Source organism: Zophobas morio, unplaced genomic scaffold, assembly GCF_036711695.1.
Source record: "Zophobas morio isolate AGI-343-1 ecotype UQ-CSIRO unplaced genomic scaffold, CSIRO_AGI_Zmor_V1 ptg000017l, whole genome shotgun sequence".
Taxonomy (NCBI): domain Eukaryota; kingdom Metazoa; phylum Arthropoda; class Insecta; order Coleoptera; family Tenebrionidae; genus Zophobas; species Zophobas morio.
Window position 1 is genome coordinate 11,300,702 of NW_026972122.1, and position 62,126 is coordinate 11,362,827.

The following is a 62,126-nucleotide window of genomic DNA, read 5'->3' on the forward strand; positions in this document are numbered from 1 at the left end:
TGTGCCCAATTTCTGGCGGTCCATAACATTTTTTTCAAAAATTAGCATAGACAATAGAAAAGATTGTTGAATATGAAAGTGTCTTTATAAAACCCATCTTAGGCGTGTTGGTGAAATCGGAGGAGGTAAGTTGTCTCCCAAATGTACAAATTTCTAAAAACCATAGGTAAGTTGAACCGTCCCCCGACCGCAGGTAAATTGTCTCCCGCACCCAATCCTACATTAGGGGTGGTTTAGTTGTTAAAAACACCTCCTACCCTTAATTTACCTGTTTTCAAATTATTGAGTTGCAATTTCAAGTTTGCGTTTCAAAAATTGTTATCTGGTGGTTCTACAAAAAGGTGGAGTTATGCTTCGCGAAAATCAAAGTATAAAGCTTTTCTCTTTTCCCTCCTGAAATGTGGGCAGAACACTCTTCCTCAATGGAAAGAACAACCAATGCTTGTGAGTCTTTTCATTCGAAACTGAATGCGAGTTTTTATGCAGCGCATCCCAATAGTAACACTTTTGTAGACGTTTTGAATAATTTTCAAGTAAACTCATATATTAGACAAAGAAGCGTAAATCAAAGTAAAGTCATTGATGATAAGAAATATCTAGAAAGAATTACCTTCTTAAAAGAAAAAAATGAAAACTTAGCCAGACATGACATAACAATGTTGGAGTTTGTAAAAATTGTTTCATATAAATATAAACCTAGAAAAATTTGAGCATACATACTATGTACCTGTGCCTCAATGTGATATGTAAATAAATGTATGTTATTTCTTCATTGGCTTAGATTGTAAATAAATACATATATATACTTGTGACTTAATTGTTAATGTTATACAAAAAAACATATTTTTGCTCTTACTGCAAATATACCAATGTGATATTTTTGTAGATAAATGTATACACATATTTTTTTATTGGCTTAGGTTGTAGATAAATACATAATTATTTATATAAAAGTATAATTTGGACATGCACATAACTTATTTGTGGCGTGGATGTTGCATGTACTAATTATTTTCAATAAAAACAGTGTTTTTTTTGGTGATGTAAAGTGGCCGTCAAATTAGACCGAATGCTACCTGGGGGGCGGTCGTGCTGCTGCTCATTGAAGTGTTAAGGATGGTTGTAATTTTTATTACTCTCCACTGTTTGGGCACAGCATATCTCTTATTTAAGTACTAACTGAATGGTACGCGGCATTCGGCCCAAATTTATGGCATCTATAAGCTGTGGTTAGGGGTTTATTGAGCGCTTGAGGCATTCAGCTTATTGTGACAGCTACTATACATTCTTGTATATTATTGCACAGTCTCGACGGTGCCGCCCATTAGTCTTAATCCGTGTACCTGCGTAACCGGGAGAGAATTTACCTATACCCTTTTTGTCACCTTGACTACTGGGAGACAAATTACCTACATCCGGTGAAATACTCGCATTCAATTCAAAGGGTCTCGAGTTCGAATCCTTGCAAATCCAAACCTGTTTTTCTGACTTAGACTTATGTATTGTTATAACCGATTAAAAATTGTAAATGATAAGATTTAAATAGGTCAGTTGGTAAAGAGTTAGTGAGTGGGATTGTTATTATTAAAGTTTGAAAGTATTCTGGTAAATCACAAGTACAAGAGATTGTTATTTTACTATACACAACTTTAGTTTGCACGATATTCCTAAAATATATGGGATACATAATAATATTTGCCAACAATCGGTCCAGTAGTTTCGGCGAATATCTGTCTAATAAAGACCGACGTAGACAGACGATAGGCTGATAAATGAAAACGCGAGACCTCTTTTTTCGTACTCTAGGTTTTATGGTAAACGTTGAGACAACATAAAAGTAGTCAGTCGCTCGATTGACTCTATTACAACACTTCCTTAAATTACGCTCGAGAATAATAAACTGTAAAATCTGATATTTTACAATTTTTATATATTTTATCTTAACAATGCACTCAAACTTTTAAACTAATCGATTCATTAATTTCATCTAACCTGCATTTTCATATTTGATATTGCTTAAAACAGTTTTACTATTTTTTATTGCACCTATACGTATTTGACACAAATAGAAACATAATGCTCTAAATGTAAATACTGTAATTAATATTTTATGTGCCATTACTGAACGACATAAATAAAAGTCCACGTTGAAATTATTACTCTTCAATTTTAACCAGAATTATATTTTTGATGCAAATTTAAACAACGGTTGACCCATATTTTTGATTGTTGGTATATTATTGTATTGTTTCCATTTTGAAAAAAAAAAATATTTGAATGGACAACCATAAGAGACCAATGTACACTATGTACAGGTTTCAATTTATTGGCGTGATTAGCATTAAAATAATAGTAAATTAACAACAATAATACTTAATAAAGGCAATTTTATTATTTTTTAACTGTTTTAGCTTTCAGAGCTTCTTCTAGACAATCTGGATTCCTTATTGGCATATTTCTATTTTTTTTAGGCTCCACCAGTTCAAGGGGCACACAATACCTATCTTTCATTTCTTTTATATTTTCGTTTCTTGAAAGGATCGTCTCGAAAAATAGTTTTTATTTTAATAACATGTGGTCTATATTGCAGATACAAAGTAACTTTTTCGGTAGTGTGTATGAGTCTGGTAAAATCAGTTAAAATTTTGATAAATTTCCTTTTAAATGATAATGTTTCTCAGAAACCAAGAACATATCATGTTCTTATCCCCAATCATTTTGTAAGTCACTTCGGCATTTAATACTTTTGAAAACAAATATCTTTAAGGGCGGTACTGCTTTATGAGGTGTCCAAACCCGGTAACGGAGCATTTCAGTTTTTGTATAAAATTATAATCTTCAGTTCTCCCCTATTTCTTAGAAGTGATGATCAACTACTAAGACAGAATTGTTTATTGGAGAACAACATAAATTTATGTATGCAACTCCCCCAAAAAGTTAATAACATCATCGAGACTAATATTGATCTCACGAACAATTAAAGTATCAGACGTGATTCTTATTTTAAAGTAGAACCGCCAAAAAGGTGACTCAAGTCGTGCAGATTTTTTTTTTTTGTCTAGGTGGGGAAATGCCTTGGGCAGACCACTGTGTTTGTTCTTGGTACGGGGTACTGGAGGATTGCAATAAATTGTTTACTACCCTAAAACCCCTCCATTTTTTTGCTCAGTTACCAGAACTTTGTCCTGGCTAGTAGCCATTCAACAGTGTTGCCAACTAAGCAGGAACAAACTGTTACGCAGCAGCGTCAAAATTGTTGATTTTCATTTCATATAAAAAACAATTCTTCAAACTAAAAACTTGACCATAAATATATCTCTTTAAAAAAATTCATATAATCTACAGAATAAAATTCTAAAAGTATCAAACCTCTATATCATTTTGGTGAACAGATCTTTTTTTTATGGTTATGTTTCCACGACTTCCACACCTCTCTTCCAAAGTGGTGTGCTGTAAAGTTTTCGGAAAATGTATTTTTAATGCGATAAGAATACATATTCCGAAAACTTGCAGCTTTTGAAACAGACGAAATAAATAAATAATACTTATTTACTAAGCAAGTGAAATAATACTTCTTTTATTATATGAGTGTGAAAGTTTAAAACACGAGCCTTGGAGAACGCTGTAGCACCACGAGGATCTAAGACGATCTTTCCTCAGAAGAATGTAGTTCAATGTCCAATGTGCTACATTCTAGAGTACATGCTCATTTAATAGTTCTGATTCGGAAATATGAACAATATCTAAATGAGGTTAAATAAGATGTGGCTTGGTCTCTTCTCCTCTCTTCATACGTTCAGATCTACAGTGAATTTTATATGTATATTTTTTATTTATTTATTGACAAACGTGGAAACAGAATGTATGGAAATGAATTTAACGGTACTGACAATATTATTTCACAAAAGGAAATTAATTGGTATAAATTTCTCCACTTCCATTTAAGTATAGTAGCGAAAATTTAAAGTATTAACTTGTGTCAAATAATATTTGTTACCCATCTATTTACGAATAAACATCTTCACGGGGGCGATATTTATTTATGAAGATGAGTCAAGCGCAATGTCTGAAGATAAGTAAGAAAAATAGCCGACAGAACTGTTTAGAGATCAAAACAATACAGAAATTAACATATCAAACATAAGATGCGGAACTGACGTCAGTCTTCAAGAAATAGAAGCCTTAAGATCTTAAAAAAAAACAGGAAGTCGCCTAGGTAGGACCGAATACACACTGAATTACTAAAATCTGGGGGTCAACGACTAACAAAGGAACTAACAAAAACTTATGCAAAGGTCATATCACAATGTAAAATAGCAGACGGTTGGAAAACTACCAAAGTTAGATTCATGTTCAAGAAAGGGGATAAACATAAGCAAGTGGATACAGGTAACATGAGTAACATGGTTTTACATCTGGGAGACCATGGATTGAGTAGATGATGTGCTCGCATTTATCTTATAGATTGTTAAAAATTCATAAAATATATAAAGAACACAATCGGATAATAATATAATATACTAACTTAGTTAAAATGACCAGCCATAAGGTACGGTTTTCTATGGTTCCATGGGAAAAAACATGACCTGCACGCAGTTGGAGCGACATTTCCGAGGACAAAGTGATTTCTACTGCACGAGCTCACCAAAGTGTCTAATAAAGCTATTTTGTACTGTTCTGTCTTTGTTTATTGTATGCGTACGTAGCAGTGATGCATTTATTTCATACATATTTTAGTCCTGTAACATTCGTAACAAACACGTTAATTTTGGAACTTAGGTTGGTTTACACATAACAGTAATTTAATCATTAGAAAATTGAGCCACCGATAAAAAGAAAATGAGGTTACTCGTGTTCTGTGAAAAAATCTTGAAAGTAATAGGACCCAAAGTATAAATATTTATAAAAAATACTCCTATATTTATTAAATGTTCGAAAGACAAATTGTTTATGTCAGTATGTCGACATTTATCTCTTCATAACAATCAACTTTCAATATTCCCGCGCCAAACCACCTCAACAAAATAGCTGAAGGTCACCAAAATTGGCCAGCAAAACATCAAAGGCACCGACACAAGTGCAGACGCTTCTTGTTCATTTTTGATAATTTTTTTCGTTTTGTCCAAATTAGGTCATTTTTTATTCTTCTTTCGGAAAAACTACATAACGATAATTTTTTTTAACCTCGAGGCTATGTAGATGATGGCTCTGATAGAAACGCTGATATAGGTACACGTTAAAATATAACCTCTAATCTTTAAGTTGGTTTCATTTATGTCTTTAATGCGGAAGTTTGTCAAATGCTTTCTGCAAATTTTTGTAAACAACGTCAACAGATTTACCATCATCAACAGCCTTAACCTAAACAATATAGGAAACAGGTAACAGTACATATAAGTCTTTGATGCGGAACTTGGTCAAAGGCTTTCTGAAAATCTATGTAAATAACGTCAACAGATTTACCTTCATCAACAGCCTTAGTCCACTTACCTAAACAATACAGGAGAAAGGTAACAGTGGAACGACCAGGTAGAAAGTCACGTTGCTGTCTTGAAATTACTACTAATCACTTGTCATATACATAGTGAAACTTTTAAGGCAAACCATCATTATAAGTCAAACTGGCTATTGTATAACTTAACTCAGTTGACATATACCTAGTAAAACTTTACAGCAACAATGGACAGTAATGATCTTTGCGGTTCAGGTCCAGAAAGCTTACAATAGCCACTTTGACTTATAAGGATGATTTGGCTTAAGTCATTTAAGTCAAAAGTTTACCTGAAGTGCATATCTTTTCAAAAAAGATGATGAAATGTCATGGGGACCAGGAACACTGCTTTCAAAAAAACTTAGCAGTTCACGATAAATATCTGCTTCATTTACTTCTACTATAAATGATTCTAAGAGCGCAGTTGGCCATGGATTTCAAAAATCCCGCTTCTCTGAAATTATGCCCGTGATTATGCATCATTATGACAGTTCTCACCTGTCACATTAATGTTTAATGCCAATTGTAACATGTCGTTTAAAGTCGTCGTTTTTATTATATTCATGTTTTTCAAGTGCGAATTACAGTAATTCTCATTGATCCAAGCTCAAAACAACAAAACAGCTATTTCCAGAACTCTTGGTGGTTGTATATGAAAATTTTGTTTTTGTGCTAGGAAGCGAAGATTGTGGAAATGGTTTATTCTGTTGAACAAGACACTTTCGTCGTTATGTCTTGTTATCGCAATGGGACTTCGTAAACGAAGAGTGAGTATATTCTGTAACCGCTTGTAAGCAAGAATATCTGGCCAAATAGCGTGATTTAATCATTCAAGAAACATCGTTAAAGGCCCACATTAGAGATGTAATCAACAGACTTGTTCGAACTGGCAGTATCAACAAAGAGAAAGCTCATGGAAGACTTCATCTGAGGAAAATGTTGATGATTTGAGACGACTTCAGCAGAATTGAATCATTGAACAACGAGTATTGACGAAAGGATGTTACAGAACATTTTTGAAATTAAAAAGAGAGTGAACATGTGCCTTGAACAGAATGATGAACATTTTCAACATTTACTGTGATGTTTAACCGCAATAAATTTCTTTCTTTTTATCGTAATGAATTAGTTTTATGTTTTAAAAAGAAATGAAGCGTTTAAGCAACCAGTTATACAGATGTGTGTCATCCATGTGTGATCTTTGTCATGCGTTCTTGGGCACTTAGTACGGATCTCCGTATAATTAAATCTAAGAGGCGGCACGTTTACATGACCTACTGCGACCCTATAATCATTTATAGAAACCCTGTATATTTCCTAGACAAATGGTTGCAGAATTGGTTAATGATGACTTAAGGAAATTGTGCTTTCACTGCTATATGTATTTTCAAGAAGAGTTCAGCAGCTTCAGAGTTAGTTTTGCATTATTGACGGCTATTATTTTTCAAAATTGGCACAGAAGCATTAGAGCAGAACTTACATTTTGTGTATTTGTGTACTGCTTTAGTCCCTCTTTTTATTGTGGAGTTTTCACCGGATTGTCTGGTATTAATCAGATCTTCACTCAAGTATTAGAGAAATCTTCAGTGTGTTTGGTCAATTTATATTTACGCTTGTACTTAACGCGCTTGAGTAATTCCCCTATGATCCAAGATTTGGATATATTCATCTTTTGTACCTCAACTTTACCTTTAACTATTTGAATGAATCACATTATAAATGGTGTTTCTAAATATATATTTCATAAGGTCTGTACATCATAATTAAAATAACTCCAGAAAATATTGGACACGTAATGGAGCAAACCTCTACAATATGTATACGACGTTTACCGCAGCAAATGGAATTACTGTTTGAAACTTGCTACGGAATACTGCGAAAAGACTTGGTACTGCTTCCATGAAGCCCAATTTTTCTGTTGGGGTACTATTGTCAGTGGTTTCTGGCTGTTGGAGAAAACCTTTATTACAGACGAAGCCTGGTTTCATCTAAGTGGCTACATTAATTCTCAAAATATGAGAATATGTTATGCTGAGAGCCCCCTTGATCTTCAAACAATTGGTGTTTCGTCTGCAATTGGTTAACGATAGATAGGACGGCCTATATTCTTTGAAAGGAATCATGGTAATAATGATCACATGATTAAGAGGGTTATGGAGTTAAACAAAATGGACAACATTTTCTGCACTGACTGTAATTTAACTTACTTTGTTAAAAATTTTATTAAAGAAATCATTTTTGCTCTTGCTTTATGAAACTGCCTCTATTTTTTACCCTAGACATCCAGAAAAAAAATCAAAATTGTGTAACAACATTTTTAAAAGTTTATCTGTTTATTCCCCCCAAAGATTTGATGGCGACATCTCAAGATTTTGCTACATAAATTCTATCAAAAAATATTATGAACCTGTCTTGTGGTTTAACAACGTATAAATATTTAGAATTATTGTACAGGGTGACAAAAAATTTAATTAATCAATCTATTTTATTGGTTAAATCAAGAACGGTCACCCTATTTTCCCGAAAATTTGGCAATACAGTACTGTTATTATTATTATTACACTATATCTGTTCAGATTGATATACGGGTCCTTGCTAAAAAGTTGACGTCATCACAATTTTTTTTATGGAAAAAGTTATTTGAAACATACACATAGCATGTTCTTTTTTACCTGTAGTTTCAGTAGTCCACTTATATTTTAAATTACAGGAGTTATAAAAAATAAAAAAAGAAGTTGTATATGTTGGACATCTGTTTAAATAACCTTAAACCAACTTTTTTTTCAAAAACGTGTTCAATAGTTCACTTTTTCGATTATTCAGAGATCGTGTAACCATGTTGTACCTTGAGCAACATGCATTCGAATCAAATTAAATTGCGTCAACACAAGCAATTAAGTGGAAAAGCGCTACATAATGAAACTTTTACTCATTAGTGAAGTAAAATTTATTATATAGCTATTTTCACGAGTTTAGATAATTTGAATACCGAAAACAAGTGATAACATATTATATAAGAAGTATTTTTAAGTTTTGTATAAAAACGTTTATTGTTGGTTTTGTAGTAAATATTGTCTACTAATCAGTACTAATCTTATTATACTAACTGACATAAAAAGTGCAACACCCAGAAGGGGTTGAAATATTTTGCTAAAATTCGGTATACGAACTTGATATCAATAAGACAACGTATGATAAAGTTTTCATAACTCTAGCAAATATGGTTACCATTTTTTTGAGATCTTTTGTTCTGCTTTTCTTAAATGAATATTGTTTATTAGCAACACATTTGTCATCAATTTATGCTTGTTTTGACAATCCTCGTGTATAACACTATGCCTCGTGTACCAAGACTTCAACAGTACAACCAGTCTGATGCATTTGAGCGAGGTCGAATGGTTGCCATGAGAGAAGCGGGAAAGTCTTTCCGCGAAATTGGTCGAATTTTGAATCGCGACCCCTCAACGGTTTTACGGATTTGTCGGGCCTGGTTTGTAGGAGGAAGGAAAACACGTCGTGGAGGTACTGGACGTACAAGGCATACAACTGCTCGTCAAGACAGGCGCTTAAGACAGTTAGCTCTTCGGGACCGTTTCTCCACTACCAGACAGGTTGCAGATCAATGGTTTGCTGAAGATGGGAGGAACATTGGAATGAGATCTGTCTATCGTCGTATCCAAGAATTCGGACTACGGAGCTGCCGTCCACAGTTAGTGTTGCCGTTAACTCCAGAGCACAAAAACCAGCGGCTAGAATGGTGTAGAGAACGTCAGCAGTGGAATGACGAATGGAAGAATGTCGTCTTCAGCGACGAATCTCGCTTCTGTTTAGGGGCCCATGATGGTCGTAGGAGGGTAAGAAGAAGGAGAGGAGAACGGCAGCATATGCAGTTTACAATCGAAAGACATGTCCACCGCACTGTAGGGGTAATGGTATGGGGCGCCATTGCGTATGGTAGCCGGTCACCCTTAGTCTTTGTTAGAGGCAACATGACAGCCGTTCGTTACATTGACGACATTCTTCGACCGTCTCTGTTACCATACATTCAAGAGCTTCCAGAAGCTCTTTTCCAGCAGGACAACGCCCGGCCTCATATTGCACGCGCAACAATGAACTTTTTTACAAATTCCCACGTAAACCTCTTGCCATGGCCTCCGAGATCTCCCGATCTTTCGCCCATTGAACATGTGTGGGATATGATGGGTGTAAGAATATCCCAGTTAACCCCTCCTCCTCAAACTTTAGCGTCACTACAAGATGCTGTTCAGGCAGCTTGGGATGCACTACCTCAAGCTGATATAGACAATTTAATTTTTTCAATGCCAAGGCGAGTGGCTGAGTGCTTAAGGAATAGAGGTGGTGCGACTCATTATTAACATTTTATCAATAGTTTGTGTTTTTTTTTGGTTGAAAATTTTATCGTTTACTTGTTGTATGTTGTTTAATATATCCCCAAAAAATTGTCTTGAAAAAATAATTATTACTGGGTGTTGCACTTTTTATGTCATTTAGTATATTAATAATGTACGTTTTTTAATTAACTAAAATAAAAAAATTACTGGTTCTTAGATTTTCTGTTTCTTTTCCGAATGGCAGCATTCCGTTTAGAGTGTCCATTGCCTGCGAATTTTGTAGTAACTTCTTCCAGACTATCCTCCCCAGAAAACAATTTCTTCTTTGTTTTAGTAAACCTAGGCGAATTATATTCACCATCAGAGTCATCGTTTTTCATATTTTCATACACTTGATATGTGCTACCAAAATTTGTCGGCGACGAAAATGTATTCCTAGTTGAGAAACCACGATTGAAACGTAATATTTTCTGACGAGTTACAAAATCTTCATTTTCATGTAACGGTGTAAAAGTCGAAGTGGTCAAAAAATGTGGCACTTTATTCTCGCTTCCACGTTTCTTTGGCGAACGATGAAAATTGTGTTGGGAGGATAGCCCATTGGAGTGAACATTATCGGTTGTTACAGATGTCCAATGGTATTTATTACGGTTATTTTTAAACTTTTCTACACTAGAATAATATGACGGTCTCGAGGAAAATTGGTTCTGTAAAGAAAAAAGTAATGCATGAAAAGTAAAAAAAAAAAACAGTTCCATGGCACTTACGTTGTACTTAGAACTGCTTTCTTGACTGTTTTCCGAACTTCCACTTCCACTGACATTTTCTAAACTGAGGTCATAAGAGTGTCCATGATGTTTTTTAGTATGGTTATACTTAGGGTGACTATGGTCACGTGGTGAACGATGACGTTTCGGTTTGGTTATTTCTTCTCTCAAAATTATTCTATGTAACGCTCTTTTTTCTAATCCGTTATGACTACCAGCAGCACAGGCACATAATATCACACAGAGTAGTAGCAAATAAAAAGCGTTTTTCATAATGTCACAACTTGTGAAGACTGACACAGTTTAAATGTTTTCGATGAAGATTCGCATTAATATAGCCTTTACGCTACACATGCAATGTTAGGGGAGAAGATTTTATATGCTCTGTTTAATTAATAAGCGTGCATTTTCATATAAATAAGTGTCTACTATTAAAAGAAAACCAACGTTTCGGTAATTAGCTCTGTTGTATTTATCTGATGGAGTTATATGTTTTCAATCACGCAACAATACTTAATTGTCAGCAAAGACATTTCATTAAACAATAATTATTCCAACTATTTTACACATATTTGTGTTCCAGAAGAATAGATATTTTTCCCAATTTCATGTAATTAATTGTCAGTAAGTAATTCCTAATAAGGACTCTAGTGCAGATGATGTCCCCAAACTGTAGATTTTATCTGATAACTGTGAAATGAACATTATTTATTTTTCCTATCTTTCAAGAAAGGCGCTTACTCACAATCCTGGGAACATACGAAATAATTACCAAATAGCTAAATGAAGTAATTAAGGAAGTTAAATATAGTATGTTCTTGGTATCATAGTACAAAGAATGTATAGTGAATGGTATGAAAGTTAGTTATGAATTAAATTGTTTGGAAAAAACATAACTGACATTTTTTTTACGATATTTATTTCTTTGCGAAATCATAAGTTTGGAGCTCTGACGTCACATAAACTTTTTAAGGGAATTCTAAATACATATAAAAAAACGTGTGATCTATTTTTAACTAAGATTTATTTTTTATTTAGTTCTTGCCTAGCTCATTTTCTATATCATCTAAAAGGTTTCAAAAAAAGAATGTAAGTTTGTCATTGTTTTTATAATCTGAGTTCAAAAAAGTCAAAGTTCAGCGGTATAATGCACTGCTTGACTAAAAATTAAAGCAGTACACGCATAAATTAGAAAAAATTAATAACAACTGTTAGTATAAATTTGAATGTTTCCACCATTGTAAGACACCTAAGCAAACATAATTTATTAATGGTTTTAAATTCGATTTTGTCTAAAACGACCAACAGAGAATATTTTGAACTTGTTTTACTTTAATTAATATTAACGTAATTTTTCATAATATATATTATGGTTATTCATTACCATAAGTAGTTTGCATTGGTCAAATAAATTGTATTATGCAATTTTTAACTAAACCAAACTAAAACGAGTAAAGATTATTTTTTCATCGTTACACAGCAATTGAAGGAGACAAGACACATTACGAAAAATCACATTTCTCGGTTCCGCCTATCCATCTGTGGGTGACTTTCCGAATGAAATTTTAAGTGCCTTATAATTGTCGCCTAGACTGCACATTTGTTAGCCATTAATATTAATTGAGGATTTCCGGAAGATTAAATAATATGTATTTATTTATCATCAGCAAAATGTGGATACCCTCATCTCAAAAAATTATTAAACTAGCTTTTATAAAAAAAGCCGCTACCTGCTTGAACACAAGTAATATTTTTTATATCTTTTGGAATGGTTTACACCGACTATTTCAAAATTTATAGATAAATTTGTCTACAACACATCAAACTTTTTGGGTAGTTTAGCTGTATGAAGTAATGGTTTTGCAAAAACTGGATGCCTAGCGGAAAACCCCAAGTGGATTCATAAACTACAAGTACAGGAGTATGTTATTTTATAAAATTTCGATAACAGCTATACTTTTCCAAATGCTACTCCGTTAAAAAACTCAATTACAGCACGCATTAGAAGCTCTATTTCCGTTTTTATTCAATGAAAGTGTGTGGATAAAAAACTGCATATTGTACAGAAATTTAACTCCTCCACAATAGGGTGCAGTCGTAAAAATTAAATTACTCTAGAACTACTATACTATACACAATTTTCGGTGATGTTACCAAAGTTCTGGTGGAGATGACTAGACAAAATTTTGATTAGCATTTTACTTTGTAGATGATATTTTGAAGTTTTCTAAGGGATGAATGCTCTAAATTGTACGAAATGTGTATTTTATAAAATGTTTTTATTTCACACCTTTTTCTCCATTTTAAAATAAAAATTCTTTTTTTTTTTAATTTTGGGGAATTTTGTCGTGGTTGGTACAAGCGGCAGATTATTACATTTGAAGTTTAAATTTTCACCTAAACTTTTCTGGATGCTCCAGATCTCCACAAGTGCAGTTAGATAAATCGCGTGGCAGTAAAATGGTTAGCCATGAAACCCATTTTCAGCAAAATATTAATAATGTTATGATTAATGTAACATTTAAAAATTTCATTTCGGTCTTTTGATGTTAATTTTATTTGTTATTTGACAGTGACGTATATAGTGACTACCAATTTTAAAAACATAAGTTACACCAGTTGTATTAAAAAATTTCGAACGAGTGAGCTAAGAGACATTTGTTCACTTAGAATATTGTTACGAAATACACCATCGAGAACTCTCTGGTCTTACCCCGACGATGATTCATCCTCAATGCGACTGGGTGACGGAGCTCTAAAGAAACTCCGGAGGAGTCTTGAAGCGGTGATGTAGGGTTTCGAGAAGGACCGCGTGCTGTTTAAATAGAGTCCACCTTTGGGGAACGGATTATTCAGCTAGTGGAGTCAAGAGCGTCCAGTGAAATTCACCGGAATAATTTGTCCTCGTTGACCAAGAGTTGACAAAGCAGTATTACTGATATTTTTGAGTTTTGTGGTAAGTTAATACGACAAAAGTCGTCATTTTTATCAAATCTAACCGTTTTATTACAAACAGAAATAGACGGTGTAGCTAATATTCTTCCAACCACGATACCTTTTTATTTAGAGCAAATCTGCACTAGTTTAAACTAACAACTTAATTGTGAGATTTGCCGTTTTCGTAGGTTAAAAAAATTGGTCGAAGGTAATTTCGACAGAACTTCCTTCGCCCTGAAGTAGCTACAATAAAACATATTCAGCTTTTTCTAAAAACTATAAAATTGATTTTGCAAATTTTATTTTTTTATGAGAACCTCTATAAGTTAATACAAAAAACTATGAGTGTATTGATAAACCACAAGTATAGGGTCATAATATTTTGCATATTTCAGATTACGATTTACCATGATTACAATAACCTTAAAACGTTTAGAAGATTTCAGAGCATGGGATTTTGCACTTTTGCTAAATGTTGTTGTACAATTTTGATTTTTTTTTTTCCAATAATCAGGAAGTCTAGGGTGAAAGCTCAACAGGGATTCAGACATTATAAGTGCAGGAATATTTTATTTCATAAAATTACAAAAAATTGGCCTGTAAATTTAGGAGATGACGTCCTCCCATTGGGGTGGAGATTATTAGCCAAATTTCGGTTGGCGTTTGATGCGATATTCCTAATATATGTACATACAGAATTAATAGTTTCGGAGATTATGTGTCTAATAAAAACTGATACAGACAGGCAGACGGGAACAAGATACCACTTTTTTTGTACTCTAGAGGCTGCGAAACGTCGAGAAAACATTAAAATGAACTCGATTACTATACTTCCTTAGCTTACGCTCAGAAAATAAAAATGTTTAGTTGCTGAAGATTTTCCTTTCCTCAACCCTGTATATGTTGTTTTATAAATTCCTGTGACGTCCACTTTATCACTACTGCCAGCTCTTGTTGTAACTGATCAAATACGTTTATCACTGGAAATTTATCATTCTTTTACCCAAATACATTGTAGAATAGAGAAATTGATTTTACAAAACACATTAGTTTTATATTAATATCACAGTAGTGCTAAAATTAAGACAAACATAGATCGAAGTTTTTTGAACTTGAGTAATTATATCGAAATTCAAAATGCCCGTTGACGTAGCTGTAGTAATAAGAAAGTAAATATGTATGAGTAAAACTTGTTTTTTATTGCATTAGGTGCTTTTTAATGTTGTTATAAATCAAGTTTTTATATTTTTAGTTGTCCTTGTTTGTTCTACGCAAGTTGTATCAAAGTACAAACGAAACGTCTGTTTTCTATTGAATGTAATGAAGATAGACACGCTTTTATGGCTACAAAGATCCGATAATGCATCAACAATATGGTATTTTATTTAAAAAGATAGGATGAGTCACAGACCCAGTAATTTTTAAAATTTCTAGATCTCAGAAGGTTTAGTCCTAGTAAATCAATTTTCTTTTCATTATTACGTGTTTTGATGTTTGTTTAGTTTAAAAGTGTCTCAATCTCAATTTTGTTTCTTTTAAATGTTTTGTTATTTTGTAACTTTTCACATATATTGTAGACAGTATTTTACCATATTTTTAAATAAACAAAATCACAAAAATTAGTATACCTACCAAATAATAAAAGTTCTTTTATTTTAGCGTAATCTCTTTTTAATTTCAACACGGTTTCAATAAATTCTAAATTCATGGTTCAGTTAAATATTTTATAAAATTGGCCTTTCAGTTGGTTATTTGAAATGCTCGAGCCTGTTTTATATCTTCATATTTAACTCATCAATCAAATCGTGTACCCCCATTTCAAAAGATCACGAGCCGCCACTGGTAAATTGAACCTAAATGTCTGGACAATTACAAAATTACCTAAATTACGAATTCAATTAGGCATATATCTATATAAATCAGAGAGACATTTCTGATATTTAAATATTCAAGCAGACCGGTTCTCTTGTGACAGTTTTTTACCTTTGCTTCATAATATTACCTTCTGCGAAAAGTTGCGACGACTGACACAACAATGATAAAATACCGCAAATTCATTAAAAAACAGACATACTTAATATCAGCTAGTAATAAATGACCTTTGATATGTTTGAAGTTGAAAAAAAATTATAATTAGTGAAAAAAAAACATAGATTTGTTTATCTACTGTAGGTTTCTACTTCTATGCAATGATTTTTTATTAAAAAATAAAATCACGGTTTTTGGAATTTAGTTGCAACTGTACTGATAAGTAAATCTGAGATGCTAAAATCTCAAAAGTTTATTTTAAATTATCAATAAACAAATAAAAAAAATCAAAGTGTGTAAATTAAACATGAACAGGAAAAAAAATTACTTTAGATGTTTCAATGGAGTAGTAATTGTGACAAATAAAAACTGAGTAGGTATAGTGTATAGTGTCACCAAAGTCGTTATTCTGCGATGTTTAATTAAATTACCATCCACACAATTTTCCTAAAATTTCACAACAATCAGAGACTTTGAGACTATCTGTCTAATAAAATCTCCAGATAACAGACGGACGGAAACGGGAGATCTAGAGATTATATTCTGAAACTTACATCGAGAAAATATGAGATTATTAAATTTTAAAGCAAAAATCCATCCAAAAAAGCCCCTTTATAAATTTTATATCTAAGTTAATTTAAGTAGTATTCATGTATAAGTAAATTGTGTAACAAGCAGTCTGAAAAACATAATTCGCAGATTAACAATCTGTGGGATTCAGTGTGATATCTCTAGTCAGAAATAATTAAAGTACAGAAGATTATTACATACCTCTATTAAAACAGAAAATTATGTTTAAAAATTTCCATGACATCAATAAAATTTTAAAGTGCTTAATTAACTGAGTAAGTATTTAATGAGTTTGCCAAAGAGTGTTCGTTTTTTTTTATAAAAACTCAAACCATTTACGTATTTAAAATTAGGAAACACCAAATTACGTATGTGTCAATGAATATTTAAACACAATAAATCGTCCGAATGACGAAGTGAACTTTATTGCAAATACATCGCGTCAAATAGGACATTTACTTATGTGGGGTATTTATCTCCGTAATCATCTTTTTTCCGCCACGGAGTCTTTATCTAATTAATATAGTAACTTTCGATACACTTTGCTACTCAAAGTTTAAAGTGCACTCATTTTAAGCCGTAGATTGATCATACGACCACAATCACAAAATAACGTCATCCCCTTGTCTATTTGTGGTCATTCAAAGGATGCTTTTAAAATTCTTAAACTTTACGATGGATGAATCATCAACCCGAGTGACCAACCAGTCCTTATTTATCGAACCATTTTTGTTCTCTCCTGTGTGTAGAGGAAAACAACTTGTTTTTATCGAATAATTTAGACGGATACACTAATTTAGCCAAGTTTATTGTACAGCTAAGATAATCAGCCGAAAATGTTTACAAGAGGGAATCATTAGTAGGTACAAATATCGAAATTTTTGTTTTTGTTTGTTCTCTGTTTGGTACAAATTGAAAAAACAGTTTTCGTGATTAAGACGTGATAAGAATTTATTTTTGGTGAAAGTATTACATAAAAGTTTTGAATATAAAAACAACAATAAGATTTGTGAAATCAAAATTAATAAACAACAAAATAAAAAAAAAAATGAATCATACGAGGATATAGTGTGGACACTACTTATGGAATAAATTTTTATTTTCAATTACTTTCTTTTTAAGTCGATACACGTATTTGTGATAGCGTTCCTCTTTTGAGCTCTGACGTCATATACATTTTTTTTTAATAGAATACTGTTTTTTATGTAATTTATATTTCTTTTTAATCCTCGAAAAATAGATAAAATTTTAATCTATGACTAGAGAAATATTTAAATTTTTACTTATCGTACAGAACGGCGTTCTTTTTTTAGTGTTAAAATTTCCTAAAGATTTTTATTAAGTTAAACTCTTGTATAGTGAACCAAGAGCTATAAGGTTATATGGCCATCATAAAAGTAGTTGACCGCAAATAAATACCCCCTTTGTGTGGTTCGCACTAAGCTTACCGGTTGGCAATAAATCATCTTCTAAACATTTCTTGCTCATATTTAACAGGGCCGGCTTTCAAAGCGAGTGGTTATTTTGGAACCCTCAGCGGCTGCAGGTAATAAAGAAATAGTGGAGTGGTGGATTTTCATATTTAGTGAAAGCCGCCCCTGAACGAAACCACAAGAGCCGGTCGAGCTGCAGTGGACACGTTATTTACGACCCTAAAACCTTTTCTATTGCAAACAACTTAACTTCGACACAATGGAATGATTTTATGATGGCCATATAACCTTATAACTCTTGGTTCACTATACTACAAAAATTTACGTTCGACACTCGTATGGTAAAAAAATGTTTCGTAGGTTTTTATGGTGGCTTTAAAAACAATAACAACACCAAAATATTCTAGCACCTAAATATTTCACGACAGTTCGTGATAACGACTAATAATTTAGCTATTATTCAAGTAATAAAACTCAAAACAGAATTACTCCGACTCAACGTTGTAATTCTAAATTCACACAAAGTCAAAAATATCCCACTTGAAGTTCAAATTCAAATTTTGGTTTTGTAAAGAAAATACTTGGAATGACTACATCGAAAACAAATTAACGTTAAGTCAATTTTATTGTATTAGTCCTGAACAATAAAACATCTCATCAATTATAACACGAGTGTTCCTTTACCGAGGAAAGTAGCCAAGTTTTCGAAAAACTCATTTGAATGCGTAGGTACGTAGAATAACAACAATAATGACTTGTAAACTGTTTCCACAGATACTTCTCAACTTTCATTGTCATTTGGTTGTACGAAAATCATAAGCTAGGGTTATAATCCCAACCCTAACAATCTGTGACATCTTGAACGGAATTACCGCCCAGGTAAAGAATTGGTCAACAATCTAGAAAAGTGAAGTATGGATTACCACGTCAATGAGTCAAACGGTCGGGGCAGGACAAGGTGTCACATATATACAGGTCGGGTCATACATAGAAAACATATAAATGTTTCATGAAATCGTAAAAATGATTTAATTTGCATATTATATTTCATATTATATGTCAAAATCGATATAAAGTCAATAACATGGATTAATTCAGATTGTCATCTGTACAGAATTTATGATGAACAATGTTTTAACAAGTACATATTTTCATTCTAAACAGCACGAAGCATGTTTCAAATATAGCCCATCGGTAGGTTATTGTTTAGCTCAACTTTCCCTTGCCAACTCTTTCGTAGCTGTTTTATTCCAAAATTATTCTGTCTTTTGTTGTCTTTAAATATCTTCTTATATTAGTTATGGATTTATCTTATTAATTCTGTAAACGCCATTGTTTTTAGCTTGAAAGGGGAAGCTTAATTTAGTACATCGCACATATGACGTATATATATATGTCATTGGTGTCACAGCGTAAACCTATATATGCTTTAAATTTCACCGTATGTTTTTAACGGACTTTAAGAGATCATTAAATTGAGATTATATTGACATAAAATACATATTCTCATAAAATCAGATGTCCAAAATACAATATTTCTTCTAAAACGGTTGAAGTTTTCTTCCCGAGTGTAAGCTGAGGAAGTATTGTGATATGGTGTATCCGCAGAATGGCTGATTTCATTACCTGGCAAGTACGAAAACATAGGTCTCCCGTTTCTGTCTGTTTGTCATCTGTCTGCCTGTCTATCTGTCTCTGTCGATTTTTATTGGACATATAAGTCCTCTTCGAATTTAATGATTATTGTCAAATTTTATATGTATTTTAGTAATGTCATGTAGATGATAAAACGCTAACCAAAATTTGTCTAATCAGAATCACTCCACCAACAATATACATATATATTTTGCGTATTTTAGATAAAGTATAGTCAATTCGGCATGAAATCGTGCATTTTGAGTGGACAGCGATTTTTTGGGGGGTTTCGTAAGGGGGTTGTCTATTAATCTAAAACTGAGTTTTCGGGACTGGGGCTGCTGTCAGTCGTTCGCCATCTTAAAAAGAAGGGTGGAATTAGTTTTTGATACATATATCTCCGTTACTGTGATTCTGGCACAAATTTTTGAAAAGAATTTTCTAAGATAATATAATTATCTACAACTTTTATTAATAAATTTTCGGCGTAAGTTTAATATTAAAAAAGTTGTGAACAAAAGAATATAAAACATTTTATTTATTTCTATTTGAGGGGCTAGCTTATTATTACCTAATGTTGCGTCAAAAAATTGTAATTAAAACTTATAAATAATTATATTACCTACAAAAATTCCCTTTGGAATTTTCTTTCAGACTCAGGGTTACGGAGATAATTCAAAAATTTGGTCGAAGGTTATTTCGACAGAACTTCCCTCGCCTCTGAAATGCAATAAAACTATCCAGGTTTTTCGAAAAATGATCAAATTTTATTTTATAAATTTTATTATTTTGATGAGAACCCCTTGAAGTTAAAATAAATATATGTGTGCAATGTTAAAGTAAATGTAAAGAAGCGTGTTACGGGTGTGTTTCAAATAAGTTTTTCCTTTATAAACTTTTGTGATGACGTCATCAACATTTTTTGCAAAGACATGTATATCAATTTCGATAGGTGTAGTGTAATATTAATAATAACGCTATTATATTTCCAAATTTTCGGGAAAATACAGCGACTCGTTCATACTTTGACAAATAAAATATATTGACTCTTTCATTAATTTTTTTGAGCGACCCGGGATAAGTTATTCTAAAAAATATAAATGGAATGAAAAATCACAAGTACGGCAAAATTTTTAAATGACGTCATCAATTTTTTGGAGGCATAAACAGATACGTTTGATTACAAATTGACCGTGCTTACGATATACCTTTAAAACGTCTACAAGACTTGAAAATATTCTGTTTTGCAGTTTCAAATTAATTCAATAAAATAAATTGACTCATTCTTATTTTTTGAGTCACCCTGTATAAGCAATTCTAAAAAATATGAATGGAATGATAAATCACAAGTATAGACTCATCATGTTTTACACATTTTCGATAGAACTTATTCGGCAAAATTTTGAAATGACGTCATGATTTTTTTGGAGGAGGCAAACAGATTTATTTTGATTACAAATTTACCATGCTTACGGTGATTTTAAAAGGTCTACAAATTTTCAAAACATTCGGTTTTGCAGTTTCTGATTTAATCAATAAAACAAATTGACCCATTCAGATTTTTTTTGAGTCGCCATGTATAATCAATGCTAAAAATTATAAATGGAATGATATCACAAGTATATACTCATCATGTTTTGCACATTTTCGACATGGAATTATTTGACAAAATTTTGAGAGAGGATAAACGAATAAATTTTGAATAACGATTTACCATCATTACGATAACCTTAAAACGCCTGCAAGATTTCAGAGCATTCGGTTTTGTGCTTTCAAAGTTAAATTACAAAATGCTGTTGTACAATTTTCGGTTTTTTTTCCAAAAATCTGAATGTCAAGGGAGAAAGCTCAAGACGGATTCATACATCACAAGTGCAAGAGTATCTTACTTTATAAAATTAAAACAAATATATATTATTGTAAATTTTGGAGATGACGTCATCCCATTGGTGGTGGGGATGATTAGACAAATGTTTAAAAGATTTCAGAGCATTCGATTTTGCAATTTCAAAATTAAATTGTAAAATTTTGTTATTTAATTGTTATTTTTTTCTAGCAAATCTGTATGTCTAAGGTAATACTTCGGCATGGATTGATAAATTACACATATAGGGGTATATATTTTATAAAATTTAGGTAACATTTATTCGGTAAAATTGTAAGATGATGTCATCATTTTTAGATGGGGTTAAAAAGAGTAAATTTTGATTAACGAATTCCTAAGATTACATTAAAACATGCAAAATTTAAGGGCATTCGATTTTGCAATATTTTTCAAAGTCAAATTATAAAATGTTGTTATTTAATTTAGATTTTTTCCAAAACTCTGGATGATGTGTAGGGTTAAAACTCAACACGGATTCGTAAACCACAAGTTCAGTAATATCTTACTTTATAAAAATTTAAAAATATTTGCTATTGTAAATTTTGGAGATGATGTTATCTCATTGTTGGTAGAGATGATTAGAAAATTTTTGGTTAGTTTTATCATCTCACGATATTCCTAATATTTTTTACATGCAAAATTTGACAACAATCGATCCAGTAGTTTCGGAGATTTTCTGCCGCTCTGAGTTTTTCTCCAAAACATCGAAGCCTTCTAAAAAAAAACGGAGTATAATAATCTATTACGAGTAACGCCAGCCATGAAGATCCCAACATGGTTCTTTCTTTTTTTCTCTCACACCATATTGACTAGTACGATCTATCTTGTTCTGACTGTATAAAGATTATCACAAAAAAAAATCGAAAAATCAAATTTTATCATTTTTGAAAGAAACTGGATTTGACTGACTTGAGAGGTTTCCAGTTTAATAAAGCTAAGATTAAACCTACAAACCATGTTTATCTTTGACTCAAGGGGTAATAAATTATTATTATCTGATAATCCTACTGCCACTTTAAATTTCCCCAACTATACAAGAAGAAGAAAAACATTACCAAGTTACGAAGTATCCTGCTTACAGATGGACCAAGATTGTCGGCTTGGTTTTATTAACTACCATTTAATACCACACAATGACTTCTTCAAGTTTAGTACAAGCTTATTTAGGACTTAACCAATACTTAAATTTTAAGTATCGTTGATGCAAGTGGCCACAAAGAGACGTAACGAACAAAGTTGATACATCTTAAACAGACGACTAGAGTTTTAAAAATTAACATTGACTATTGACTAATATTTATAATATTTCTCAAACAGAACGATCGAGATCCCTCGAAACTTGAGAGTTAAGCCATTTTAATGTCATAATGTTAGAGATATCGAGAAGCCAACCAAAAGGAAGATGTTAAATAAAAATATCACAATATCAATGTCACTATATATCACAGAATGTGTATAGTCGTGAAATAAGCGCTTTAAATGTGAAGGGTCCCAGGTTTGATTCCCGGCATCTCCAAATTTTTTTTCTTATTTTTAGGGCAAAATATAAACAACAAATAATGTTACATCATACAAATTAATGTTTACATTTATCAACAGTTTCTACATTTATTTTTTCCATACTTTGACGTACTTACGCATATCTACAATGACAGTGCTTACAATACAATTCGTTAACTTCGTGTGAAATCTACGCCGAAAATATTCAAAAAAATACAACTTCCACCAAAATTTTGTTTTAAAAGACACAAACAGAGATCTCTATTTATAATCAAATGAGTTAAATATTTGCATAAATATAAAAAAAGTTAATAAATCATAGAATAATAAACATTCTCGGTTACAAAAAATAAAATAAAATATAATATCTTAATCAAACAATAAATATGATCTCCTTATTATTGTGGAGATAAAACTTGGCGAAGTATTCAAATTCGTATGTTGTGCTAGGTCAAGTATAACAACTGGGTTAGGCTGGATTGACTCCATCAATAACAAGGTCTCCCCTCTATTATTCAGGTCGGGGACAACTATTACATTGTCATAATAATATAACAATACAAGAAGAGAGATCATTAATAATTATACAGTTTAAACAAGATAAAAATCAGATATAGATAGAGCTTCTCAATAGATAGTTGGCAAATAGCACCTATCATAATTTATGCTAAAATAATCAGAATGACGACAATAAAAGTTTTAACTGCTGAACTAATGCTGATAATGATGCTAATAAGGTTTAAGTGCTTATTAGAACATACAACAACATACAAGTAATTCGTTGAATACTTAAGGTTTCTGTGCATTCGTTGGTACTTGCGAAATGTTTAAACTTTGTAGATTTTTAACTCAGTTTTTTTTTTTTGGAAATAAAGCAAGATTATTTGCATTGAACGACTCCCACTTCTGAAGCATACATAGTCAATACTACCTGCTAAAATAGTCCAACTGTATTTTATTTTTTTAAAACTTAACTACTCAACAACATTTTAAAACGATGTTATCAATTTTTTGAATAAAATGGACACCAAGATCACATTTACCTTGCCAATAAACCTATTTCTGTGGAATTTACTTTATAATATAATATTATAAATGACAAGTTAACCTACCCAAGTGAAAAAGTTGCAAGGCGATTTTTTGTACTTTAATCTAGCGTTTGATACGCTTGCGTCAGTTGATGATAATTAAACTGTCAGTCAAGAGCGATAGTTATTGCGTTACCGACGTGGTATCAAAATGTGATTAGAATTTTTTTGTGATTGTGATTAGTATACAATAGTAAAGTCGACAATTAAAATCAAAGTGAAAAACCTACATAAAACTAGTCCGCTGATAATAAGCAATAGAACTCAGAAAAAAACCGAAGTCTGAATTTCTTGGGAACAACAACAGCTTATCAAAGCCACAAGAAGCAAGGACTAAAAATTATCACATTAGACATAATTATGCTGGGAAAACAAGTCAAAATATGTTTTTGAAATAATAATATTTTTTTATAAAACTAAAACATATTGAAAAACAAAGCTTCGGCTAAATCGAGAGTTCAGGGCTCCTGGTGCTTACATATCATCTGATGTATAATTTAAACAAAAAGCAAAATGGCTAAAATTTCAAAAAATCTGTTATATAAGAGTGTAATTGTATTATAGGATATTTAACAAATCTTTTATAATAATACACACTGAAAAAAAAGTTTAAGTAAAAGCGAATCAAATTGACAAGCAATAGTAGTCTTACATGATACGTTTTTTTTGTGCTAGTTTGTATTGGTCTTTGTGTCGCCATCTATGTGTCAGTGCCTACACTAAAAATATGAAGGTTATTTCTGTATTATCATGATCTTGTTACACGTGTATCATAAGTTGGTACACAAATAAAAACACTAAAAAGGAACTGTCTAAACTTCTAAAGCCCTGGTCCAAATTATGTGTAAACATTTTTAAGTCTGTAATCATGGTAATGTCACGTAATGTGTAATTATTAACAAAATGTTGTATCGAAGTTATGACTGAAACCACAGAATTCAGTTTTAAAGGGGGTAACCCAGGGGCAGTGCAGTATGGTAACTTCATAAATTATTACCAATTCCATCCCCCAGAAACTCGTTTGAAGTTGCTGCCATCAGATATTTGGCCAAAGAATAAGCCATTCCACGTACTTGATTTGGGAAGCAATGCTGGGGTATGTAACACAGACATACTCAATCAGGTAATAATATTTACCATTTTAGGATCTAACAATCTCCTTATCAAACTTTTTAAAAGAAAAACAATGTTTATGCAACATTCTAGGCGTCGATATTGACCCAGTCTTGGTACAACGGTCTAACGAAAAAGTACAAACCATGGACAACGTTGAATTTTTATGTCTAGACTTTATGAATGAAAGTAGCAGGATTTTAATAAAGGACTATTTGAAAAAACGAAAACTGACGAGATTTGATGCAATCTCGTGTTTCTCGATTACAATGTGGATACATTTGAATTATGGCGACGAAGGTTTAAAAACCTTCCTGAGCGAAATTTGCAATTTAGGTAATTTAATCATACTTGAACCTCAACCATGGAAGTGCTACAGGAGTGCAGTTAAGCGTTTGAAACTCAGTAACGCCAACTTTCCTTTGTTCAAAGAACTAAAAATAAGACAAACTGTAGAAGATGAAATCGAACAATTCATGCTGAACCTCCATGCGACGAAAATCTACCAAAGCGACCTAGGTGACTGGGGTCGAAAATTAATTATTTTTAAAACATCCACAGATACTTAAAATAATTTAATTACAATAAAAATATTTCCATAAAAATTACACCTATATTACTTATGAAGAAACTTCTTCATTTGCACCATCAAACTCCAACTTCACTTCCTCGTGTAGTCCTTCGACGTCTACTTCGGACTCCGCCGCGTTCAACATGTTTAATGTAACTTCGGACTTAATTAAAGGTTGCTGAACATTTTGTTGTTGAGGTTGCGTTACTGTATTTAGTTGTCTGACTGGGAGTCCGGCATCCTCAAATGCTTTCTTTTTTAAGGCCGTTCTAATCTGAGACCTAAATGGACCACTTTATAATGAGAATCATTCAATTTGAAGAAATTGGGATGACTTACACTGTCCGCCTTTTAATATGTTCACTAATTTGATTTAAACCTTCAGAAAATTGTTTGACTACTTGTCTGAGCATCTCAATTTCTTCGTCGGTCCATTTGCTAAATGGAAATGCGTTATTTTTGAGATATTCGAAAGTAAACACTTACCCTGATTGAGATTCGACATTGGGGTGTAATTGCATTGTAAGATCACCTAGTCTGTTGAATGCTTGGCCTGCGGCCGTAAAAATTTCGCCCACCTAAAATAAAGCGGTTTAGAGTAGCTTGGTTTCTTTTGTGGTACGCATTAATTATTAAAAAACCAAGTTTACATGCATAACCTTACTTTTTGTTTTTAACTGTTGGAAAAAATACTGCAATGATTAATAGAGCGCTTACCTTGCTTGCAGAACTCATTATAAATTATTTAATTGTAAGTACGACAGTTTATTCTGAAAATACAATAACTTAAATATTAAAATACGATCACTTTTAAGCTTGTTTTGGTTTTTGAGCGCTTCTCGCGCTTTGGCATTGATAAATTGACGCATCACTCGATAACCAGTGGCGTAGCAAACGACAAAGAAACAGGTGTATTAAAAACGAACGTGACTTCCCGCCAATTTTAAACGATTAATAATTTAAACGTTATTTTTTGTGTTATTATTTTAGGAAAACATTTGACAGTTAGTAAGATATAGTTTTTGTTTAGTTTTCATAAAATGTTGTTTTATAGAAATAAAAATTTTGTGGCAACAGCGTTCTTTATAACGACAATAATTTTTTAACAAAAACAAAATATGCTTGATGAATATTTTAATATTAAAGCCCCCCGTGATATTCTGACAGTAAAAATTAAATTTCGCACTTTCAATATGTTTGCAATTTCATTAAAGGGCAATTATTTAAACAAAAATGAATCGCATCATCGCCACGATCCCTCTTCAAGAACTGTAATAATTAATTAATTAATTAGCGATTTTCTAATCTGAAATGTTGTGAAACTTCGGCGAATTCATCAAAACGTGTGATTTTCGTTTTATTGTTTCTAAATTCACAGTTCATGTTCAAATTTTTGACTATTTTACAGTTCTAATACAATTTACCTTACAATAATATAAATGTTTATATAAAAATAACCATCTATTCAGACTCAATTTATTATTTTAATTAACGTTATATGTCAAAGTTCCGGATGGCATTGAAACTAATCTTAAACGTTGATCCATTTTGAGACAAAGAATCTCCTTGAAAAATGTTCACCAATTAAATTAATATAATCGAGTACTCGAAAACGGGAAAGCTTTGACCGGATTTAATTTATGCTTGTTGTGTTTATTTCATATATGCTTCGTTTATGTAATAATTTAACACGTGTACCTTCTTTGTTGTTTAAAGATCTTGCTACAGTGTGGAGTAACGAAAATTTATTTGCTTTGCAGTTTCAGTAATTTATTAATTGTCAGAACAACTTATTGACACGTGTCAGACTTTTTTTAAATCAACGAGTTGAAGTTTGTGGTGACACATTTGAATAATTTGAATTTGAAAAAAAAATTAATCAAAAAAATCGTTAAACATAGGCAACCATGTGCACGTTAGCGCTTTCGGGTAGTGGGTAGTCCTGCTGGGGATTTTATTTAGAGGGCTGGTAGAAGATTACGTCTTGGTAGAGAGGTGAAAGTGGGTGAAAGTGTCTTTGTTGGTTTTGTTTTTATAAATCTTTGCTAATTTTTTTATTTTGTTGATTCATGTTTGTATCATATAAATTATCTGATGTCCAATTTTAATCTCAGATAAGAATATTTGTTGCTTAAAATTTCACAAGATTTTATGGCGAATTTAAATGTTGTTTATTGCTCTTTTTGGAACTTTAACACTTATTCAGTTGTCGTTAATATCAGAGTTATAAGAATCGAACATATAAATAGAATTGAGGTTAAATTACACAGAAACACGTGGTGGAAGCGGAGTGCGCGGTTCCTAGTCGAGCTGGCGGTATTTATCACGCCTTCTGTACAAAAGATGCAGATTAGAATAGAATTCAGGGGCGGTCGAGATTACGTAACGCTGTCGACTTCACTCTTGAGGTGCTGGGCGGCAGTGCTTGCGATAGATAGATAGAATCACCGCCGTGGGCGAGAACAGCCACGACCGGGAACCCCAAACTCCGCTCGTACTACAACGCCCCCTATGGGTATGTTTGTTGTGCTCCAGAATAAAATTAACATAGTCGATCGCCACACTCTTACAGCTCTGGTGCCGCTGCTGCTGCATATTTTGTTTATTAAAATTGTATTCTTCTGTTGACTGCCATAATTTTAAATTTGCTGCCACACGTGTTATAACTTATGTATTTGCATCCGGTTACTTTACTTCAGATTTAGCTTTATTTTTATTAAATTTGTAATTTTCAAATATTTGTATTGATTCAGAACGTTTAATTTGATTTCATTTAAATTTCATCCAAAGTTCAATAAGTTAGTTTTTTTTGGAGCTGAGAACCGATTGCGATTCGGCCCCCACTGGGCAGCCTGAGAGCAAGTCACGAGTCACTCTCGCACGCAGCTTTTGTTTGGTTTTTTTTTTGTCACTGGAGGAATAAATAATTTTGTGTTGGGGTGTTTGGGTTATCACAAGTTCATCAGTCAACTGCAATAACTTGTGTGTTTCCATTCAATAACTTGTGTTGATTTGATTTGATTTTTAAAAGTTAGAGAGGGCTTTTGCAGCGAGTTTGTTGTGTTTTAAAATTTCGTTCACATGTCCCATTTTGGCGGGATGTTTGGGTTAACACCGTGCTGTAAGTTTTAAAACTGGTGCGTTTAATTTAGTTTGTAATTTCACCAAACTGCAATTGTTTAAACAAAAAGAATCATATTCGATGCTATTGTCCCCTTCGACGAGTGTAATTAGTGTAAGACCAGTTAATTAGTGATTTTCTAATTTGAAATATTATGAAATTTTGGCGAATTCGTCAACATGTGTGCGTGTTACTTTTGTTTTATTGTTTGTAAATTCACATTTCATATGTTAAGTTTTTTAACTGTTTATAATATAATTTTAATACAATTTAACTACAATAATGGAAATATTCCCGTAAAACACGTGGCAGGAAACTCACTTTTTCATGGTCAATTTATTTTAGTAACGATATATCTAAAATTGTGGACGTTTTACTTAATTTATGTTTTTATATTATCTACAGTTTATCGAGATACTACTCCTAAACATGGATCCGTTTTGAGAGAAAAGACCTTGAAAATTATTATCAGTTAAATTAAAATCATCATGGACTCGAAAACGGGAAGGTTTTAATATTTTTTTATAGGTTTACTTACTAATTTTGTGTTTATAACGTATAACTTCTCACATAAAAAGCTTTACACATGAAATAAATTTATCTTATAGAAAAACATTCTTGAAGGTCTCAATTTCGAAAGAGGCTTCAAAAATATTGGTTCTAAAAATCGTGCGAAAATATATATAAAACAAGATTCTGTTGTTTTTTAATCACTATCTAGGTACAACAGTGTTCTGTGTGTGGAAAGGAACCTTGAGTCGAGGGTCATACAGGCTTTTTGGCTTCTTGTGTGTTACGTCTACTATATTGGATTCTATAAGAATTGTATGCTTTCGATATAGACTGCCTAATTCTATTATATCGAATTTGTCTTTGCCACTTCAATTGAAACACCACCTGTTGATTTTGTTTAAAATTTAGCAAATGATAACAGCTTTCGGTTGATTATGAAGGGCTTTAAGTTAGAAAATGCATTAATACGAACGATGCCAAATTTACGATCAAAAAGTGGTGTTTCAATAGAATGGCAAATTTTAGAATTCATGAACTCTTTCCTCATGCCAACTGATACAGTGCCCTAAATAAGCACTGTGTCCTATCAAACAGCCTCACTACAATATTCTGTGATAATTTCTATGAAATCTTAATAGTTATTCTTCATTGCGTCTTTCATCCAACCATCCAGTTCCTCCACGAACAGCTCTGATTGGTTACCTAGGTCCGCCATTTTTGATTTTTTATGGACAAGGGTGTCCTCAGGATCTAAAATGTATCCTTATGAAAAAGCATTCTCTCCTCCGTGACTGCAACAGCATTTACTGAATTTATTCGCAATTTACCTAGGTACTTTGCGCTTGCGTTGATTAGATGCTACTTACTTAATACAAAATTTTTTCTTTATTTTTATTTACCGTTATAGTATCCAACTACCTTTATTAGATTAATTAGTTTCTTCTATATTATAGTCTCAAATGAATTCAACTGATTCGAAAAAACGACTAAAAACAAGTGAAAAACCAACAAATTTCCGTTTTATAATTTTGCCCCCAACAGCAAGACATTGAAGTTATGTGAACGGCTAATTGGAGATTTGGTTGATTTTCAATAGTTTTAATTAACGTTTTATTTATCGATCGTTGTTACAAAACACTCATGTTCACCTGTCTACTCTCAGTTGTTTTCAGTACATAAACATAACCTTAAAACAAAATCGGAACTACAATCACATAAATAACACAACGACTATATTTATCATTACTTTTTACACAGTTGTAACATGCCCATGTATTTTATTTTTACGGTTCGTTTTCTTCGGTAAAAATTGGTGTCAACGACCAAGGTCACTCAAAGTCTACGCCACGTTGTCATATTTTTCAAAATGTCAATTTTTCAAGATCGACTATTGGTGACACTGTTTTGAATAAATTTTTTAATTCTTTGCTTGGCAACATTGAATATGAATGTTGGTGCGCCGTTAGTGGCAACACTGTCAAAGCGTACACTAGAAATATAATTTATTTTAACTTCGATACTAAAATTTAGCACTCCATTCTGTTTGAAACACTTACGTTGACCCTTATTTTAACATGACGGACAAAGGTTTAAGGTTGTTTCTGCATAAATTGTAACCCTGGTTATTATTTTTAATTAGATTGGTAACCTTGAAATCTCTTCATAATCTATTGGCAACATTGACATCATTTACTTTTGGTAATATTGGTAACACTGATGTCATTTTTAATTAGTTCATTGGCAACATTGATAGTTCAATGACCTTTTAGAAACACACTACTCAACCTTAGTTTAAACGTTTAATCATTCAAAATAAAATAACTACAACTGTCAAATTATGATCCTATAAAATACTCATAATATTACGTTACATACAGATATTGATTAATTCGTACACTTTAAGGGTACTTTGAATAATTTATTTAATCACAAATTTCGCAGTACCTATATTTAAAACAAAATTGTAACAAAAAATTATGTGCCACTTGCGTCTGAATTTTTTAATTTTTTTGATTCAGGTCCGCCATCACTGTTCGCGTTATTTTTATGTCTAATAATCCGCTTGGCTTTAAGATATGATAACGTGTCTCTGTTGCTTTGTTTTGGTAATTCACTAATATCCGGTTTCAAAAGCGTTGTACTAACAACAGTCTGTTCATTAAATAATTCACTTTTAGCACTATCACTTGGTTTAATGGGAGAAGTTGTAGGTTTCTCTGGCGTTGTGTCGCCACTGTCTCTGGAACTGTCAACACTTTTAGATTTTCTCGTTGGAGGTACATATTCTTCATCCTCATCTTCCATTATATCTTCATCTGGATCAATAAATTTATCTTCTTTTTCCATTAGCGCCCGTTCTGTTAATTCGCCTGTAAATTGTAAAAACACTGATATATGGTAAATTACAATGCGAAAATAATAGCTACCATTTTGTGTGGGGAAAACGACCTCTGGTAGTATATCTAAATCTTTTCCAGCTTCCTTCATTAATGATTGAATTAGTAAAGAAATATCTTCCCTTTTTTTAGTGACTGTGATTTCTTCAAACCATGTTTTCAGATGACTAATAGGTATATAATAATCCTTTATAGGGTCCTAAAAAAAAAACGTAAGTTCTCTATGTTATACTTTGCAAAAAACTTACTTTGAAAAACTGTTCTACATATTGGAGGAGGTACAATCCACAGTCTGTAAAATTGGTTTGTTGTGGAACTTTGGGGCAAGCTCCTTTTATTACATCTTTTGTGAAAACTTTGTCCACATTTAGTTTGGCTTTGTATTCACAAGTTAGGTAATCTCTGAGAGTTGCCACTACACGACTTCGGCTGGCTCCAGCTAATGAATCAAAAATGAGCACGCAGGGTCTAAAAAAAATGTGCATTTTATTAAACTCCACAAGATAACACTGGTTGAATCATTAAGAATTTTATTTTTATTTGGAGGAATTTAAAAAATACCATGTAAAGACCTTGGAAGCAATGCCATTTTAACGATTAGTTGTTTTACTCGTTTGACAATTCGGTTAAGAAATGAATAAAAATGTAAAAGTAACATTTGCTAGCAACTTTGAATGAATTTGAAATCAACCAATATTTTTTGTTTCAGTATTATCAACACTGATCGTATGAAAGAGTCACATCTGAAGAAGAATTGGATATTGTTGGTAACACTGGTGATTGCAAGATTGGCAAAATTTGCATGTCATTTTCGGAACGTACTCTACAAATTTTTACTAGTGGCAACACTGACATTGCATAATTTGTTAAAAAAAAATCAACAAGTATTAATTGACGTATTTATAGTAAATAATTGTATTTGTACTCAGCGTAAATGTTATATATTATAATATTTCAAATAATTTGTTAATATATATAATCTATTTTGTAAATTTAAAAAATAAAGTACACTTGACTTTCAGTTAACTAACTAGCAAAGTAAACTAGATTTGTCATACTTGGAAATTTTAAGACAAACCATATTTGTGTCGCGTTATTAATTAGAGGATTTTCGAAAGACAAAATAATTTTGCTAAAAGTCATAAATTTTACACCATTATTAGGGTTCTATTGGTTCCTGCAATTGGCAACACTGCCAACGTTTCGAAACGTCCTCTAGAAATAACATTACACGATTGGCAACACTGATTCCAAATAATTAAAACATACGTATCCCTCAAGCGTACCGCTTTACATCGAAAAAATCGTTGATGGCAGAAGTTGCCAAAATCTGCAAAAACGTCAATACTAAGCAAACGGTTGACTACTGAAAATGTTAGCATTGTGAATTGTCATAAAATGATATTTTCTTGGCAAAAACTCAACTTGTACGTTTTAAATTTCTAGTTTTCAAGATTATCTAGTTATATCCCAGTTTTTTTTTTGGCTATCGGCGGTACATTGATGTTGTCAGTGAAACAATCTTGCCAACATTAGCGATAGTGAATTTTTTAATTTATGACGTATATCAATATTAAAATCGTCACCTTAGTTAAGTGTTAACAATTACTGACAGAAAGAAACACTCGAAAATTAGGTTCATCACAAATTTAATTTTGCCGTCACTATATATAACCAATGGTGTTTTTTTTTTTAATTTAGCAAAAAGAGCTTGCAAATTATAGGATACTGTTAACAAAATATCTTCGCTCTACATTTATTCAAGACGATCTACCACTTATAAAAAATAAATACTGATTTAGGTTAGAGTTGGTTCATTACTTTATAAATTGTCATTTGTGCAATTGTGTGTTTTCATAAATGTTGCTTATATCAGCGGAGTTGTGAAATTTAAAAATGTTACTGACTTGCCACTTTTGGCATATTTAATTTGTCATCTGTCAAAATAATCATGACATTTTATATGTTATTAATTTTATGCACATTTACTTTGCCTTGCAATATTATTTGAATTGTCATTATAAAGTTAGTTTATTAAGGTTGTCAATTGTCAAAATGTCATCATGTTGTCCTCACTGGTGAAAAATTACTAGAGATTTAAGAAATCTACAGTGGCAGGAATGTAATGATAGTTACTGACAACCCTTGACGTACAGCAAAATTTAATTTGACTTTTGGGTTTTAAGGGCGGTTTTTATAGAAATAAAAAAAGTTGCCTAAATGTAAATAACCTCAAAAATATCATCATCAAAATACCTAGATTTCGTGTATAGTACGACAAAAATAATCTAAAAGGCTAATACAGTAAAACCAATAGATAAATTACCAATCTCAATATCATTTTAGAATATATAAACTTTAAAGTCGCAACTACAAGATGAATAGCAGGAAAATCAAAAAAATTTGAAATACAAAAGAATCGACATGAACTGTTTTTATTTAAAAGATGACGTCTAAGTACTGCTTCAGTTGGCATCAATGAATTTTGCTTGAGATTGGTAGACCTGTCACTCCATGTTACTCCCTGTTGTCAAAACTGACATGGTGGACAGTGACATTTAATTTACGTAAAAATTTATTATTGATTATTAAAAAGTTACAACCAAACTTTCTTGAGGGCGTCAGTGGTATATTTGAAACAGGTTTGTCAATAGCAGCGCAAGAAAATTTTGTCAAAATTGGTTAATTCTATTGCCAACTCAAACAGTCCTATTCTACTAACAACTACTTAGGTATTGTGTTGCCGCAAGGGTTAACGAACAAAGAAATTATATTTTGAAATTTTTGTACCGTTACCTGAAGTGTAAGAAAAACGTAGTTTATTACACCAAAACAGTGACCTTCGTGTGGTTTTTACAGGTTTTTGATGTCAAAATTTAAACAATAGACAATTCAAGCTCTTTTCCAACAATAACAATTTCTAAAATTGGTAACCCTGCTGCGCAGTCATTTTTGCGATTATTCGGCAACACTGGAACTCATTTATATATTTTTATACTATTGGCAACCATGCAAACTAATTTAGGTTACTGAACCAACTGCAATGTTACCACCTTACTAAATCTGGTGCACAAATTTTATGAACAGTTAAAGAAATCCAGTCGATTTGGTCATTTGATAGAAAAGTGAGACACTTTCGTTCGTTTTTGCTATACTAAGTTGTTTGAATTTTGGGGTGACTATTTTTACTGTTGGCAACACTGGGTTATATTTACGTTGTGATTGTTGCAATGTTGCTACGCATTTAGTACATTTACAAAACAATTAGTTTTTTCAGAGAAAAGGAAGAGAATTATTACATAAATATTAGGGGGGAAAACTTATGGTCTTGTGTGGGGAGCAAACAGTATTATTTGTAATTTCGAACTAAACATTAATGAATTAAATCAACCTAACCTATATCTGTAAGTTGCCTATCGGTAATTCTTACAGTTTTTATTAACAATCAAAGCTTGGCTGTTATTACCAACATAATTTGATACCACTGAATTAGTATTTTTTATAATTTGAAATTCATAGACTTACTAGCAGTAAAAAGTAAAATGAAAATCCAAGAATAGCTTTGTGTTTTTAAGCTTTACTTTGCGCAATTAATAAAACTACTTACCTGCAAGTCTCACTTATGAAAAAAAAAGCATCTGTCAAATACATGCGTCTCAAAATGTTACAATTCATTGCAATTCTAAGCTATGAAAAACTTTCGAAAACGCAGCAAAAAAAAAAAAAAATTAAAAACTTACTGCTTAATAGCAGGCCTATTGCTATTGTTTTCAACTAGAAGTGTAGCTGGAGGTTCTTCTGAATCATCAGAGTCCAATTCACTGTCATCACCTTCTGCTTCATCTTTATCACTTAACTCTGCATCCTCACACATGATAGACGGTTCAATCTTTTTCTCCTTTACAGCCCCCAGTCCACCTTTTTCTGAAACAAAACACATCGCGTTATATTAACACCTCATACTTTCTCGTCTATTCCTTACTTTTCTTAGATTGTTTTGGTTCGATTTTAATAGGTTGACCGTCCATGGTCTGGCTGCCGTTCATATTCGGAAAGCAAATAATCGCTAGGAACCAATGACAATTTTCGTTAATTGGCACAATTATAAAATCCTTCTCAAATATGTTTACATTTTTCGTCCATGTTTTAACACGACTGTGCCTTTTTTGTGCAGGTGTTAAATTAGGATCAATTTCAGTGGGCTGCGACTTCCGTGACGCTTTCATGGGTTTGGTGGTTAACCTCTTGTAAAAGAACGTCGAAAAGACGTGCACTTTATCTTGCTGCTCTTTTGGTAGGTTTAACAATAAATATTTTAGATAAAAATCGATGATAACATCGTTAAGGAACTGATCTTGACCTAAACACATATAATCTTCTGTGTTTATAGTAATTCTGCCTCTGCCTTCCGCTGGATACATCAGAATTGCTTTGATTTCTGTAACACTGCTACAAAAATGCATCAACTTACTTTGACCGGTTTTTGGAAGCATTCTTACGTACCTGTAGTTTAGGACTGTTTTTGATAATTCTTTTGGACAAGTTTTGATTAAAATGTCGTTTGCTTCCTTGTAGGTGAGTTCATCCAATACCGAGTTTTTGGCGTATATTTTTTGTAGGATGTGTTTACACTCTTCTGACAACGTTTCTGGCAAGAGAGTTATTCTTCTGTGGGATTCTTCCGTCTCTGATAAGGGATCAAAGAAGTAATCTGAACCCTGTGCCATATCTAGAGCAGCCCGAACTATCGCACCCACGGATGGTAACAAGTAATAGAATAACACGGGGAGAGATTTTTGGAAACTTATCAATACTTTTACGATATCACTATTGTCTATTTTTATTATTTTTATTGTGTTTTCATTTTTTGGATGTGGCACTTTTAACACCAACCCATTTGAATCAATTTTAATCTGAAAAAATGTGGGTGAAGTACTGATATGACACCCGCGAAAATTACTTACTGGTTCAGGAGGTACAAATCGATAGGAACCTATTCTTATAGTTCGGCACAACACTAGAACACTATTTATTTGTTCTACTGGTACTTTTTCTCCACCTAAAACTGGGTTTACTATGACTTTTGAACAACACTAATCAAAGTCTCACCTTTTAAAGTTGCTGCTATACTAGTTTTTTGGATATCCACAATAGAAGGCTCCTTAGAAATCGGGCTTATGGTTACAGAAGCTCCCAATTTTTCCAACAGTTGCTCACTCACCTAACGAAATAAAATGTAAACAAAACTTAAGTTTCATAATTATTTATTACATTTTTAACGGGGGTCTTCTGATCAGAGTCCTCTTCATCAGAGCTAACAACCACCGTTTCACATTCCATCAACTTTGATGGCTTCGAGGGACGTTTTTTGGGCAACAAATTCATTCTCGGGACACCTAATAATAAAAAAAGAGAATTTAAAAATACTTCAAAGGAACGAAACAATAAAAAAAAAAATCACGACGTAATTATCGCGGAAACTATTGCACAACAAAATCGTAATTATTATAGTTGAATTTCATATAAAGTAACCACGAAGCACTACCGTTAGTCTTTTGCATTCCTAATCTTTTTTCCGCCATCGCACTCCTAAGATCCATCTTCTTCCCGTTATTACTACTGGCTGGAATAGCCTTTACATTTTCCGGCAATTTCCTTTTACACCTCATGCATCTGTTAAAATCTTCTGAAACGTATCCACAGATGGCGCAAACAGCCAACTGCCCTTCGATTATTTTTGGGGGTAAATCTTTTTGGGGTTCTGGCGAAGACGGCGCTACTGGAGTTATTGCTGCCTTGGGCGATTCCTGTGGTACCGCGTCTTGCTGTTGTTCCATTTGTGGTACAGCCTGTTGTTGCTGTATGAATTCATTCTCAAGAATGGCTTCCTCCTGTTGCTAAGTACATAGAACAGTGGAAATTTGAAGAGGATTCATTTGGAAAACTTACCGGTGATGCATCTATTGAAAATCCGGGAACATTTCCAACGGCAACGATGTAGTTAAGACCATACGAATTGGCTTCGTTTACTTGAATTGGGGTATCTTTTGTGAAAGGAACTCCAACCTGTTCGAGAATTTCTTGAATTGTGCATGCTTCTTTAGGTAGGGTGAAGGTGATAAGTCTTTGCTCTCCATTGTCAAGTAGTACCAACATACGTATGGAATCTGTGTATTCCTCGCCTTTGGGTGTGCTGTCTGGTAAAGTAATACCCAAAATAAAGTACTCGTTTTTTATGTTTTATGCATGTCGAGAGAATACAAAGAATTTATACTTTAAACAATGTAGTTCTGCAGTTATTTTGAAATATGGACGCACAAACGACGCAATCAAAATTAAATTTATAATTTCCCTGATAAGCTAAATTTACCAATTCAAATTTGATTGAATTCCAACTTATGTAAAACGATATATCGCAGAATACACGCTTAACCAGGTGTGGTTCAAATGTACATACTCCTTGGAAACATAGATTAACAAAAAAATTATCGTCGAATTTGAACACGAACAATGAAAAAATATAAACATTTAAAATGACGTTAACAACTTCTCAAAATGGTATACAGTAAGTGTTGTTGTAATTGAATCACGTTTTTGTGTAATTGTAGTCCAAAGTTTTAATTATTTTTAACTCCAAAAAATATTTCTTATGAAGTTATAAAGTCCAGTAAAAAAAAATTAATCATTTTCTCATTGTAAGCAACTGTTGTATGACAGCGTTATTTAAAAAAAATTAAATAGTCTTTACCATGTAAAATATTGGGGGACGTCATCAAATTGTTAGTGGGGAAGTTCAGAAAAAGTTTAGCCAATGTTTTACCATCTACCTAATATTCCCCAAATACATATAAAACTTGACAACAATCACTCTAATAGTTTCGGAGATTATCGGTCTAATAAGAGTTGTGTGACTTATCAGTGTCAATTTTTTTACAATTTTCTTGACTTGACTAGCTTTCAGAGAATTTGTGTCGCACTATACACTAATTTGAGGTTAGTTGCGTCTCGTGATAACAGTGTAGTGTAGTGCGCATGTATTCGTACTCCTTGTAACTGTTGGTTGATTTAAATTACGCGGGCGTCAATTGACATCTCTTTTTAATCGAAACGTCTATATTACCAACTGTAGCTTATTTTTCGTCGTTTTTATAAGTGCTTGTGAGTTGGTTTTACTGTGGCGGTTATTTTGTATACAATTGTTGTGAGAGAGACAGAAAGTAGTATCTTTCGTTTATCTTTGGTCGTAAACAACATTTGTATGGGACTTCTAAAAAGTAAGCAATATAGAAGTAATATTTGGATATTTTACGTAAAAATATGAACTTTTCTTGCATTTATGTTTGGTATAGTGGAAGCAAATCTATGTTTTGTGACAGATATGTCAATCGCGACAAGCGATAAATTTAGGTTATGTTTTGCTTACATTTTAAATCCAGGATTGCCAACAGACTCAATCATTTCTGATCACGCGGTATATGGATTGCATGTGTCCAGTTGGTTGCAATCTACTTGGTAACTTGAACGACGTACTGTTGGTAACACTACTTTGACTATAGGAGAATCAGCGACACAAGACGTAGACATCATTGTTCGTCTATGACGTCACTTTGGTGAACACCGACGCGGTTTTATCGATTTGACACTTTTCATCCTGTCATCATGCCAAGATTTTGGTAGTAGTACCACCATGGAAAATCCACGTTTCGTCCAAGAAAACGCACTGCATTGGATTGTCAGATCTCACACGCCTGAATCGCTAAAAAGCCGTACAAATCAATCCACCTGTCAAAGCAAGTTGAAGCGCACGCTGACCAACATTACAGATGTGCAGATTGTGCGGACTAAGCGTGACCGAGCGTGATCTGTTAACAAATTTTCGTTTTCATGTTGGCAGTATAATACGTCATTTCAAAACTTATGACGTATACGTCTTGTCTTGTCTCGCTGATTCTCCTATACATAGTAGGGCCCGACGTGACGTGTGACGGAGTGTTTTGTGTTTATTATTTTTGACTGTGCTTTCCCCTGGCAGCTTACACTACTAACTACAGGGCTTTTATAAATGATTCTAAGGGCGTAGTTAGCCATGGATTTCAAAAATCCCGCTTCGTTGAAATTATGTCTCACTATGACAGTTCTCACTTGCCATTAATGTCATTTGTAACCTGTCATTTAAAGTCATCGTTTTTATTGTTTTAACGTTTTTCAAGTGTGAATTAGAGTAATTCTCGTTGATCCAAGCTCAAAACAACAAAACAGTCGTTTTCAAAACTCTTGGTGCTTGCGCACGAAAATTTTGTTTTTGCCGCGAAAATGGTTTATTCTGTTGAACAAGATATTTTCATTGTTATCGCAATGGGACATTCGTAAACAAAGAGTGTGTGTATTCTGTAACCGCGTGTAAGCAAGAATATCTGGCCAAATACCGTGATTTAATAATTTAAGGAAAACCGTTAGAGGCTCACATTAAAGATGTAATCAACAGATTTGTTCGAAGTGGCAGTGTCAACTAAGGGAAATCTCCTGGAAGGCTTTCAGCATCTGAGGAAGTTGTTGATGATTTGAGACGACTTGAGCAGAATCCGCAAACATTTTTGACAAGATTTTCTCAGCAGTCAGGTGTTCCTGTTGCCACATGAAATAGAAGAATGGGTATTGACGAAAGAATTGCAGAACATTTTCAACATTCACTGTAATGTTTAACCGCAATAAATTTGTTTTTTTTTATTGTAATGAATTTGTTTTATTTTTTAATGAGATATGAAGTATTTAGGCAACCAGTTATACAGATGCGTGTGGTATTTGTCGTGCGTCCTTGGGCATTTAGTAACGTCTAAAACTGAGAGGCGGCACGTTTTCATGACCTACTTCGACCTTGTAACCATTTATAGAAATTCTGTATTATATCAATTACGTCACAAATATTACCCGACTTCATATTTACACGTTACAATGAACAAAGATAACATCGGAAGTCTACTTTTTCATGCAACATTAATATTTACACAAGGGAAATTTTTTAAGAGCGGTTGCAAACTGGACACATACAACCCGAGTGGGAGTGGACTATGGCTGTTGAGTTCAACTACTATAATGTTAGGTTGGTAACGCGATTCAAGATGTTGCAACCCATTTGGTAATTTGAATGAGGTACTGTTGATAGCACTACTTCGACTGCATGTTACCGCTTGTCATCACTGTTGCAACATTTCAGAAGTCTTATAAAACGAGGGGAAGTTTTTAAAGTCAGTGTTTTGTGTTTTATATCAAGAATAAGTAGAAAATTGAAAAACTAAGTGATGGTGACAGCTTACAATGACACTACTAACTACAGAGTGATTTAATAATTATTGTCTATGTTGACAATAGAATCAACCTGGTTAAATTGCTTGACGCTGTCACTTTTAAGCGTTCAAAAAAGTTAAATTCTGGCATTTTAATAATAAATAATCAACAACACATTTTGCTGTAAATTAAATGTCACTGTGAACCATGTCAATTTTGACGACCTGAAGTAAGGTGGGGTGCCAGGTTTATAAATTTTAAGCAAATTTTTTTACAAATTTCAAGCAAAACTTCTTGATACCAACTAAAACAGTAATGTGTAACGTCAGTTACCTTACAAATATTATGAGAAACCATATTTACACGTTACAAACAGGCGATCTCCTTTTGCATGCAACATTGAAATTTTTAAAGGTTGGCTTCAAGGAATACATGCGATCCGATCGATTGTAATAAATATTTAGTAGAGACGGGTTGCATTTGTTCATTTTGCAACTAATCTTCAAAATTTTCCGTTTTGTAAACGTCAAAAAGGAGACCATCTATTTTTCGTTATCAATGTCACGTGATTTAAATTTCCCAATTATCCATGAATTGTTACGTTATTTTTGTTTATTTTTCCAAAGTAAGATTCTGTGTTTTGTAGGAACTTTCAAGTTGCCAAAAGGGTTCCAAGATCTTGAACCGTGTTACCAACATAACTCTCCCCGAACTGAACACATGCAACACACCTTCAAAAATTTCCCTAGTGTAAATGTCAATGTTGTATGAAAAAGAAGACCGCCGATTCTCTGTCTTCGTTCATTATAATGTGTAAATATGGTTTCCGGTGATATTTCGTCATTGATAGTCAACTAACCAATCCATCCAATAATCGCATGGGAACAGGTGGTAACATGTGGTCAAAGTAGTGCTGCCAATAGTAACTCATTAAAATTATCAAATATGTTGTAAGATTAGATACATGTGCAACCCGGACCATTGGTTGTATAATTTGTTACGTGGTATAAATTTCCATAAGGCTGTTATCTATTTTTTAAAAATAATTATTTACATAATTCGTAAAGTACGCTTTTTATTTTTTGCTGCTTTGTGTTGGTAACATGTTAACATTTGGTTGTCAAGTCACGCGCCATTTTTTTAGTACCAAGTGACTATTAATGTTTGTGTTTTTTTTTTTGTAAAGTTGGTAACGTATTTAAAATCTTACGATGGCGTACCTGACGTAAAAGTGAAATTTTGGGCACCAATTAGTAGCTGCCATCTTTATTGGTTTCTTGGGCGCACTCATGTCAAATTGACAACTGTGAACTGACATGCCAAAACTGTTATAATTCAGAATTGCCACCCCAAAAACTTCCTTCAATCATAAATAGTCAATCGGTATTTACGAAGGGCACATACTCTTGCACTCGCATCTCTTTTCTAGCCATTACTGGTACGGCACATGATTACACGGTTGGCAACACTTCCTACTATAAAATTTCGTTTTCATTTTTACTTCGTATCATTTGCATGTTTTACTTTTGTACTATTTGGTTATAAAAGTGGAGATTAGAAAATAAATCGTTCGAAACTCCATGAAGATGCAGAACAATTTACAATGTTGTTGAATGGATGGATGTTGACAACTAGTACTGTTGGCAACAAACATGCTGACTACAAACACCCTAAAAAGTACTAGATTCTTGCAAAAATTTTAGTTTATAAACTGTTAGCTTTTTTTCTGATACAGATTTCGTTGACGAGAAATTTTTATATTGGAAAAATGGTCTGCGATCATTTAGGCCGAACTTCCCTCACTCCCGAAATATAGTATATCATATCCAGTTTTTTGAAAAATTACAAAATTTGGGAACACTTTCGAAATTGACTAGCAACCTCAATTATCATTTTACTTCTAACCTTATTAAACTTGGTCAAAACTTAAAGTTCGTGTAAGAAGAAAAATTATTTGAAAGGTAGTAGAAGAATTTCCCCAATCTCTGTAGCACAAACAAACAAGTCTAATTTCTTAGATAAATTCTAAAATTTAATTCTGTATTTTTTTTTTTTTTTTTAATGACAAGCGCTACACAGATACATTGTTAAACTACAAACAATGGAGCGAGTCACACTATAAATTTCAAGCAAGTTCGCCAACAAAAATTAAAAGCAATTAAAAACGTCACTCACCTTAATTATTGTTTTGATATTTTTATGTTATAGTTAGCTGTAGCCAGCCTTCTCACTTCAATTTCCCTAACCTAGTAATACGTGAGAAACTTCTAATCAAACTTCTTCAAAAGCAAGCTTAGGAACACTTTGTGAAGAATCAAAAATTTGCATAAAAATATTAGATTAACAAACAAGCAAACAAGCACGGGTTTAAAAATGACTGCGATTAATGCCAAAAATCTACAAAATTTCTTGTCATACTTTTAATAACTATGCCGGAAAAAACGAATTTGTCAAATTCGAAAAAATTAAAAATTACAACACTTAAAATTACCTCAGCAAAAATGTTTTATTTTCAAAGTAGCTTATAATATGACATAAAAATGTCATTTGTTTTTCACTGCTAGAAATTTAATTGCTAAAGATAAACAAAAGTGGGTTTTTATAAAACTACTTTAATGGATACCACCGCAAAACATGACATTTCAACTTACGTTTCAGCTTATCAGATTAAAAAATTCAATAACACCAACACACATTTTAATTCAAAATAAACTGATATTGCACAATTCGCGAAGAATTTTTATTTGGCTTTTCTTTATCAAGACACGATAATTTATATAAATTCTTTGCATAAAAACTACCACAACTACAACCAACTACACGGCGGCAAAAAATAAACATCTTACCGATTATATTTTGTATTTGAGTAGAATGCAAGAACTGAGGCAACGGCCGTTGCACCTGGGGCTTACTGTCCCGTGCTCTGGGCTGAATAAGATACTGGCTTTGAGATTCTTGCAGGGGTTGTTGCGGATGTGCTCTGTTAATTTGCTGTCTCTGAGCCATCTGATTTTGGAACTGCTGTTGCATCTGCTTCAAGGGCTGTTTATGTTCTTCATATTGCGCTTCGTCAATTGAAGAATTCTGAATGAAGTTGCGATTATTTCCGCGCGCAGCCTGTCTCGGTTTCGCATTGCGAAGTCTGCTTGTTGGGGTGTTTCTGGGCTTTCTTTGGGGTAAATTTGCGATGGTTGGTGACGCAATCCTGAAAGTGTAGAAACCGTGTTAGGTTAATGTCAACGACATTGGCCACGAATTAAATTTTAATTATCAGAGATCAGAAATAACGTGGGAGTGAAAAAGTGCATGCAATTTAAGGTGAATAATAGATTGGTTAATCAATATAAATTATAAGGTTTAGGAAGTAATTCATAATATGAAAACTGCGACGACTTGTAATGAATAATTAAGTTATATTGATGTATTCTTAGAATGGGAATAGCTGATATTCCAGACAATTCCGCTTTAAAATGTTATTTTTGACTGACATGAAAACGTAGGGTGGACAAAGTAAAACGAAACGATATACAATGCATGCATAAAATTAAAACAGTACTTGTACATCGAAGACGACATCATTTGCCACAGTTGGATATTTTATTTTATCACTTTATGGTATTAAACAAAGAACTGTAATTTGTAATGGGAACTCAAGCATTGGTTTGAACTTTACTGGCACACCACACATCAAACAAAAAACTAATAATTTTAACAATACTAGCTACTATTTTATACTGACTCAAAAACGTATACCGTTTGTCAAGGTCTTGATATAGGTTAGATTACCAAAAACAGTTTTCTTTAATTTCAACTTTATTTATCCATAAAAAATTTATTTAATTTTATCACCAAACAGTACAATATACATCTATTTTGTGAAGTAATTTTACAATGTTTCATCATTTTTACACATTTCTAACCTTTATCTTGCGAACAGCTGTAAAGACGTTGTTTACATCATAAATGTCACTACATATCTAACGGCGCGAAATTTGTATTTAAATAGTACAGATCATTTATTTCATTATCCAAACAAAAGTTGCAAATACATAACGTACTTGTTATGCAATAAGAGTGACAAAAAATACGACTGTTCGTTTTCTGTGTAAATTTATTTACTACAAACCATTTTTTAAATGTAATACTCCACCCCATGGAAAATCAATAAGACTTTTTTTAAATATTTTAGTGATTAGTGCAAAAAAAGTATTACAAATTGTATGTTGGCAATTCATATGTCATACTACATAAATTTGTATATAAATAAATATTGATAGCATTATCTTTACACACTGATTTGCAAATATACTAATAGCATAAAAAATGAGTACACGTAGACGTCCACATTATTAAAAAAGTTTCAGAATAAGTAAACAATTTATCGTAGAAATATAGGAACCTGTAATTTTTAATTACAAAATTTGAATATTTGTGCAATTTATAAAATAATAATAATCAATTTTAAATAAGAAGATAATTTCAAATTTAATAATTCAGTTGTTCAAAAGATTGGGTACAGGTTCCAAATTTTCTACCACTTTTTAAAGAGAAGAGCGCATAAAACTTTAATTACATCAATTAATAATGATAGTTTTTCAGAATAAATAGTGAGTTACAACAAGATGTTGTATATTTTCATAAAAAAGAAAATAATGTGCGGTAAAATAAATATAATTGAAAACGAAACTTGAAACATATGACTTCATTTATAGAATTAACAATTAAAAAAGTGGATTATACATTTACATGCAAATAGGTAAGTAAGTAAATCCCATTGTATTTAGTGTTACTAGAAATAATTAAATTGGAAAAAAGGCTCAAGACTCCATACCTAGGAAGCATAGTGTTTTAAGCCCTTTTTTATTTATATTTTGAAAGCAATATTTCAACAGCTGAATAATTTTTAACTTTAAGAGTAAAATAAATTTTCATGTATCCAGTCCAGTCAAAATCTTAAAACATTTAGATAAAACATCTACTTTTCAGGGTTCTACAGATTTCTGTAAAGTGCAACAAACCATATGACAGCCCATACAATTTAGAGTTTTTAAGACTTGTTTTTGTATAATTTGTCTAGTAAAATTTAAAGGTTCTGTATATATGTCTGAGCGCTATGTTGCAGTCAAATAAGAAAACAAGGTCAAAAGTGTGAAAATCTATGTAGACATTCTTTGAAAAATTGAAACATGTAACACAAAATTAAAGGAATTAATGCAACCAGGGGTTGTTATAATTTTTGGCGAAAAAATAATGTACAAACGAATAAATCTCAATAAAAACCAAAATAATAAGTTTTAGGTATTAAAGTGTTTCTTTTTTGCCAAATAACTGTATTTTAATAATATCTTACTAGTGTTACAAAATTTTTGTCATATGATGATTTATTTAATTGAAAATTAATATCACAGTGTCAATAATCAGGGACAACAAATATACTTTGAAACAATTTTGAAATGCAAGAACACTACCTGATTAATTTTCTATTATGTTTTTAAGTATATTAAATGGCATCATACCTTTCCTGTACAGTTTGATTTTGCTTTTGTGAGGTTATAATTTTCCTATACTGACTATAACTGATAAGTCTGCCATCAGACAAAGCAACTGCATCTTCTTCTCTATCACTCTACAAAAACAAATAAGTAATTGTCTAATAATTAATAGTACAACAACATACTTCCTTATCACTTGAAGCATTTCTTGCAAAGTTTTGAATAATTTCCTTGGACATTCCCTGAGTTGCCACCTTCTAAAACACCAAAAAACCAAATTATGCAATTTAGTACAACTTAAAAACCGAACCTGTGCATTCATAACCATCCCCCTCGCGTTTATAACGTTCCCCTGGCGCACAGCTTGCGTTTTCAACTGATTTCTGACTTGCTGCATCGTAGCAACACTTTTTTCTGGTATCACTTGTGCACTAATAGTATTAGGACAATTTTGATGTATTGGAGAATTCGCGTTACTTTTAGACATGTGGCTCTGCATCATTTGATGGTTCAGGACCACAGGTTGTTGTGTCATTTGCTGCTCAACAATGACAGACTGGTTCTGTTGAGTATTAGTCATATAATAGACTTGCTGTTGTCGATTGTTTTGGAACTCAATTCCCGAACTATCCTGAATTACATACTGGGAGGGTGGGTATGCAACTTGCGACTGGTCAATGATCACCTGCTGGCCCTGCCCTTCAACCACCATTAATTGGTCCGAAGAAACCACTACAGGTTGTGCTTGGAATTGCTGTTGAGTGCCATCAGACGCAATTACATACTGAACCGTTTGATTCTCGTCAAGGTTTGGGTAAAATTGCGCTACTTCTTCGTTGCTTTTTTCATCTTGGCTTAACACACGATAATACTGGGCCATTCTTTTCACTTAACAGTAAGTATCAGAACATGGTTGTCGAATAAAATCTATAAGTTGGCGTTAAAATTTTCATCAATATGGCTGTTGTGACTCTGAATTACTACGTTACTAATTTTTAAGAGCAAGAACTGAGAAAATGCTCAACAAATGTGTCGCAAAACGTTATTATACAATGGGGTTCAACATGCTAAAACACATTGTTGGAGATGAAAAATTTACACTTACCTCAACGAAAATAGCTCGATCAACTAAAATCAACACTTGCGGTTATCATTACACCAATTTTTCACAATATTTGCTTCTGAATAATCACTTTTTTCACGAAATTCCGTGCAAACTTCCAGATCTGCGTATAAAATGGCGTGTCACTGGAAGAACTACCACAGCGCCTCTAATTAACCGATTTGTGATAGAAAGTCATGTCCAGACTGCCGCTGTCGTTTTTGACTGATAAATTTTGATTAAATGAACATTAAAAAATTATAAATCGACCTCATTTTAGTAAAATTTCAAGAAAAACGAATAGTCTTTGTAGACCCATAAGCGGTGTTGCCACGTTTATTGTAGCGGTCCAGCAGCAAGTTGCCGTTTCGCGGGAATTTCAAATTTATATTGATCAACCAATTGTGATACATAGAACGTTACACGTGACCGCTGAGACTCACGCCATTGGCTTTTCTGTTGTTTACATGTTTCTATGACGACCGAATTCTCTTTTTTTCATTGGCAGACCGATTGTTTTGTTTCAAGAGCGGGATCATTTTAAATTTATAACCTAATCGTGTCATTAATTGTAGGTTATAAACTACTAACCTCACATTTAGTTCTTAGGTTACAATCAAAATGTCCAAATTTTTTTTGTAACATTTTATTACGAGTCAATAAAAAAATTTATAAATTGTAAATTAAAAGTCCACACCAAATGTGTTACACAAAATTAATATACATTTATTATAATACATTTAAGCATACAGTTTTTGCACTAACCTAAACTTGGACATCCTTATAAAGCACTTTATATTTATATGTGATTGGGAATAAAAATTATGTTATCACAAATTATGTACACTTTACTCGGCCTGTCTCAACCTGGCGAGTCGTTGAGTGAGTTCATCTTGCTCCTGAGATACTTCACTTGGTGTGCCAATAGTGCTGCCTTCCACTCCAGATGGGAGTTCCATATTGAGCTCTAGACTACAATTTCGCAAAAAATAGAATCCTCAACTGATGCAAATAGTTAATAGTGTGCTTACCCAGCCTCATCAGCCACTTCGTGTAACAGAGAGTCAACTTCATTCTGAGGAATAAGTGTTGTTGTCGTTTGTGACATAGTATTCTCAAGTACATCAGTTTGAACACCCAGGTCTTCAAACTGTTGTTCAAATTTATCCATCACATTGGAAATTTTTTCAAGATTCATGCTTTTCATTGCTGCATCCATCGCTTTGACAACACCTAATTAAATAACATTAATAGACTGTTGTGTCAACACTACTCTACAAAAATTAGTACCTGCCATGTTATTTGTAACTTTCCTCGTCATTATAGCTGATTGAATTTTACTGGCCACAGCGTCAACTCTGGCTGACATTTTTAAGTAATTTAGTGACTGGTTCTTTTGCCTTATAGCATTCTCGGCATGAATTCTTGCTACCTCCATGTTGCCCTTTTGAATAGCCTGTTTGGTTTTTGCTTTCTCTTGTCTTTCTTCTTTTTCACATCGTTTTGAACTCCTTTCTAGCTCTTTAACGGCAAACTTTAAATTGAAAAGATGTTCTTACAACGTTAAGGAATTACATGTGGCACTTTTCAGGGTAAATTTTTGTACGGAAAAACCTGAATCTTCATAGTTCAGTTAATAACCTTGTACCAAATATAACCTACAAACTATAAAAAAGGATACTGTCCATAGCCGAAGACGACATTTCGTTCCCCATGTTGTCGTATTAAAAGTGAAGAGTTATTTGTTGCTTTACGGCACAAAATATTAAACTGATTGTATCAATTATAAACAAGTAATCACAAATGAATGACGCAAAATATTTCTGCAGATGACTAATACGCAGGGCTGCTAACCTCAATCTGGAAAATCATTGTAGAAAGTTAAATTATGCATCCGAATAAATGACGAGAATATGCTTGATTTTAAAACAGTCGAATTTTTAATTCTTTGAAATTTTAAAATTCTTAAAATGTAATAAAAATAAATTAAAATTGTCAATATTTTATCTTATACCACTGGCAACATTGACAAATATTGTCAAATGACAAAATAGTATTCAATGTTGCCAATGTATTTATCACACTGATTAGAAAACGTGAAGATGGCTGCCGTAATCCGTTTAAAAAGGCGCTTAGAAGATCAACCATCAGATACTTTAATCTTAAACTGCAAACGAAGGAAAACCGATGAAAAAGAGGAAAATGAAAACGGTGAATTATCCACGATTCTCAAATTTGCAGGAACTTTTAACAATCAGGTAAAAATTCGATTTAACCTTACTTTTCGGTGATGCATTGTTGTTGCAGGATGATATCTATGCTCACTTGAAAAAACCAACAAAAACAGAACTAGAGGAACAATTCAAGAAACATAATACAGACTTAAGTGCAAAGTTAAGAAACCAAAGACAACAAAACTCAAAAAAGAGCCGCTATAAAGTTGTAAATTGTTTACGTTCACAAACTTCTGATGTTACGGAACCAGCAGAAGACCACAAGTCTGAATATACAATATATGATTTAGAAACAGAAACTATAGAAGATGAAAGTCAGCCAAGCAGTTCAGATAGCAGTGCCAAATATGTTTATGATTTATATTATACAACTTCGGATGATTTAGGCGACGCGTATTTTGAAGAATATGTAAAGTAAGATAACTGTTATATATTTGTGTATTGTGAATTGTATTTTGAATAATTTTAGTATGTATCCGTATAATGACCAATTCATGTATGGGTCAATGAGAGATAATGGCGTAAATGGAGCAGACAGTGATGATGACAGTGAAGATTCAAATGCAGAAAGTAATTGGAGAAATGACTATCCAGATGAGTCTGATATGGAAAGTATCACTGAAGATGATATGTTGCAAGCAATGAAGCGCTGTGACATAAGTGATCTTTCCAGTGATGATGGAGAGGAAGGTTTTATTTATAGCGTTGATAGTGAATCAGCTGGATTTGAAGAAGACATAGATGATTCTGATGTGCAGAGATATGGGGAAAGATATGCAAGGTTTAAAGCTCGCAATAAAAAGGGGGTTGAAACTTGTGTTATTAATAATGAGTTGTATTATGGAGATATTGATGAGGAAGAATATTACTATTAAACTGAATCTACTGTGGTCTTTTTTAAATCAATCATCTATCTAATTTGTTATAAGGATTTGTTTGTATTTTGATATCTGACGTAATTTTGATTTTATTTTCAAGTGGAAGTTTTATCAGCGGGCGGTTTTTATTTGCATGGATTTAGATTAAGAAGCAGAACTGATCTTGATCTAAGAATTAGTAGCAATAGCAGAATATTAGAATTGTATAAAATTAATTCACAAAGGACCAGAAATTTTTGTGATAGGCAACGCGTATTTTGTTTTGGTATAAACAAAGTACTGTGCGTTCCATTTTAAGTTGGCAGTATTCAAAACGCGAAACTAACGCATCTTATATGAAAAGTCGCTGCAGTTTTTCTTAAATTTTCGAATTTTACAAATTAACGGCCATAAAGCAGCTAGTTTTTGAGGGGTTTTGTAAGGTGGGGGTGTGTTGAATGAAAATTTCGCACTAGGAAAAAAACAACCCCACCGCATTCGAAAAATGACAGAAAATAATTAAATATAGGCAACCATGAGCAGAGATGTTTGTTTAGGGTGGTAGACCGTCTAGAGAACCAGTAAATGTCACTTTCTAGGTTGGTAGTTGGTTAGAGGGTTGATAACACGTTGATAATGCAGGGAAAGCCCCTCACTTGCCGTTTCCTGTTTTTGTGGTACTTGTTGTTTGCTTGTTGAGCGCAACCTCGTGGTGAGACTTAACGTGCATTTAGTCCCAGCTTTTTCTTTTTGTTTCCGTCAGGATGGAGAAATAAACGATTTTTGTCTTTCATATTTAGTGTTTGATTTAGGGGTGCTTTTCTACCCTTGGAGTTCCCCAATTTACATTTGAACGCATTCCACCATAAAAAAAACACAACTTAGAGTTCCATTTTGCTGATGGTCAGAGTTAAAGGCCTAACTGCCAAATTTTAAATTTTTCGCGGGCTTAAAAATTTGATTCACATGTTGAATTTTGGCGGGATGTTTGGATTGTCACAGGAGCAAAGATATATTTTTTTAAATAACAGAATTATCAACAACTTTTGTTACTATGTTTTCGTCGTAACGTTAATAATTGAAAAGTTGGAACAGAAAAATAAGCAAAAGTGAGCGAAAAACTTTGAGGCGGGATAGCTTTTGTATTTTCAAAAATGATAGGTTTATTTTCGAAGCTTGTACAGTTTTGTTGTAAGTCAGTTTGAGAAAGTAAAACAACACTTAATAAAACATTGGTCGAAGGCTAATTCGACAGAACTTCCCTTGCTTCTGTAGTATAGTCCGACCAATCTAGCTCTTTAAAAAATTATAAAATTTGATTTTACGATTTTCGTTTTGAAATAACCGTTGTAAAGTAAAAAGAAGCGGCATAAATAACACTCCCGCACCCCCTGTGCCGTACGCTAAGCATTTAACTAACGGGATAAAATGTCCTTCAGCACTAAGTAATACGAATCTGAAGCTCATGAAGTCAGCTAATTCTTTGTTTATCAAGTTATAAATAAGGTTTCTGGATGCTTATACTTTAGTGTTACATTATAACACTTCTTAATTCCTCACACAAGATTGCTAATAGTTCATTTACGGTAGTTAAATCAACCTAACGTTGTCTCACTCTGGGAAATGGACCGTGGAAAGTGCGGTAGAATTCATAATATCGATGACTGAGGGACGGGGGATTAATTTTTCTCCCCTTAGGTAGCAATCATTTGGACATCATCGAGACGAATTTCTTGCGATGCGGGAAATTACAACACCGAGATGTAATTCTCGCGACGAGGGACGCATTTTGTGTTTATTTATCATGTGTTTTGTTTGGGATAAGCTAGGGACCGTTCACGATATAAAGTCTCAAAGTTAATTGTTTTAAGTAACCATCCATTTGGATCATGGCATAATTTAACATCATGTAAATTCTTTGTTTGAATGGTTGATAAAGTGTGGCATAATTTAACATCATGTGTCTTCTTTGTTTGAATTGTTGACATAAATTATGTGTTTCCCTTTGATATCGCTAAATTCAGGAAATTTTAAGTCAAACCAAAATAAATGCGTGGGGTCGCAGACGGTATGTCGGGCCGACTTTGCGTGAAGGTTTAACCGTAATGCCAGATTAACGCTACCGTGGACTCGGAATTTGCCCAGCTGCCTTGTTTGCGGGGATGGAAGAAGGCCGCATTGTTGGAGTTTGTTGATGCAAGTGTTTCAGTACTTGGCGCGTCGTGTGTCCCAGATTGGGAGTCATAGGCATTCACGAGGAGGCGCTCTGGTATCGCTGTTTCTGTGCGCCCCGCTGCAGACTCCAGACAGACAGACGGAAACGGGAGACTTTTTTCGTGTTGTAGGGGTCATGAAACGTCGAGAAAATATAAAAGTGCCCATTCGTCCGATGGACTCGATTACTATCATTCTTAGTTTTTCCAACTTCACCAATGTTACAAAATAGAATAATTTCGTAACATTAAAACGTTTATTTGAGACACCACCACCAGTCTGTAATTCGTCTTTAGACTAACTTTTTGTTTACTTAAAATAAGATCAGTTTTCAACGTACTAGGTAAGTAATAAACGGGTCATACTTAAAACAAATACTCCTATATTTTAATGAAAAAGTGTGTCGAGGTCATGAATATGGAAAAATATTCGGAGTGATAAAAGTAAAAGAACCCTAATAAGAGGGAATGATGATTTTGTACTCAAATTTTATATACAGGCTAAGAGGGTTCAGGGTTGTCAAAATAAGAATTAATTAAAATTTCGTCCAGTACAGTTTTAAGAAAGAAATACAAGTACATTATCTGACATGTCGTAGCATTGACCTAATGATCTCATCAATGTCTTCGTAGGGTATTTTATCCCATGCCACCTGTGTTTGGTGTCGAAGTCCTTCCTGTCTATGAAGGACATTCCAGATATATTTGAATGGGGATAGGTCAAAAGATCTTGGAGGACAAGGAAGAAGAACGACTTCATCTTCTTCAAAACTGTCTAGAGTAACCTTAATAAATAATAAGTGAACTGGTGTGTTGAAAAACAGGGTTTTTCAAGATGTGAAGATATGGAAGAAGATGAGCTTGTACATTATCTACGCTGTATTGCAGTAGATTTATGGTATCTCTAACGAAGACCAAAGGTGACCCATTGCCGTTTTCAGTCATCCTCCACACCGTAACCTCAACAGTTCGATGCCCAAACAAAATCGGAATTCGTCAGCAAAAACGACGTGACATTGTAGGTAAGCGAAGAAAAATGTTGCTTCTCCGGTGGGAATCGAACCACACGTTTACCGCTTGTCGGGTGCCTGCCCTTACCACTAGACTAGGGAGGAGTTTATCTTTCTCCTCTTACCAACGTGTTATTGTGCCGCCACAGATACCCTTCTTTAAATCTTTATTCTAGCTTATTAATCTTTCTAGGCACCACTCTAAGCGTTGTAGTTTGTGAGCAATTGCGCGAACATGAGTCTTTATTTGGCTATCCAAAGTTTTAGATGTTTTCTTTTGTGTGTTATACCCAAGAATGTCGAACCCTAAAAGAGTCGTGCGTTTTTAATATAGTCCAGGATATAATTTATAGGCGCACCTCGAATAATGTCATTTGATTCCAGTATTTGGAAGCCCATGTGTTTTTCCTGATGCTAGCAAGTGTCAAGCAGGAACACAGAATGTGCTGGAGGGTTTCAACGTCCTCTGAGTACATTCTGCATGTGAAGTCGGGTCGATGGTCCGTGTGTCTGTTTAGGGTGAAATTGCCGTGTTAAAATTTTATAAGGAAAAATATATTCTTACAAATATTTGTTAAAAACATATATCCTAAAACGCAATATTGCTTACAAAACTTTAATAAAAATACTACTCTTTCTTAGTTTAGAAATGCTTGAACGTCATAAACAAAACTGCTCTTTGGATTGCGTCGAAGGCAAGGAAACTTGAGCACAGTATTACGCTGCGTAATTAAGTACAAAGGGTAGTAGTAGTTTTAGACACTGCACTTTTAATAATAAATTGTAATAAGAACTTGTCGGCCGTTTCATTGAAATAGATAACAAAGCTATCATTAGAGTTAAATTATTGGTTGCCTATCTATCAACAGCGAACGCATCTAAAAAATTGTGACAGGCAAACAGTAGTAATCGATTGTTACAACGAAGCGGCAAAATTCACCAAATTTCAAAGTCAACATGATGTATTATATTTTATAATAATCCTATACAATACGTTATATGGTATAAAAAAATATATCTCTATAATTCTATACAGATGATTTAAAAATGGCGCACTAAATCTATGACACGTTGTTGAGCTGATTGAGAAAAAAATTTAAAAAATCCTTGGGCCCAAATGTAGAAGACCTAGGCCTTCAAAATTAAATTTTTCTTTTAGATATTTGACTGTATTTACATTTGTCGCTGTTAGTTTGGCACAAGTAGGTACTCGTAGTTAAAGTGCAAAATATGTACAATCTCACATTTAAAAACGACAAAAAAAAACTGTGCCGTCGAAAGGTGTCCCAATAAATCTGGTGGTCCTAATTCACTGTTCAAACTACCTTATATTACGTCCCTTAATAGCGAGAATTTTAGATAAACAACCTAAACTTTTCAAAAACCACACAATCCTTTCGTTTGCGAAACACATTTTGACGAAAATTTTAAAATTAAGAATAGAAGGTGTATGAATATGAAGCTACATTTTAACACAGTTCGTTTTCCTTCACGTTGGTATTTTCCAAAAATATTTTATAACAGGTTTTGTTTAAATTTTTTTATGTAATTTAGAAAATATGTGCAGTAACTTTCCAAAAATAGATAACAATAATTTTGCTTATTTTGTGTCATGCTTATGTCAAGCTCGTTTTTTATTTGATAAAGCTGGTTTACGAGCACATGATTTACTCCTGGCTTTTAGTTAATTAGGCTATTTTCGAAAATATAGTTGGAAATATTTCACTGAGGCCGAGAAAATGTCAGTTGTATGTAATTATACATAATTATATTTCTATTTGAAAAAATCGACTTACGGGCTTTGCTAGTCTACTTTTTATTTTTATTAAATTTTACTATCATTTTACTATTTTGACTACATCTGCCAAGTATTGTTCTTATCTGAAAAACATTTATGCCAGTCTTATATCAGTTAATACTGGGTTTCTCTAAATGAAGTCGAAGTAGGCCATGAATACATGCCGCCTCTCAGTTTTGGACCTTACTAAATGCCCAAGGACAAATTTATTGCGTTAAATATCACAGTAAATGTTGAAACTGTTCACCATTTTGTTCAAGCCACATGTTCACTCTCTTTTTAATTTCAAAAATGTTCTCTAATCCTTTCGTCAATGCCCATTGTTAAGTTTCAAGTTGCAACAGGAACTCCTGACTGCTGAGTGAATTTTGTCAAAAATGTTTGCGGATTCTGATCTTCTCAAATCATCAACAACTCCCTCAGATACTGAAGGTCTCCTACGAGATTTCCCTATGTTGACATCGCCAGTTCGAACAAATCTGTTGATTACATCTTTAATGTGAGCCTCGATGTTTCTTGAATTATTAAATCAGGGTATTTCGCCAGATGTTCTTGCTCACAAGCGGTTACAGAAGACACACACTCTTCGTTTACGAAGGTCCCATTGCTATAACAAGACATAACCACAGATTACATATCCTTACAAGATGCGAAGGCTTGCGGTGATACCTTTGTTGTCGAAGGGTGCAAATTGTATCGTTGTATGACCTTGAAATAGGTCGGTCATTAAATAGGTGGTACTTTCGATCGGGAAATTTAAAATACATTATGCTTTCGTGAGTCACAGATTAGGTACATCCCTTACGTTAGGGTACGTAACCTGTGTCTAAATTGTACATATTTCATTTACAGTAAATCGCTTCTTATTTTGACCTTTTTATACACAAAAAATATAACAAAGAAATATTATAGTTTCACCACCAAGAGTTTTGAGTTTGGACCAATGAGAATTATTGTAATTCAACACTTGAAAAATGTTGAAGCAATAAAAACGACGACTTTAAATGACAGGTTACAAATGACATTAATAACATGTGAGAACTGTCATAATTAATGAGGCATAATTTCAGCTAAGCGGAATTTTTTAAATCCATGGACTACTTCTTTCGTAATGTACAGGTCATGGAACGTCCAGAAAACATAAAACTGGCCATTCGTCCCATGGACTCGATTACAATAATCAATAAATCTATGAAACTTCTAAAAATGTATTTTGGGTTGCATTTTCGACTTGGTTATCCTCATGAATTCATGATTACTGGTGAATCAGCTTGTACTTTGATACTTTGATTCTGTTATATTCGGTATTTCACAAGAAAACTTTTTCTTTGGATCTCCATTAAAACTGCGTTCACTAGACAGACTAAATTTGAAACATAAATTAAATTGTGCATTATTAAATTAACGAAAGCATACAGACACAGCTTTGTTCTTTGATAAAACGGGTAAAGTTTAGAGGTTGCGTAAAAATCATGTATGTATTATATGCAACAAAAGATTCAGTTAAAAAAAAATTGGTCTAATGAGTTTAGACAGTACTTCCCTCGCTGTCGGAAACTTGACGACTGCATGCCTATTGTGTTTTTTTTTCTCATTACATTTTTGTAGTGGGAATTTAAAAAAAAATTGTGATGACGTCATCAACATTTTTGCAAGGACACGTATATCAGTTGGGATAGATGTAGTGTAATACTAAGAATAAAATTATTGTATTCCCAAATTTTCGGGAAAATGAATTGGGTCGTTTTGAATATTGATTTCTTATAATCAATAAAATAACGAAACAATTTACTCAGGTATACGGCGCCGGTGTGTAAAGGTACGTGTCCACTGGAGAGTGACTTGGCGAGAATTCGCGAGAGTTACTTTCAAGGGCTTGTCGATTTGAGAGGATATTTTGGCAAATTTTGCTCGCCGATAGATGTCGATCAGACAAAGCTCTCAAAACCCTGTCCACTACACAGTTGCACTTGCGAGGAAAATGGACCCTCTTTACTCGAACCGACAAAGAATTTATGATTTTACGAGCCTTTTGTTAATTTATTTTTCAAGAAATGCGGTAAAATATTGCAGCTGTGAAAACAGGTAGTAAGAGGACATAAATTATTATGTGGACCTAAAATTGCGCTAAGAAATACGCAAATGCACGATGCTATTTCTATTCATGAAAGAGTAATAGTAACATTACGATTTTTTTGTATCAGGTACATATGTAAAAGTATTATGTAAATCATTGAACAAAGTAAGGTGTTCTCCATAAGTTATGTCACGCACATTTTGGGGTTTTTAGACCCTTCTTTTCTGTGTCACAGGTTGTCACATTCATATGATCCCACCCTCTATTATATAATGTCATATAATTTTAATGTAGAGTTGATTTTGAGTAAATCAACATTGCCACTATTACTCTTATTTAATATTATGCAAAATCTTCTTTCCACATATCTCTTAAAAATGTAAAAAATTGGCCGAAAGTCGTTTCGACAGAACTTCCCTCGCACCGAAAGAACAATGAAACATATCTAACATTTTCGAGTTGAGTTTTTTCTTTACACAATTTTGTGATGACGTCATCAACATTTTTGCAAGGTCACGTATATCAACTTGGATTGGTGCAGTATAATACTAAAAATAACAGCAGATGAATATGAATATGAATGCAGTGATAAATCACAATTAAAAACTCAACATATTTTGCACACTTTGGATAGAATTTATTCTGAAAAATTTTGAGATGACGTCATGAAGTTTTTGTTGGGAATAAACATATATATTTTGATTAACAATTTACCATGCTTACAATAACCTTAAAACGTCTGGAAGATTTCAAAGTATTCAGTTTTGCAATTCTTGTGTTATTCAGTAAAATAAATTCACGCATTCATTTTTTTTTGAGTCACCCTGTATAAGCAAATCTAAAAAATATGAAAACAATAATAAATTACAAGTATTAGACTGATCATATATATTTTGCACATTTCGGGTGGAATTTATTCGGTAAAATTTTGAACTGGCGTTATCAATTTTTTGGAGGGGATAAGCAAATATATTTTGATTAAAAATTTATTATGCTTATCATAACTTTAAAAGAGCCGTAAGAATCAAAATTAAATTGTAAAATGTTGTTTTATGTTTTCTTTTCCAAAAATCTGGAATCGGCCCAGTACTTTTGGAGTCATGAAAGGTCGAGAAAACGTAAAAGTAGAGAATCGGCTGACGGAAATAACGATGTTTGAAAATTGTATTATTTTAGTTTTTTTTTTATAAACACTCGGCATATTAGAATTTAATTTATTTGATACCACAGCAAAGCACGTACTTTTGTTTACCTCCCCATAAAATATTATAACACAGATCTTAAAATTAATACGATTGCGATTTTTTTGTGAACCGCTTCATTACAAAAATTTTTTAGAAAATTAGAATTAGGCATTCTATTTAAAAAAGTACGTTGAATATTACGCCTCAAATACAGAACACTCTGTATAGTTGAAAATAATTTTAGTGTATGCTACGCGATTTCTATAGTCCTTTTTTTCCATATCGTGCAATTAGTTCTGCAGTTTGGTCTTTTGACCATCCAAATTTGGCCATGGCAAAGCTCACCACTCGCGGACAGCACTGTAGGAATTCGAAACGAGTTCGTATAGTGAAAGTACCTCCAGAGAGGCACAGCTTTGGTTTTCAACTAGAGCCCAAGTTCTAGCAAATTTGCTACCCTGTCCACTGCTCGGCTACACTAGCGAAAGAAACGAGCGATTTGTACTCGACCGACAAATAATTTATGATATTATGACATTATGAGCCTTTTGTTAATCCTCTTTCAAGAAATTCAAGCGAAATGTGAATGCTGGGAAAACAGGTAGCAAAAAGGGTATAGGTAAATTATTTCCCGGGTAAGGTTGGTAAGAGCGCTTAATACGACCGGCACCTGAAGATCATCATCCCGGCAGGTTATGATTCATCAAAGGACAATTACATGCAATGTTGTAGTGTGTAAAAACATCTATAAAATTATTGTCCCTAATAATTATACTTTCAAGTGAGGCAGGTATCAATTTATAAAAGCACTTGTGGATAAACAACGAAAATAACTATAAATATTAATTTTTGAATACTCATGCTAACAATACATTTGTAGTACCTAATAGGTAATTTATGATTAAAAATTCATTTAAAAACGTTATTAGAATAATAAAAAATGAATTTACTTCGTTGTGCATAGTTTAATCTCGTACTGCAACAAAATAATAATAATAATAATGAAGTATAATCGGAATCACTTATACAAACTATGATGTTTAATTATAAATTAAAAAAGTTAATCTAGTCCACTTTTCACATTACTTGCTTCAGATTTACGACAAATGAACATAATTTAGTCATTTATTTTCGTTTTACATTTTTTTTAGTATTTAATAATTTCATAAAAATGTGTTACCTATCTCAAAACGCTGTATAAATGTTGAAGTCAGGTAAACGATAAGATTCGGCCGAATTGCGTAGTCCTGTTCACGACTATTTGCATAGAATCATAAACGTGTAAAATGAGTCGGCTTTACTCGAGAAATAATTTATGATGAACTGCTTACTGTCGGGGAATACTTCCCCAATTCGAAGCTTCTTCGCACGGACAGTATCTCTCGCAAGTAAACGCAGTTTGGCTTGTCCACTGGAGAGAATATCGCTCGCGGCGAGATCAGCCGATCAGTGCTTCGTCTTTACTCGATTCGACTCGGAGCTCTCCACGGCTGATTTTGAGGCGATTTCTCGCAAGTGGACACGTACCTTTAACAGCATACGTGAGAGTCAAACAGAGAAACTGTAAACAAAACGACCATCGGTTTTATTGCTTCGACTTCCGCTTATTATATAAAACATTGCGTTTTATTTTAATTCTTGACGGTGAAATTCACAATTGGTTGATTATAAACATGTCTATTTCACATTCGCGGAACCAAGTGAACGCATAAAACAAATGCAGGTCTGTAATGTTAAAGTCGATGTAAATAGGCATGCTACCCTTATGTTTCAACCGAGTTTTTCCTTTAACAAATTTTGTGTCTACCAAATTGGGTTGGTTGGGGTGTAATACTAATAATAAGTGTTGCCTTTAATTTAATCAATAAAATAAATTGACTTCATTAATTTTTTTGAACCACCTCTTAAGAAAATCTAAAAAATATGAATGGAATGATAAATCACAAGTACAAACTCATCATATTTTTTGCATTTTAGATAGGATTTATTCAGCAAAATTTAAGGGTGACGTCATCAATTTTTTTAGGAGGGATGAACAAATACATTTTGAACAAAAGTTTACCATGCTTATAATAACTTTAAAATATTCCCAAGATTTCAAAGCATTCGGTTTTGTAATTCCTGATTAAATCGATAAAATAAATTCACGCCTTCATTAATTTTTTTGAGTCACCCTGCATATGCAAATCCAAAAATATGAATGGAATGATAAATCACAAGTACAGACTCATCATATTTTGTACATTTTAGATACGATTTATTCGGCAAACTTTTGAGCTGACGTCATCAGTTTTTTGTAGAAGATAACCAAATATATTTTGACTAAAAATTTATTATGCTCTTTATAACCTTAAAACATCTGCAAGATGTCAGAGCATTCCGTTTTGTAGTTCCTGATTAAATCAATAAAATATATTTACGCATTCATTAATTTTTTTGAGTCACTCTGTATATGCAAATCCAAAAAATATGGATGGAGTGATAAATGACAAGTACAGACTCATCATATTTTGTACATTTTAGATATGATTTATTCGGCAAACTTTCGAGCTGACGTCATCAAGTTTTTGGAGGGGATAAGCAAATATATTTTGACTAAACATTTATTATGCTCTTTATGACCTTAAAACATCTGCAAGATTTCAGAGCATTCGGTTTTGTAGTTCCTGATTAAATCAATAAAATATATTTACGCATTCATTAATTTTTTTGAGTCACCCTGTATATGCAAATCCAAAAAATATGAATGGAGTGATAAATTACAAGTACAGACTCATCATATTTTTACAGTTTGGATAGGATTTATTCGGCAAACTTTCGAGCTGACGTCATCAATTTTTTGGAGGGGATAAGCAAATATATTTTGACTAAACATTTATTATGCTCTTTATAACCTTGAAACATCTGCAAGATTTCAAAGCATTCGGTTTTGTAGTTTCTGAGTAAATCAGTAAAATAAATTTACGCATTCATTAATTTTTTTGAGTCACCCTGTATATGCAAATCCAAAAAATATGAATGGAGTGATAGATCACAAGCACAGACTCATCATATTTTGTACATTTTAGATATGATTTATTCCACAAACTTTTGAGCTGACGTCATCAAGTTTTTGGAGGGGATAAGCAAATATTTTTTGACTAAAGATTTATGATGCTCTTTATAGCCTTAAAACATCTGCAACATTTCAAAGCATTCTGGTTAGCAGATTAAAAATTAAATTTCAAAATGTTGTTTTATAATTTTGATTTTTTTTCCAAAAATCTGGACGTTTCAGGTGAAAAGTCGATTCAGAGTTGTAAACTACAGGTGTAGGACTATGTTATTTTATACAATTGAAAACCCATTTACTATGTACAATTTTGAAGTGACGTCATCGCATTAGTGGTGGGGATGATTAGACAAATTTTGGTTTGCGTTTTACCTTCTACATGATATTCTTAATATAAGTACAAAATTTCACAACAATCGGTC

General features: G+C 32.9%; 5 protein-coding genes across 10 annotated transcripts; 2 read left to right on the forward strand and 3 right to left on the reverse strand.

Moving 5' to 3' along the window:
* The first annotated feature begins 23,818 nt into the window (after positions 1-23,818).
* On the forward strand, positions 23,819-25,404 carry LOC135130645 (probable RNA methyltransferase CG11342). The gene is made up of 2 exons (XM_064058071.1): positions 23,819-24,782; positions 24,832-25,404. The coding sequence occupies exons 1-2, from the start codon at positions 24,606-24,608 to the stop codon at positions 25,366-25,368; spliced, it is 714 nt and encodes a 237-aa protein (XP_063914141.1). The 5' UTR covers positions 23,819-24,605; the 3' UTR covers positions 25,369-25,404.
* On the reverse strand, positions 25,360-26,239 carry LOC135130646 (chromatin complexes subunit BAP18). Its single transcript, XM_064058072.1, has 4 exons — positions 26,088-26,239; positions 25,857-25,948; positions 25,710-25,808; positions 25,360-25,651 (listed from the first exon to the last, which is right to left on the reverse strand). The coding sequence occupies exons 1-4, from the start codon at positions 26,103-26,105 to the stop codon at positions 25,420-25,422; spliced, it is 441 nt and encodes a 146-aa protein (XP_063914142.1). The 5' UTR covers positions 26,106-26,239; the 3' UTR covers positions 25,360-25,419.
* A 4,662-nt stretch (positions 26,240-30,901) lies between these two features.
* On the reverse strand, positions 30,902-47,606 carry LOC135130642 (uncharacterized). Of its 6 annotated transcripts, none has more exons than XM_064058069.1 (16): positions 47,283-47,606; positions 46,488-46,931; positions 46,363-46,434; positions 46,202-46,311; positions 43,532-43,890; positions 37,350-37,597; positions 36,946-37,297; positions 36,672-36,796; positions 36,510-36,621; positions 36,365-36,465; positions 35,904-36,313; positions 35,383-35,849; positions 35,141-35,324; positions 31,649-31,868; positions 31,431-31,599; positions 30,902-31,373 (listed from the first exon to the last, which is right to left on the reverse strand). In XM_064058069.1, exons 2-16 carry the CDS (start codon positions 46,887-46,889, stop codon positions 30,979-30,981), a joined length of 3,726 nt encoding a protein of 1,241 aa, XP_063914139.1. In that variant the 5' UTR covers positions 46,890-46,931; positions 47,283-47,606; the 3' UTR covers positions 30,902-30,978. The 6 variants fall into 6 exon arrangements, with proteins under 6 accessions (XP_063914139.1, XP_063914136.1, XP_063914138.1 ...); XM_064058066.1 differs by having other exon boundaries at positions 46,488-47,065; XM_064058068.1 differs by having other exon boundaries at positions 36,365-36,459; positions 46,488-47,104.
* Positions 47,607-47,980: 374 nt separating this feature from the next.
* LOC135130027 (charged multivesicular body protein 1b) lies at positions 47,981-49,136 on the reverse strand. Its single transcript, XM_064057325.1, has 4 exons — positions 48,961-49,136; positions 48,570-48,833; positions 48,311-48,512; positions 47,981-48,251 (listed from the first exon to the last, which is right to left on the reverse strand). Exons 1-4 carry the CDS (start codon positions 48,992-48,994, stop codon positions 48,128-48,130), a joined length of 624 nt encoding a protein of 207 aa, XP_063913395.1. The 5' UTR covers positions 48,995-49,136; the 3' UTR covers positions 47,981-48,127.
* A 230-nt stretch (positions 49,137-49,366) lies between these two features.
* Positions 49,367-50,394, forward strand: LOC135130034 (probable RNA polymerase II nuclear localization protein SLC7A6OS). The gene is given in 3 exon segments (XM_064057339.1): positions 49,367-49,537; positions 49,587-49,927; positions 49,929-50,394. Coding segments are annotated over 3 exon segments (957 nt in total). The 5' UTR covers positions 49,367-49,381; the 3' UTR covers positions 50,389-50,394.
* Positions 50,395-62,126: the final 11,732 nt, after the last annotated feature.

Bases quoted from the DNA above. Each gene is read 5' to 3' on its own strand.
- LOC135130645 (XM_064058071.1), top strand. From the start codon at position 24,606: ATGACTGAAACCACAGAATTCAGTTTTAAAGGGGGTAACCCAGGGGCA. The intron at 24,783-24,831 runs GTATGTAACACA...TTACCATTTTAG, and splicing joins ATTTGGGAAGCAATGCTGGG to GATCTAACAATCTCCTTATC.
- LOC135130646 (XM_064058072.1), bottom strand. The intron at 25,809-25,856 runs GTAAGTGTTTAC...ATTTCCATTTAG, and splicing joins AATGTCGAATCTCAATCAGG to CAAATGGACCGACGAAGAAA. The intron at 25,652-25,709 runs GTAAGTCATCCC...TGGTCCATTTAG, and splicing joins CATATTAAAAGGCGGACAGT to GTCTCAGATTAGAACGGCCT.
- LOC135130642 (XM_064058066.1), bottom strand. From the start codon at position 47,057: ATGGCCCAGTATTATCGTGTGTTAAGCCAAGATGAAAAAAGCAACGAA. The intron at 36,622-36,671 runs GTAATAAATAAT...TTATTTCGTTAG, and splicing joins AGAAGACCCCCGTTAAAAAT to GTGAGTGAGCAACTGTTGGA. The intron at 35,850-35,903 runs GTACGTAAGAAT...GCATTTTTGTAG, and splicing joins AAAACAGTCCTAAACTACAG to CAGTGTTACAGAAATCAAAG.
- LOC135130027 (XM_064057325.1), bottom strand. From the start codon at position 48,994: ATGGGGAACGAAATGTCGTCTTCGGCTATGGACA. The intron at 48,513-48,569 runs GTACTAATTTTT...TTATTTAATTAG, and splicing joins AGTTACAAATAACATGGCAG to GTGTTGTCAAAGCGATGGAT. The intron at 48,252-48,310 runs GTAAGCACACTA...GCGAAATTGTAG, and splicing joins GAAGTGGCTGATGAGGCTGG to TCTAGAGCTCAATATGGAAC.